Consider the following 54926-nt stretch of genomic DNA (forward strand, 5'->3'; position numbering starts at 1 on the left):
TGAGAAGTAATTTCTAATAGATTTTGGATTTTACTAATTAATGGATGATTAGAATTCGACAAAATTTTGATAATGTATTTTTTGGCTAGAAAATCAAACCTGAATTTAAGTGGAGGATCACAAGCTTCCGCCAACATGACGTTAATAGGTGTGGACATTCTATAGCCAAGTGCTAATCTGATGGCTTGGTTTCTAATCTGTTCGAGTTTACTAAATAATGTGTGATTTTTAAAATTGAAAATGTGAGAACCGTATTCCATGCAGCTTCGTATTAGCGCTCTATAAATTGTAAGCAGAATAAAAGGATGAGCTCCCCACCAAATTCCTCGCAGGACCTTTATGATGTTCAGTAATTTTGAGAGCTTTTCAATAAGGAACTTAAAGTGGCTATCAAAGGTGAGTTTATAGTCGAGAATAATTCCCAAAAATTTAACTTCAATGGAGGGAAATATGTGAGCATCGCCTATTGAAAGACAGTAGTTAGGATCTTCTAAGTTGATTTTAAGTCTGTTGAAAAGGATTAATTTCGTTTTGTCTGGGCATATTTCCAAACCTCTATCAAAAAGAAATCTCGAGAAAATATTCAAGCAGTTCTGAAGGACTCTTATACAATGAAGGGGATCCCTCGATCTTGCCAAAATGGCAATGTCATCCGCAAACTCAACCAAGGTACATTCAGGTGGAAGAAGGCTGTAAAGTTTACGAGTATAAATGGAGTATAGAATCGGGCTCAAAATACATCCTTGGGGGAGTCCCACTGTGCTAATTCTAGGATCTGTTAGTTCCCCGTTAATGTTAAAATACATATTTTTACACGCAACAGCATTGTAAATAAATTTTGCTATATGTTTCGGTATTCCTAAATCTTTCAGGTCTTTCGTTAATATCTGTGGGACAACACTGGGGAAGGCTCCCTTGAGATCAAGAAAAAGGCCCGCAGTGACCTCACCCTGTGTGAAGCCTGTAAAAATTTCGGTTGAAATAATGGCTAGGTTGTCCGCGCAAGACTTACTTTTGCGAAAACCAAACTGAGAGGGTGATAAATGTAAATGATGTTCCAAGAACCAACTAAGTCTATTAAATATTAATTTTTCCATCAATTTAAGCATACAAGAGGCAAGCGCGATTGGCCGAAATTTGCCTGGAGCAGATTTTGGAATAAAGAAAATTAAGAAATTGTTCCAGGAAGAGGGGAAAGTGCCTGAAGAGAGGATATTGTTGAAAATATCCAACAAAACTAATCTGGATTCCGTAGGGAGTTCAAGGATAATCTTGTTATTTATTTTATCCAATCCTGGAGACGATTTTAGTTTCAGAGATGAGATAGCCATGTTAAATTCCGAAATGTTGAAAGGAGCTTCTAGAAAGTTATTTGAATTAAAATTTTCAGGGAAAGAGTCATGGAAAGTCGTAGGTGGGCACATCTCAATTGTTAATTCTTGTAATTTCTTGATTGTTTCAGTATCTGCTGAGCAAGAAGCAGTAACAGGTTGCGAGAATCTATTTTTGAAGGATCTTATTACTCTCCAGACTTTAGAAATAGATGTGTTCTTATTAAGCGAGTTACAGAAGTTACGGAACGATTTTCTTCTTGACTCGTTTAAAGTTCTTTTAGCTTTTGCTTCACATTTTTTATATTCGAGATAATTTACATAATTGGAAGTTTTCCTAAACATAATGGAGGCCTCGCGTCTATCCTGAATTGCCTTGTCACAGTCCTCATTCCACCAGGGAGCCGGAATAAACTGTTTGGATTTAGACTTTCCTTTGTTGCTTCCAATTAGATTCGATTGAGATGCCTTTGGTGAAGCGGACAAAACTGCATGATCAACACATTGAACAAATGTATTATAACTCGTAATGGGATCTGTGGAAGGGGATATATCCTCTGCTCTAGAATTTAAAGAATTTTTTAAATTAGTAGAAAACAGATGCCAGTCAGTTTTTTTCAAGTTATATTTGTGGGAATAAAATTTTGATATGGGAATTTGAACATCTAATTTAGTGATCACTGGATAGTGATCACTACCCATGGAGTCATCCCAGACATCCTGCGAAGAACAAATAAAGAGTTGGGAACTAACAAAAGTAAGATCCAGAATTGATTGAGAGTCATTTGGTCTACTCACAAATGTGGTTTTGCCATTATTTAAACAAATAAGATCCGTGTTTTCTAGAGAAGAATATAAGGCCTCACCATTCTGACAAGACCGAGAGCCACCCCACAAGTAATTATGGGAGTTAAAATCTCCTCCTATGAAAATGCGATATGGGTTTTCAGCAAAAGCGGATTGGAAAAAGCGATTCCATGTATTTTCTGAAACCTTTTTACCATCAGAGGGAACTCTGTAAACATTTATAATCAATAATTTTCCTACAGATGTATCAATTGAAATAGATAACGTTTCTAAATTGTTCTCAATATTGAGAATAGTTGAAATTCTAGTAAAATTAATGTTTTTTTTAATTGCAATTGCTAGACCGCCCTTATTAAAGTTCAGTCTATCTGCTCTAACCAGGTTAAAATTCGGGTTTAATGAAAATAGTTTATTTGGCTTTAGAAAAGTCTCGCAGAGAAGTAGGATATCGTAATCTTTAGAAACAGATAAAATGTCGCTTTTTTTGTTTGTGATGCCGCAGCAATTCCATTGCATTATTCGCAAGTTATTCAGATTGTCCATTATTGGGTTTAGAGAATGAGTTGAGGAGGGATGTAAATTCAGCAGAAATATTTTTTAGTAAGATAAATTCCTCTGTATTGGGTGAGAAATCAGTAGAGAAATTCAAAAGTTTAGAGAGATTGGTCATCAAATTATTTATTATTTTAGCCGCAGTGAGATTTTCTGAAGATAAGTTTTTGGAAGAGGGACTCAAGGAGACGGATTGCAATGAATTGTCATTGAGTGATTGGAGTTGACTGCCAGAGAACAAGATATTTGTTGAATTCTTTCTTCCTTCATGAGGATGAAGAGCGAATCCATTCGGGAGAGAACTAGGAAGTCTTGTAGCGTAAAGATGAGAAAATTTTGTATTGTTTTTCGTGTTTTTATGACTTGGAAGATTCTGTTTCGTATTAGAAAAGGTTTGTTTTGTCAAGGCAGGATGAGAACTTTTAATCGGAAAGCTAGTAATTCTTTCCGAATAGGAAGTTTGCGATGGAGAAACTGTGGGAGCAAGAGTGGACGAACATTCTCCCAATTCGGGAAAATTGCTAAAATTAAAGTCAACTAAAGGCGCAGAAGAGCAATTCTGCAATGTTTTTTTTGATTTTTTGGGGCGAAGAACAGCCTTAGCTTCTACAAATGTCAAGGAATGATTCACGGCATACGCTCGAAAATCCTTCTGGAAATTGAATTTAGGGCAATCAGATGAATGTGGCAAGTGAGGTCCACTGCAATGCACACATACAGGATCTTTGTCATCCAAAGGACAAGTAACATTTTCTTCATGAGCAGATTCCCCACACTTTCTACATTTTTTTTCAGATTTACAATATTTACTGATATGACCGTACCTGAGGCATTTCCAGCACGCTTTGACTGGTGGAGTGTATTTTTCAACATTAAGAGAAGCGTTGAATATTGAAACTTTCGAGGGAAGAGATTTATTATTAAATGTCAATAAGACAGTATTTGAAGGCACATATTCAGCCTTTTTGGTTTCATTATTAATCGTCTTTCTTGAAAGACGGCGAACATTGATAACAGCGGAATTATTGTGATGATAGCCCAGAATTTCAAGATTTTCTTTTATTTCTTTTTCAGAAATATCAAGCGGAATATTTCTGATAACACCTTGGGATGTGACGAAATAAGAAGGAATGAAGGCTTTTAAACCTTTACTTTCCAGAGATTTGTCATCTAGAATTATGTTGGCTGCACAAGCCGACTTAGTGAAGACTGCTAGTTTACCAAAACCAGAACTCTTAACATCAACGATGCAATTTTTGTATTTAGAATTGAGGATTTTTGCGTACGTTAAACGATTGAAATCTTTAGCTGGAGTATTAGGCAAGGAACTTTCGATCATAATTTTACACTCTCCCTTCAAGGACTCGTCGTAGCGAAATCCGTTTGGAGGTTGTTGACGGTTAATGATTTTTTCACTAGAAGCATTCCGAGTTTGATTTTTGTCACAATAATCAGAGGTGCTTGTATCATCTACGATCATTTTGTCATTTTCAGGATTCGTTAGTGTTTTGGGATTTTCACTTTGGTCAGACATTTTTCTTTTCTTATTAAAGACACCCGACTGAAGTTTTAAAAGAATGTCTGCACTTTGAAAAACATCAAGAGGAAGTTGCGTAATTGCTGAAGAATCACTTGGTAGAGAAGTATTAGTTACTTCTCTGCTATCAGAGGACATGGTTCTACGGAAATGGGATCCCGCTTAGGCACGCGGGCCCTTAGCGTCTAGACGCCGTTTTGAGGTTACGAAGTTCAGAACAAAATTTTTTATAATTGCACTCAAATAAAACAAATTTTATAACAAATAACTGTAACTAAACACACTAGAGAAAACGAACGTCACAATGCGAATACCGAACTCACGCCAAATGCATTATTTTAATATAATAATATTTTGGAATAACGCGCACCTAGGGATCAGAGTTGCCCCCCTCTATCTTGCATTTGTATAGGGCTGTTTCCGAAGTGGTATTTTTAGTACGGAAGCCTGTACGGCTCACGAGCGTCTCGGACGCAAGTGGCGGTGTTTCGTACCACAAGTGGCACGAAGTCCGTCCAACTTGTTGCAAGTTCGTTAGTTCGTGCCACTTGTTGGACAGACTCCGGGCCACTTGTGGAAAGTGGATTTCTTGAAGGGTCATTCACAAATATGACAATTCCGTTGTATTCTGTTGCCGTCTATTTCGTCAGTGCTTTTCATTTCAAGTATGATTTCATCCGGGCAAGTCCGTTTAATGTTTTTGAATAAAATGAATTTGTTATTTTTTAATTGAAAATATATGTAAAAGATTACATTTCAGTGTAAACAAATGATATTGACATCTTTATTAATCTTAAATATTCATAAAAATATACTTTTAATTTTAAAAAATAAAATCCTCTTCATGTATTTTAAATTAAAAATCGGACAAGTGCGAGTTACACTCGCACTGAAATCGAGGGTTCCGTACTCGAAGCGAACTTATTTGGTATAAAAACAAATGTTTAAAAAATATGTGTTGTATGACAACTAATATAAGTGATACAAAAAGGAACAATTTTGTAAAATTCAAGAAAATTGTTCCTCTTCGTATCACTTATATTAGTTGTCATACAACACATATTTTTTAAACATTTGTTTTTATACCAAATAAGTTCGCTTCGAGTACGGAACCCCCGATTTCAGTGCGAGTGTAACTCGCACTTGTCCGATTTTATTTTTTAAAAATTATTTTACTAAAAAAATATAAGAAACATAATTTTATTTCAACTCGCAATATTTTTATTGTATTTACATTTTAAAAATATATTGAATATTAAATTTTATCTTTCTAAGTCAAAAAGAGATAAAACTTAAGATATTGATATAAGGCTAGTAGCTGCTTGTCAAGGAAAAATCGAAAGTTATCTAAAAAATAAAATTTGTTTATTAATTCCAGAAAAATCAACTCCAATCATCCTCGCTATATTTTTTTTGTAATCTACACGTAAAAATACGTCAAAATATATAAATTTGAATCACTGTAGAAAAACTTTTTTCGTTTTTTGCGGAAAAATACATTTTTTTCTGAAATTTATCATTTTTCTTCAAAAATTTGATAAAAATTGATCATCAACTCCAATCGCGCTTACATTTTTTCCCTGTATTTTTCACGCAAAAATTGAGTTTTACAGCAAGTATGAACAGTCTGGATTGAATATTGTGTGCGCTAGGGAGAATAAATCATTTTTTTCGAAATTTTTGATTTTTCCTTGACAACGCTATGTAAATTAATCCGAATCAAGTTCGCTATAATTTTCCTGTAATTTTCACGTAAAAATACGTAAGTGTACCAAATTTGAGCTCTTTATGTCAAAAGATGTAACCGCTAGGGGGGGAAGGGGTACATAGTCATTTTTAGGCATTTTTCGTAAAAATTCATGGTTTTTCCTTGACAACGCTATGTTAATCAATTCCAATCAAGTTCGCTATAATTTTCCTGTAATCTACACGCGAAAATACATATGTGTACTAATTTTCAGCCCTCCAGATAAATTTATGTGGCCGCTAGGGGGGGGGGGGGGGTACACGATTTCAAAAAAACCGATATTAATAGGGTTCCGAACCGAGTACGGAACCCTAAAAATGACAACATAACCAAAAAATCTTATTTTTATTCTAAACTAAAGGCGCTTGTACACCTCACAAATTCTTAGTATCCTCGGAATTTGTCAGAGGTTTCACTAACTTTGATTGGCTTTGCTCATAGAGAATTTCGAAATTTCCCTATCTTTTGGAAATTCTCCATGAGCAAGGCCAATCAAAATTAGTATAACTTTTGACAAATTCCGAGTATACTTAGAATTTCTGAGGTGTACAAGCGCCTTAAATATTGGTCAATTGAGAAGTTTCAATTGAGTTAAATAATATTATCTTATAATCTTATATAATATTATAACTTTTGAAAATTGTAAATTCAAAACAAGCAGATTTCTCAAAATTAGCGTTAAGGCGCATTCAGACCTCTCGGCTGCCTGCCTGCTGTAGTTACCATGGTAACATGATAAGAGTGAGTGAAGCAGAAAATTTAAATTTTTCGTCTGTTTCACTCACTCCCATTATGTTACCATGGCAACTGCAGCAGGCAGGCAGCCGAGAGGTCTGAATGTGCCTTTATGTATAATACAGATGTAGAAAACTCATGTATAATACGTGCATATTACACGTAAAATACCTTGTATTATACTCGAGGTTTTCTACGTACCCATCTCTGCTGTAAAGTAATTAAATTTTTATTACAGCAGGGTGCGGTAGTTAACGGGAAGTATGACATGGCGTGTGAGGACAATTAGGCTCTGTCACTTGTGACGTCAGAGTCGATTCTAGGTGTGACGTCAGAGGCCTGGAGGGACAACAAACAAACGAAACTTTCATAAATTTTATTCATAGTGTAAACATATAATAAAATTAAAATGTGTGTTGATAATTAATTTTGTTATATATTTGATTCAATTGCATTTATAGATTCTCTGAATTCATGATAAAATATAAATTTTGAGGTTAGGGGTGTTTGTTTACTAACTTGAAATCTTTTATTGCTGTGGTAATTCCCACTTAATATATATATTTTATATCTTTTTTAATAACATACATACTGGATATTGTTTATTAATATTGTTAAAATGTAAAATGTGATTAGTAAACAACGACCCATAACCTCAAAATTTATATTTTATCACGAATTCAGAGAATCTGTAAATGCAATTGAATCAAATATATAACAAAATTAATTATCAACACACATTTTAATTTTATTATATGTCAACAAGCGTTTTCCATGTTTAAAGTATGAATAAAATTGATGAAAGTGGAAAGAAATTTTCTTTCCCATAAGAATAACATTGCGTCGTCTGTTTGTTGTCCCTCCAGGCCTCTGACGTCACATCTTGAACTCGAAATATCTCGATGAACTGACACAGCCTAATGGAGCGGTCACACCTCGGCTGCAGGAGCAGTTGCCCATGGCAACCGTGTAAGAGTAAGAGAGATAGAAGATTTTCCTCTCTCTTACTCTTACACGGTTGCCATTGGCAACTGCTCCTGCAGGCGAGGTGTGACCGCTCCATAATTAAAACCAACTATAGGGCCGTTTCCGAATTGGGATATTTAGCGCACTTTTGATAAAGTGTATATTCGGGAAGTATGCAGCGTCTTTTTTTTTCGTCACAGCACAGCTATCTACGTTGGGTCGTCATGGTAACGTATAAGAGTGAGCGAAATAAGAACATTGTTTATTTCTCTCACCCTGATACGTTACCATGACGATCCTACTTAAGGTACGGTCACACGACTTTTGGAAAAACCATTCATGTCTTTCTCTCTCCTAAGACAGAGGCATAAGATTGTCTCACTCTGCATTTTCTTACATTTCCCAAAGACGGAAAATGCAGAGTGAGACAAACTTATGCGTCTGTAATAGGAGAGAGAAAGACAAGAATGGTTTTTCCAAAAGTCGTGTGACCGTACCCTTAGATAACTGAGCTGTGGCCGTAACCATAGATTCGCAACTGTGTTGATGAACGTGATACATGAGATATACTTGTGTCCTTTTCTATTTCTTACTTCAAGTTTGCAATTCTATTCTGTGTGTTTTCGGGAGTTGCAGATATACTCACAGTACAAAATTACCCAATCAGAATAAACATGCTGATGGATCAGCCAATCACAACACATTAACAGAATACTCACAGCAACTCCCGAAAACACCCTCTGTGTCTCTTGCGCACTCTATTATTTTATAATATCTTTATAGAATTGCTATCGTACCCTTATACTCTACCGAGGAAAACATATTATGTCTATCTATTTTTATATTAATGATTGTTACAAATATCGAAATATGGCGGAATCTTGTTTTTGCGTTTATTAGTCTATAAAAAAGATAAACTATCATTAAGTTACTTAAAATCTTCAAAAGCGCTGGCAGTTATTGAGTTGAAAATTTATTAGTTTCATTTCATATGTGAATTCTTCAGTTAATCTTTTATTTTGAAATGTTCGCAAAAATTTGTCAAGTGATTTTTCGTCGTGTAGATTTTTAATAAAAAAAAACTTTCGTTAGTTTTTCGAAAAGTGTCAATAGTTTTATGTAAAGAAATACAGAAAATAATTTCTGTAAAAAAATGAATATTAAATCATGATGACATTGAAGAATTTGGAGATATCAATGATATTATAAGTGATAAGTGTTTTGGTAAGGTTATTTTTCCGCGACACAATGTTTTTGAATGATACTGAAATACTTTATCTCGTGTTCCCTTAAAACGGATCACGTTAAAATGTATTATGAAATACATTAGTCAATAGTTAAAGTATAATATAAAAAAAATAATACAATGACTAATAACGAGTTTGACTCTGAGTTCTTCGAGCGAAAACTTCTTGCATTGAAAGACTCGCAGGATTCAATTCAGAGTCTTTCTGCTTGGTGCCTTGAAAGAAGGCAACATCATAAAAAAATTGTGGCTACATGGTTGCAGGTTCTAAAAAAAGGTAATTTATCCTTTACTTTCGTTTTTTATTACTGTTTATATTTTGATAGCAAATTATTGAAAACGTCATTTTTTACACTCGTCAAGGCATTGAAAATTTTCTTTAATTTAATCCTTATTTGTTTACCAATTTTCTTTCTCTAGTGTCAACCTAAATAGCTATTGAAATAAGAGTTATATTTTTATAGGGGTAAGATTATTCTATCAGAGTTAACGACGTGTTTTAAAATTAAATTTTTAGACAACATAAATCATGTTTTTCATATATTAAAATAATATATTTTTTAGAATAAACAAACAATTTGGATTTATGCATTTATTTTCGTTATTGATACGTAAAATTTATGTTTATTAGGCATGAGATTAACGAAAGTAGTTGAAATTGTTAACTGTCGTTAAATACTTTTTGTTATTTGTATTTTAAATAATTGAAAATATTAGCCTTCATTTGTTATAGTCAAAGAGGTTTCAGATCGCGAATTTACAAGACATTTTTACGAACATGAAGAAATTGAGGAATAATTGAAAATATTTTTGTTAACAAAACATTTTTTTTATATATTATTTTAAGATTGTTAAATTATTATTTCATTTTTTTTTTTTTTTGACTTTCGATTATAATTTATTATTCATGCGGACATTTAGTTAGGTGAACTTTGAACAGTTTATTCAAGCGTTTACAGATTAGTCGAACTTCATGTTTTTATTTTTGGAAGAAAGTTTTGATAATTACATTTATGAAACTCGTTAAAGTAAAGAAATCTAATTCAAAAATAAATAATTGTCTACCAATTTATCACTGTGAAAATGAATGCATTGCTGCAAGTTACAAGGTTACAAGTTACAAGTCAGGGAAAAACATTATTGTCAGTGAAATTTACGATGCTAAAGTTCGCAACGTTTATGATCAACGATTAGAATTCAATTTTTATTTAACACGGAAAATTATAAAATTGTTTACCAAAAAAAATATTTTTTTTATAATTTGTTGATTAATATAAACTACAAGAAATATTTTTTAGGCAGAAAATTATAGAATTTTTTTATTTTACAAAATGATTTCTTTAAAAATCATTTATCATAAATGTTGCGTACTTCAGCTTCGTCTAAAATTTAGGAAAATGAAGAAATTTACAGAAAAATTATATTTTATACCTCCTCTATGCGTAAAAAGGGGTCGCATGAATATTCCCCACATTTAATTTGTTGGAATATCCATAGTGTCGAAATTAATAGGCTCGAATTTAATGAATTTAAAAATTCATTGCCAGAATTTTTATTTGTACGAATTATCATTTGATTGAAATTTTAAAACACCGAATTTGTATTTGACTGTAGGCAATTGCAAATGACCAAACAGAAAAGGTTTGGCGGGAATTTTAAAATTAATCAATCATAATTTTCTTGATTATTTCTGATTAGTTAATTTTAAAATTCGCGCCAAATCTTTCCACAAATAAAGTTTCGATGAAATAGAAATTTTGCTATTTAAAAATTCTGCTAAGTATATAAATTTTATTAAAAAAAAATCCTGCTAAATAATAATTCGTTTAAATAAAAAATTTCTGTATTGCAAATTCGGTTAAATAAAAGTCTTGTGAAATAGAAATTATTTTACATGTGAATTCAGTTAAATCAAAAGTTTGTGAAATGAATATTTTGCTAAATGAAAATTAGATTAAAGAACATTTATTTTAATTAAAAATTCTGTATTATGGAAATTTTGCAGAATATAAATTCTGTTAAATAGAACTTAAATTAAATAAAAATTCAGAGAACTAGAGAAACTATTGTATAACAGTACGAATAAATAAAAATTCCTTTACATATGAATTCATTTATAAAAATTAAATAAAATATGAAAATTGAATTCAAATTAATTCTACTTTATAAAATTCGGTAACATAAAAATTTGAGTTTATTAATTTCAAACCCGTTGAAATTCTAACAAATTTATTCATGCGTCCCGTAAAAAGTTTCAACAATTTTTACAAAAATAATTGGAATTTTTTTATCTACTTAACCTATTTTGATAATTTACAATGTAAACATATCGATTTAAGAGGATATGACACTGAAGATATTTAAAATTCAATTTTTTGGTGATTAAAAGTTAAGTTTTTTTTTTATCTAAATCAACAATTGAACACCACCTTTTTGATTTTTTAAACAAATAAACATAATCTTGGTTTACTTCAATATATACCTGTTAATAATATATTTGGTTTAACTCTTTAAGCATAGAAATGTTGAAAAATATTTTATTAGCTTAAATAGAATTTTTTTTTAATATTCCTGAATTTATATTAATTTATATACAACACAAAAATACAAAGATTTTTATCTATTCTAAAAATGTTTCAATTGTCCTCAATTTATAAAACATCAATTAAAATTTTTATGAAATTTAATACCTAATTGTTTATAATTTTTTTAAAAAAATTAGCAAATAAAATTACCAAAAATTTTTTATTCAAGATCACTGAAAATTTAATTATTTGCAAAAATTTCAATTATTTTTAATTATTTTTATAATATTCTTCAAAAATTCAATTATCCGAAAGCATTTTTCAATTAAAAACTTTTGGAATTCAATTTTTTTTTATTATTTTGATTTCTAATAAATTCTTTATTAGTAGAAATCACTAAAAATTTCTCTTATTATACCTAATTATTGTCTGAAAATTAACAAAATCTTTTGAAATTCAATTATTAATCAATTATTAAAAATGCTTGCAGATAATTTTCTGCGAATTTGATTTTGTCGTTAACATTAAATGAGAAATAAAAATTGTTTAAACAATTTGATAGAGTTTTTTTTAATAGTGGAAGAAAAACATAAACAAATTTAATTGTTACCTCTATTTTTATTCATGTTTCTAAATATTCACATATTTATCTCTAATAAAATCACAAAACATAATTAAATAATAAATTTTTAACTATTTACTTTCATCTTCAAAAATATTGTCCATTTAAGAAGAAAAACTCGAAAACTTGATTTTTCCTTGTAGTTTCTACAAATCTGTCAGAAATGTGACCGTTTGTCTTCGTATGACATCATAGAAAAACCTGGGTTCATTTTTGCTGCGTATCATTCTGAGTTCCGAATCAAAATGATTCATTGGCAAACTTCAAGTGAATCAGAATGATCCTCGCTAAGATTATGATTATTAAGTTGGTCTAAGTAAAAGGGCGCCATCTGGTGATTAAGAAACAAAGCAATTCAAATTTAATATCAGAATTTAATTTAACAGCATTGACAATTTATTTATAAATGAAAATTAAAACAATGAAAAATAAAGTGTATAATAATAAAAGTCAAAAAACATTATGTTATTATTAAGGATATTTATTCCGATGAAAATTTTAATTTAAAAATTAAGTGAACTGGTTTGTCAATTACTACTATTATTACATTTTAAAGAATTAATATTTCGATTCAAACTAAAATTAAAATATTAAAATAATATTAAATAATATTAAAATTTTTTAATTTATCATATTTGTCAAAAAATTAATGATAATAGTTCTCATTTTTTTAGTAAATTAAAAATAAACAATAATAATTAATTAAAAAATTAAATGAAGGTAATTTATCATTATTACTACTTTTGTTATATAACAATTAAAAATATTTAAGAATAAGAATTTTTTAGATTTTCATTGTTCCTTAATTTAAGTGATTTAAAAATAATTTTGTTTATTAGATTATTTTAAATTTCAACAATTATATATTTTTAATTAAATTAATTAAATTAATTAATTAATTACATACTTGTTCATTCAATTTATTTCAATAAAATAAAATAAAATCCTATTAAATCTTAATATAATTTAATCAGGGCTGACACAATATTTTATTTTTCGCTGACTTTTCCCTGATTTCCAAACAGAATTTTGGCTTTTTCTCTGATCTCAAAGGGGTGTTAAAAAAGGAATATTTTTTATGTAAAAAGTCAAATTAAAATGTTTAGTGTATTCAGCTGCTTTAAAAAAATGTATGGCCTTTCGAACCGTTTTAAGGTTTTAAATAAACTTTTAAAACATTTAATATTTTGATTCAAGCTAAAATTAAGAAGGTAACACAGAAAAAATGTAATATTTGTTTATTTGTAAATAACTTCAATTGTGACTCTTTGTAAAACTCAATTATTTTCAAAATTTTAATAAAATTAATAATGATTTAAAAAAGTGATTATTACGATTAAAGAAAAATCATTTTCCTCCCAAGTTGCACATACTATTTTTTCTAACACACTTACCGAAAGTACATAGATTAAAAGTAAAGAATGTTAATTTTTCTAAAAACGGTATTTTATTATTAAATTTTAGCGAAAAATATAACTTTTATAGTAAGTCGACTACATTGAGATTAAATTATGTTTTTGATTTAAATTATAACTAATTTAAATAATTACATTGAATTAATTAAAATCTGATCAATACTTTTGTTTAATTTACTTATTAATATTTAATGAAAAATTTGAGCTATTAGTAATATTAATTGTCAATTTGCTTTCTGCATTAGTTTTCGTATCATTTGTGTTGGAAACATTCAGTTCTATATTTTTTTGTAGTTCCTTGATATTTCCTTCATTTTCACATATTCGCGATGACGACGATGAATCCAGGCGTATTTTTTCTGTTATTTTATTCCCAATGCTTCTTTTGTAATTTAAGGAGTCATTGATGTACCCTTCCGCCACAGCAGTGGATTTCCACCCACCATGTCTCTTTAGCGCAATTATATCACCTCCTGAATCAGCCAACAAGGTGACGGACGTACGGCGAAACATGTGCCCAGTGTAACTTTTGGGATCGGGAAGATTTAAATATTCTGCTATCTGACATGGCATCATTGCTGTGAAGTTAAATAATTTTAAATATATTTTTTATCATATCTTTTTTTTAATTATATATTACTTTAATATTTTTTATACTTACCAAACTTATTCTTTCCTATCACTTGTACTAGGCATTTTCCATTTTTGAAATTATGGAAGAATCTCGTCGAAGGAGCATCTTGACTGCGCAAGTTCATATATTTCTGAACAATGTTACGAAATTCTCCAACAATTGTGAATGACCGAGTTACATTTGTTTTGGTGTTTGGCAATTTAATAAGATAAATCTCGTCATGAGTTTCAATATCATCTATTTTTATGTTTACTAATTCATCAGTACGACAAGCACCAGCTATGCCAAAGATTAAAGTTACCTACAAAATTTAATTAATAAAATTAACAAATAATAATAATTATTATTAATTCTGAATATTTGACTTTTTACTCTTAAAGCCGGTAGATTGGCGTTTTAAAAACGCAATCAATTTTTGGTAAGAAGCAAAGGTTTAGATTTTCTTTCGCATTTAATGTGCTTTCTAGCATTGATTATTGTGACCATAGAGTCGTTGGTTTTTTCGATTTTGCCATTTCATCAAAATAAACTAGTAACACATTTTCCGATGATGATGAAATTTTCTTCGTTGCTTTCCACTCATTAAATTTTGTATACGTAGCTTCATACTTTTGTTTTGATTTTGTTGGCAATAAATTTGTCACAACACTTGACGCCGCATCAGTAATGTCTGGTGGTGTTCCAGAAAACTCTAAATCGCTGTTGTCCAATTTTAAATTAAGGAATTAAACAATGAACACGCACACGAAAAATCCGATAAAAATATTACTGATCAACAGAATTGACAGAATGACAACAAACGTACAGAGACGCCAAGCGGAGAAAGTGTACACTATTGTTTACGTGATTATCGATTTTAAATTTGATTCGATATATCGAAATATCAACATTAAACTTAAACTCGATATTTCGAATCGATAGTTTGACAGTAAATTCAATAATATACTGTTCTTGTTCTTTTTAATGTTCTATAAACAACAGAAATAAAAATTGACGTTACAGGGAGGGAAAGTTACATTCCCTCCCGCTCGCCGGGAAAGACATACTTTTCTCCCCCTTTACAGGTAAGAAATGGTGTACTTTTGGTGTGTGTGTTAGAAAATAGTATATTGTCTATCTAGGGAGGAAAATAATTGATTTCCACGAGTGTGAAGTGTGTAGTTCGAGGCGTAGCGAGCGCACGAGCCGAAGCAACAAGCGTCCAAAGGCAGCCATTGGACCCATGTTACTTACGATATTTTTTATTCCAAAGGCACTAACGTAGCGATTTAAGGTTATCTGACGGCCGGGTGAAAAAGCCATTCATTTGTTTTACCGTTTGAAAATGTCCTTTTTTACCCTAGGGCAAAAGTATCACATGGGACAGCTGTTCATTTTTACCCTAGGGCAAATATGGACGCCATTTTCAGACGGGAGAATAAATGATTGGCTTTACACCCGGACGTCAGTGTGTCTAAAAGCGCCAAGTTTGTGCCTGAGGGATAAAAAGTATTTTGCGCCCGCACTAAGTGCCCGAAATGACATACTTTCCGTGCAGGTAGGACAAAAAAATAATTTTTTATTTTCACTTCGTCATGCAAGGCGTACATGTATATTGTGCAAAACCAACAGGAGGAGATTGGCGCTTTTGCTAACAAAAAAATCTATCACTTGCCAAATGACTGTCAAAATCAGTAAAATAGTGTCGATATGTTATTTTTAAAAAAAGTTTTTGTTATTTTCGTAATTAGTTAATCTTAGCTGGTGTATTTTTTAGTGTTTATTAATGCTCCAAATGAAAATTTCATTTCTTATTTGTTATTTCCGAAAAAATATTTTACAGCTTTCGTCAAAAATATGCTCATCATCATTAATTTTTTTTTATTATTTTAACTAAAAAAACGTTTTAACTGATGTATTTCTTGACAATAATCAATTGTTCTAAAGGAAAAAGCATTTTATTGTCTTGTTTTAAAGTAAATACTTTGGAAAATTTTACGAAATTTTAGTTTCAATATAGATCGTACTGTCTTAAGGGGGAGTTACACCTTTGAGGTCTCTTTTGAACCTGTTTTTCAAGAATTTTTTTTAAGACACAGGAATAAAGTAAACAAAATTTGGTTTCAGGGACTTTATTTGTTATGATTTGAAGTTTACAAAAATATATTTACACTTCAAAAAGTTTAAATTTGTAGCCTATAGAGGGCGCCAAAGTTGGTCCTGTTTCTCTGCAGAGCAAATCGGTGGACAATATTCCGGTTAGACCGTTTAATCTAAAACAAAAATTCAAAGTTTTTCTGAATCTGTGATAGATTTAGCTTTAGAGTACGTAGGATATTTTAAAAATATTATTTTTTGTGAATTTGGCAGCTGTTTGAAGGAAAAAGTCGGTTTTTAGGGCTAAATTTTCTCAAAAAATCTATTGCAAAAAAAAAAAAAAAATCCGCTACGTACTCTAAAGCATTAGTAAATGACGAACAAAAAAAACTTTGGCCGAAGTCAATTCGATCAAAACTGTTCGAACTAGACTGCCCACCGTTTTGAAAAATGTCATTTCGAGAAAAACGCGTTTAAAGTTTTGACATATGAAAACTTATAAAAAAATGAACTAACCGTTAATCTGCGATGCCTGCACCATATAATTGGCCTTCTACATTAATACATTAATACATTAATTTTGTTTTACACATTGCCAATAATAAAAATAAACATTAAAACTTAAAAGAACGCAATTGAAACCACGATAAAAGAGAAAATAGTCGATAGCGCTAAAAAGCACTCTAAGCGCTCTTGGACACCTTCTGCGGTTTTCGATTTTTTTCACATAAAATAACTTCAAAATCACTTCGCATGGTATAATTTCTATTCTACACATTATAAAGTATCGTTTAAGCAAAAAAAAAATCAATTTTTTTTCGAGTCAAAGGTGTAACTCCCCTTTAATAGGGTCTACTCTTAAGTCCCTCTAAGTGTAAAATTCGCGAAGTTATAGAAATTCAAAGTTAGAAGTGCCAAAAACCTAATTTAGAGAAAAACGAGTTTGAAGTTCAAATAAAATAAAATTTAAAATTAATGCTTTCAATTAAAGGAATATATGTATAATAACTATTTAATTTTATTTAAAATTTTATTTAAAAAAACATCATGAAATATTAAAATTATATTTTTTTATTATAATTAAAGAGATAAAATAAAATTAAATAGTTATTATACATATATTCCTTTAATTGAAAGCATTAATTTTAAATTTTATTATTTCTCTTTAAGTATATTTTACAAAATAAAGTAAAAATTTCGATAAAGTATTATAATCATACAGGAATTATTGTTTATTACATTTGAAAATTAATAATAAAAACATTTTTGAATAAATAATTAATTTTTTACTTAATATATTTATTGTAAATTACTAAAGAATATTTCTACATTTTAATTTTCCCGCGCCAAAAAGCAATCGACCGCCGGTAAATGCATGCATAGTATCTAGCGAATAGAGGAAAACGAAAAAGAGACTCTTATACAGGAAATGTATGTGCATGTGTTAGTGTGCGGATGGAAACATGGTGGGGTCAAGTCTATCTGCGGCCTGGTCACACTGTAGTGGGGGTATACTACTTCCCTTCACGAGAGTCTAACGATCACTACTAATATTTTTGTGAGACCTTTCGTAATCGATTTCCAGAATAATTAATGTCTCTCAAAATAAACATTTTTTGCTATAAGTTCCATATATGAATGTATCAAAAACTTACTAGTTTTTTTATAAATGCTGCTCTAGTCTGTTAGTAGCTAACCGCTTATTTTTGTTAAAATGTCATGAAATTTATTTATAATAGTTTTTGATGTATACTCTGAAGGTTCTTTTTCAATATTGTCTCCATCTTAAACAATATTATTTATTACATTTTCCAAATCCTCTTTAGATTTCAATGTTTCAATTACTGTATTTGGAAAATTTCTACTTGACAATCCTAGTGTGTCCTTTCTGTCAAAAATTGCTTTAAATAGTGATTGTCGAATTCCAGAGTGTAACCCGTTCTTTTTTTGGAACAAATAGAAACGTAGACCTTCACTCCAATTAATTGTATTATTATCTAACATCCGCGGTCATATAATTTCTTCGTCATCTCTTTTGCACCTTTCTACACTTTCCTGGCTTTGAGAATAGCGAGGCTCACCATGTACAATTCTCAAGTCAGGCCACATTACGTTTAACTTAACTCATTAATAACAAAATTGACGAAGTCTCGCCCATTGTCCGATTGAAGGATTGATGGAGCACTGAAGATTCATAAGATGTGAATTAAATTGTAACACACTTCAACTGCTTTTTTTCAGTGGTCATAACATTGTTTTTGTTAAATGATCTTGATAGTTGCAGATGAATTTAAAATCACCGTCTTTGCTAGACTGCCTGTCAATTAAATAGACTTGCCCCCGTGTATAAGTCTCTTTCGTTAAAATTGGGTTCACCACAACTCCTTTGCTTGGATGTGCTCTTTTTTTAACACATGTTGCACAAACACTTAAAAAAATAAAATTACTTGACGCCTTATATTGGCGTATTTGTCTCTCAAAAGAATTATACATTTTTTTCAATTCACCATGTCCAGTAATTGTACGTACCACTTTCAATAAGTCAAACATTTCATTATTATGCTTAAAATATTTTATACTCTCACTTTCAGTATTATTTATAATTTGTTGTAATCTTTTTTATTACTTATAATAGAAGAGTTATCTTTAATTAATAAAGAATCGCCCTCGTATCGATATCAAAGACTGTACGAAAAGCATTGTTCCGAGCTAGCTTAGTACATAATATCTAAGCTCATAAAAAATATAATTAATTCCCATGGAACATGAATCGTGGTATCTAGGGGTTTTTGAGGTCGCTGATTACGAATATGAGGTCATATTTCTAAAATTTAAAATGTTGGAACAAATTTTCAAAAAAATTGATAAATATTTATGAAACTTGCTATCTAGGGATTTTTGGGGTGGCTGATGTCGAATCTGAGGTCAGATTTACGAACACCACTTTTTTAACTTATGTTTAAATAAATAAAAGTGTCATATCCCATATAGAGAACTGAATTAAAGATATTTAGCTGGTGAACAAAGATTTTATATATACTTTACGACCCCGAAGTGGATCACGTATTGGTTTACGGTATGATTAGGCACTTTTTTATGTTTTTGAGATTTTTTTTTAAATTATTAGAAAATAAATAAATTAATGCATAAAATATTTTAAATAAATTTTTCCTTAAAAAACTAACTATAAATAAGAAGACTTCAAAACTTTTAAGTCAAAAAATAAAAATTACTCGATATACTGTTTGCAGTAATGATACTTTGCATACCAATGTGTAAAGCACAAATAGTCTAAGATCCGTGATAGAAATATGTGCCCTCGTCTGTAATTTGATGATGACAAAGATTATACATCAAGGAACAAGATACAAAGAATTAAAAAAATATAGGTTGCTTACTTTTTGTAAAAAACCTTTTATTTCATAAAAAGGTCGATCAAATAGCTGATGATTAATAACAATTAATCATTTGTTTATTCACTGCACTTGAAGCACGCAATCGATCTGTCCGCTGCCTTACAAATACTTCCTATGCCAGGCACCGAACGGCCATCACCCTTCTTTTATTGGGAAACACATAAAGCCAATCCTTATGTACCCCTCTTTTTCCAGTCCTTCCGCCTTCTCTGGGTTGGTCACTAAAACTTCATTCCCCGTCGGTTGGGTCCTAGGACCGTTATTTTCTAGCTTCCTGGTTTCTGGAGCACTTTTGCCAACGCCTGTTGGACCTTTTCTTCTAATGATGAAATTTCTGTAGTTAGTATGCTATCGATATGAAGATAAGAATTAGAAGATGGTCCGAAAGGACTTTAGAATTGAAAACATCAATAACCGGTCAAGTGTCCGTTCTTTTGCAAATTTAAGTGTCCGTTAAGAGAGGCGTCCTCTTTTGGGAGGGTCCGCTATTGAGAGGTTTTTATCTCATATAAAACAATTTAATTTTGCCGGGACTTTCAAATTTCGTCCGTTAAAGGAAGTGTCCGCTATTAAGAGGTGTCCGCTAAGAGGGTTTCACTGTATTATCTAACATATAATCTTTGTCATCATCAAATAACAGATGAAGGTATATATTTCTATTACTTGTGCACCAAGCAAATTTTATCTTATCCACAGTATTGCAAACATCACATTCAGCCTCACAGTTTTGAAAGCAGGATGAAAAAGGGTCTCCATCTCCATATACATCTGATATTCTTCCGCTTTTTCTTTGATTAAGTTTACTGTGAAAACTTCCTGGTATTAAAGTAGACTTTTAACCAGGGATGTGTCCGGAAACGGAACAAAAAGGAAAAATCACTTCTGTTCCGTTCCGTGCCTGAAAGCAGAAACAAAAGTACAGAGGGACTTTCGTTTCGTTTCAAGACCAGAAACGAAAGTCCATGGTACTTTCGTTCCGTTCCAAGACCAGAACGATAAGATATAAATAGATTGTTCTGTATCAAGCATCATTAACGGAACATTCCAAAACGAAAGTACTTCCGTCCTAAGAGTAAGCAAACGCGCTCAGACAGACAGAGATAGACATGTTGAGTCCACAGGCACTGTCATTGTATGAAAGGGAATAAGTGGATTTAAGGGAGAAAACTCGTGTAAATGCACGTTTTTTTAGGAATTTTTTTTTTAAAACTGGTTAAGTTTATTGAATTAAAGTAAATCATACCTTAAAGTACACAGTATAAGCTTTATAAAAAATTTTTTTTAAAAAATATTACAAAATGGCGGCTTTACAGATGTTTGAAGTTGCATCTTTAATTTTGCGCCGTACAGCCTACAGGTAACAAATTTCAACTAAAGTTAAAAATCAAAATTTTTACCGTTAAAATACGCAAATACGCTTTGCATGACGAAGAGAAAATTAAAAAAAATTTTTTTTGAAAATTTGGGACTATTTTGAAAAAAATCACTTTTTTTCTTATAAACAATGTTCAAAAACAATTTTTAAATTTTTTTTAAAAAAAAGGAGCTCGTCATGCAATAGCCAGTAAGTTAAGAAGATTTGTGGTAAGTTTGATTAAAATCGGTTAAAAATTGGCTGAGTTACATTGCACGTCGCGTGAAAAAACACTTTCACTTTTGGGTGAATCTTTCGCCTTTCTGAGCGAACGAATCGACTTTGCTTGATGTGAGTTTTTGCCAAAAGTTGTCAGTTGGGTGAACGAGTCACCCAAGATTGGCGGACATTTAGGACTTGAACTAAAGTGGCGCCACTCATCTATGAGTGTCTTATCCACGGAAAGAAAAGGTATCGTTGTCCCAACCATAAAAATATTGTTGGTCATAATATTGTTGAGGCATCCATACATATAGCTGAAGCAGCTTTCAGTATGGATACATTGACAAAAAAGAATGGTTGTGGCAACCATATAATATTTATACCTATGAACATTTTCTATAATCATTTAAGAATTATATTGATCCCGGTTAATGTGTTTTTTAAGTTAAAAAATGGAAGCTGAGTACATTGATTTCCTTAAAAAAAATAGGCTTCGAAGTTGACTGCGTCCTTTTAAACAATTTACATTCACATTTCCCTGTCATAATTTGTAAATGGGAAAATTCTTCAATGTTTGCGACACTTAGGCACGTACTATAATTATAATATTATAATAAAAGGTGCTATACGATTGTTTATTTTGTTAACGAATTTGTATTTGGCGATTATTTCAAAAAAATAAATATGTTTTTATGGGACTCAATGTTTTAAATTAATCAAAAATAACCTTCTTGATAATATTAAACAAATAAAATAAACATAAATTGTAACCATATAAAATGGTTGCTTCAACAATATTAATATGGTACACTAAATAATGGTCGAAGCATCAATTAAAAATGGTTGTCACATCCATATTAGCATTTGTATGTTTTCCAAATATATGGTTCCCACAGCCATATATTCTAGTTGTGCTAACAATTTAAAGCTAGCTATTTAATATGGCTGGAGCAACCGGAGGTATGGTTGGGACGTATTTTTCAATATAATATGGTTGAGACCAAAAACGTAGTTTCATAGCTGACCGCTAGAATGCTCCGCAGCCGTCTGTCGAAAGTATGTTACGGTGCAAAAGGTCTCTCAGTGTACTTTCGTTTCGAGTCTTGAAACGGAACGAAAGTCCTATCGACTTTCATTCCATGCCGACAGCACGGAACGGAACCGAATTTCTGTTTCCGGGCACATCCCTGCTTTTAACAATGTTTTTTAGTCCGTCTGTCAGTTCTGTGACAGACTATAAGTACAATATTACTATACTATTACAAACTTAAAATTTAAAAGAACATAATTTTATTGTTTTCCTTTTATTACCTTTCGGCCATATCCGTAAAATATCGCGGTCCAAAATGTTAAGAACTTTTCCCTTTCTTTTTGTTTCCTTGACTCTCGGAGTGATATATTTATACCAGTCTTACTTTATTATTAAATGTAAAATATTTTACAGTGCTCTTTTATTTATGAAGACAATTGTAATTAAATTTCTATTTTGAAATTACAGTGAAAGTGGAACATCGATTGACACTTTTCTACTTGGCCAACGATGTTATTCAGTATTCGAAACGAAAAAACTTTGAGTTTGTTGAATCTTGGGGCACAACATTGCAGCGAGCTACAACAATGGTTCGTGATGAAAAAGTAAAGCATCGCATTTTACGAATTTTCAAAATTTGGGACCAGCGTCAAGTCTACGATGAAGAATTTCTCACTGATTTATCTGGATTAATTCAAGCTGCACCAAAAAAGAAACCAGAACCTCAGCCAGTAGTACCTGAAGAATTTCAAGCTGCTCTGCTTATTTCAACAATGCGTTCTTGTTCTACTTTAGAACAAGCAACTGACGCTAGACTTCGTGATTTAAGAGAAAGTAATGTAGATATTGACAACGCAGAAGAACTTTGTGCTTCTTTAAAAGATCGAAGACACGTCGAAGATGCTGAAAAAGAGGTTGAAATTGCTGTAAGAAATGTTGAAAATTATGTACGTGCTCTTGAAGCTGAAATCAGGGAAAGAACACAGGTTCTGGAATTGCTTGAGCAAGCTGATCAATTTTATGAAACTCAACGAGGAGAAGTTAAGATTGTTACTAATGTACGTTTATATACAATATCATGGAAAATTTAGGGGATTGTATTGCGTATTTGTACTTTTCAATTTTTCATGATTGGAGCTAGTTACGGGTTAATCATTTTTGCCTTTTAAAAATCCAAAAAAGAATTAGAAGTGCAAATATGCTCCATTTCATCCTAATTTTATTTATCTATTTATCAAGACAGTTTTAATTTTAATCATAATTTTCTACAGGCCTACAGAAACTTTGGAAGTAGGGTGAAGCATTTAAAAAAGAAGTTAGACGAACTTCTACCAATGTTAACTTCTCCAATACCATCACCGGATATAAACGCACCGAGTCCAAGTCCAGATAGTGATATTGAACTTCCTGGAGAGGAACTACAATTATCAAGTCAAAAATCAACGATTATTGAAATCGCACCGCCCAGTATGTATGGGTCTTATAATCCGGATTACGAACCTTCCTCCGCTGGCCTCTTGAATCAATCTGGAGATTTTACTCCCAACTTCTCATCTTTTATGGACGGAAACATGGACTTTGATATGGTATGTTTCTTTAACTTACAATTAATAATCTTTTTCTAACAGAACATTTAAATCATAAATTAAAGAATTAAAAAATAAATTATAATTAATTTTTTCAGCGAAATGTATTCAGCGAGAGTTCGATGACATCTAACGTAAGTGAACAGTGCAAAGATTCCATGATGGCGAAGAGATTATTTTAATTTGATTTATTTATACAATATCATAAATTCACTTTTCAAATGAAGTTTTATCTCTTGAAAGTTTTATTAATAAAAACAGATTAAATAATTACTAACTGATATTGGGATTTGACATGGGGGCTTGGCCTAAAGCAATATGGCGTAATTTGGATAACATTTTTAGTGAATTTACATGGAATACAGTATAGAAATGTGAAACATTGGTTAATTTAAAAAATGTATAAGTGAACTTTTTTAATACAAAGTTACTGTTTACATTCCTGTTTGCAAATATGCATAAAAATATTAATAGTATATTATGTGGCAAGCACGTAAAGTAGTACTTTTTAGGTGAGGATGTAATTTTCAGTACGAGCTGTCGTTAGTGCGACGTAGGTGAGACGAAGACGAGCCGAAAGCGAGCCAAGTCGAACCGAAGTCGCACAGACAGCGAGTATTGAAATCATCCGAACCTAAAAATTACTACGTGCGAGCCAGATACGCTATTTTTTTCGCCATTGTTATGAAAAAAAGAAACAATTTTAAAGAAATATATATATATACTAGAGGGGCTACGCCCCCCTGCGCGCTTCGCGCGCCAACCCCCCTATTTTTGGCGGGAAATACAGAGAGAGATGAGGGAAGGGGGAAGGACTTGCGGCTATATTCAGACCCTTGAAACGAACATAACCTCAAAATTTAGGTCATTTTTTATGGAGGAGGTGAAATGAGAGGAGGGAGGGGGACTTGCGGCTATATTCAGAGCCTTGAAACGAACATAACCTCAAAATTAGGTCATTTCTGGCGGGGGAGGGGACTTGCGGCTATATTCAGAGTCTTGAAACGAACATAACCTCAAAATTTAGGTCATTTTTGACGGAGAAGGGGAAATGAGAGGAGGGAGGCGGACTTGCGGCTAAATTCAGAGCCTTGAAACGAACATAACCTCGAAATTTAGGAGGGGGGACTTCCCCCTCCTAGGTCAAGAATTCTTGAAACAGCGGCGGCGGAGGCGGCGGCGGCGATATCTTTTTGTAATATAGGAAGATATATATATATATATATATATATATATATATATATACTATATATTATGTATTATATATTATAAATATATTATATATATATATATATATATATATATATATATATATATATATATATATATGAAATAGTATATAAAATAAAAGCAAAATAAAAATTATGCAAAAATTAACAACTGCCTAAAAAAGACTTTATAGGGCAGTTTACTGCCTAAAAAAGACTTTATATGGCAGTTTTCTGCACAAAAAAGACACTTTTTTATGTCAATGGCGAAAAAAAAATCTTATTATTGCATACATTACTTTCTCAAATGCAGGTGCTGCAGTGCGTGTGCAATGAATGGGTTGCATATTTTTTTTATATTTCATGTAATAAATTTATAAAAATGTATGAATGGACGTATTTTAAGGGTACAAACACATGGAGAGAAATAGATGGTACGGGGTACTATCTAGATAGTATCAGGTATTTGATCTTACATATACCGACAGCTATTTAGATTCTATCAGTTACAATCCAGATTGTACGGAGTAACATCTTGATTGTAGTAGGTAACATAACCATATTTTTTGTAACATCTTTGATGGTACCGGATAATATCTACTTTTAACCATCTTAAGGGTAAGTCCCAGTAAAGTAGCACCATCTATATCGAAACAAAAATTTCATTAAATTATCCACAGCATTTACCTGAAAACAAGACAATAAAATGCTTTTTCCTTTAGTTTAATTGATTATTGTCAAGAAATACACCAGCTAAAACTTTTTTTAGTTAAAATAATGAAAAAAAATTAATGACGATAAATTAAATATGAACATATTTTTTTACGAAAACTTTTTAAATATTTCCTCGGAAATAACAAAAAAGAATGCAATTTTCATTTGGAGAATTAATAAATACTAAAAAATACACCAGCTGAGATTCACCAATCACAAAATAGCATGTTATTGTCTTGTTTTCAAGTAAATACTGTGGCGAATTTTACGAAATTTTAATTTCGATATAGATGGTGCTGCTTTACTAGGACCTACCCTTAAGATCATAAGATCTTTCGTACAAAGAACTCACATGAGTTCGTACGTATTAACTCTCGTAACATGTCTATTTTTCTCCGTGCAGTTATCCAAAACTACACTGAAAGAAATTTTTCGTAATTACTGCCATAATTCTTGCTGTTTCTGTCATATCGTATAACTGAATTAACATGGCACTGTTACTGCTATACAGTTTGGGTAATCCAACCAAACGAATAGTACTTCCAAAGAGCAAGATGTCTGAATCAGACTTCACATGGCTAATATAACCTAACTTACCTGCCAATTTGACAGACTGTATAACGAATTCAACCAGAAATCTCAACCATAAGTTTATGGCTGAAATTTTGATAGCATTTCTTTCCGTGTAGTTACATTTTTCAACACCAGGTGGAACGTCTACGAATGTCAAATCCCAATAGGAAACTAACTTATTCAGATTTTTTAATAACTTATTTTGAGATTATTTTTGAAGAAAAAATTGTGATTATAAAAATTTAATAGATAGAACAATTAAAATTCCTTATTTTATGTGTTATGATTAAAGATACATTAAACAAAAAATATAAGAAGTGAAAGTAATGAGCTAATAAATTAAATAAATTTCAAGATGAAAATACTTTTTTTATTCCTTATTATGATAATTTATCTAGACGATTAAATTCAATGATTGGAGGTTATAATTTTCATACAATTTTTAGAATACATTACAAGTTTTAAAAGCCATTTAAATATAGGCAAAAATAAATTAAATAACTTAGAGAAAGGAAAATTTTGTTTATAAATTTAACAGTAATAAATATGAATTCTTTACTTATGTTGGAGATATTAAATAATTAATTTTCTTTTAACAATATCAGGATTTTCTAGAAGAAAATCCATTTTTTATTTCAAAAATTTATATTCAGAGTTTTGAGAATTCTGAGTTAACTGATCCTTGTAAGACCATTCTCCACTGAAAATTCCCATATAGGCACCCATATGGGAAACCACATGGGTCCCTATATAGGAAGCCGTATGGTTTCCTATACAAAATCGTATACGTAATTGGAACAGGAATTTGAATAGGAAATTAAGTCGGAATTATCATATGAATCCACATCCACACAGGAATGTACATTTCTATTTCAATTCCTATAATATGAATTTTTTTTTTCAAGTCTAAGATATATATCTTTCAATAGTAGAGGTTCCTGATAGACTACAGGGATGAAAAAAATGTATTGCGCAGCCGAAAAAGTTGAAGAAAACTACTGCGCATGATATTCAGATATAATGTGCATTCATATGATAATTCCTACTTAATTTCCTATTCAAATTCCTGTTCCAATTACGTATACGATTTTGTATAGGAAACCATATGGCTTCCTATATAGGAGCCTATGTGGGGATTTTCAGTAGGGTTGCGAGTTGTCACTTCTTATCATAATTATAGTAATGATGACCGTAATTATAATCTTATTTATTTTTTATCTGCAGACTAATCAAATTGAAGTAATTAATTCTTCTGCGCGGGAAAAGAATGAAGATTTCAGTATATCTAGTTTCTTGAAAACAGTTCTTCCATCATCTGAAGGACCAATGGATGCTGGTGACATACCTGGTTTAGGTGATGCTTTGGATTCAAGTCAAGGGGATATGTTGCATGGAGATTACAATATTAGCCACATTCCTGGAACACCGATAAATAAAAGGTTAACAAACAACCTCTCCAATCACCATATACTTCATAGCACACCATTAGCGATGAGACCTTTAAGTGGAGAGTCTCATACATCTTCACCTTATTCGAGTCAAAATAGCCAGAATAATATTTTAACATTTGATGGCAACGTCAATTCAGCAAATCCGCTACCCCCACCACCATTACCACCACCAATTTTTCTTGATGATGAAAATTGTTACAATAAATTGCCTTCCAAGTTCCCAACGTGGACTTCTACTAATGAAATTTCAAAAGAACCGGCTAATTGGGACGAAAAAGGTATGTTGGATGTTGAATATGATATATCATTGCTTTAGAATAATTTCACCCCATTTGTTCGCATTCACAATTATTTTTTTATCTGCCTACCAACAAGAAGACTCCCAGACGTGGTGCTTTTAAAAAGAATAATACTTCGCTGAAATGTAGTTCATGACCCATCTATAATTCGAGGCGCATGATTTTTCCCAAAAATTAAAAAGTTCGAAATTTTAATTGATCGAATTACTTTAAGTAGATATTTTATTTGGTCGAAATTCTAAAAGAACGACAGTTATGAAAGTCGACATTTTATTTGATCGAAATTCTAAATGATCGATATTTAAAGTGGTCGAAATTTTATTAGTTAGATATTTTGTTTGGTAAATATTTTAAATGAACGACATTTAAAGTGGTCGATATTTTATTTGTTCGATATTCTAAATGATAGAAATTTAGAAGCATCGAATTTTATACCCGACGAAATTTAATTTGGTCGATATTTTAAAAGCTCGACATTTTTTTTAGCTATATGAGTTTCCTCTCTATGTTGTTATTATTATTTACATCAATAATTTCGAATTTCCCGCAAAATTTCAATGTACTTAACCGACAAACTACATAGAAAGAAAACTCGTGTAGCTAAAAAGTGTCGAGCTTTTAAAATATCGACCAAATTAAATTTCGATGCATATAAAATTCGATGCTTCTAAATTTCTATCATTTAGAATATCGAACAAATAAAATATCGACCACTTTAAATGTCGTTCATTTAAAATATTTACCAAACAAAATATCTAACTAATAAAATTTCGAACACTTTAAATGTCGATCATTTAGAATTTCGACCAAATAAAATATCATCTAAATAAAATGGCGACCACTTTAAATATCGACCATTTAGATTTTCGATCAAATAAAATATCGACTAAATAAAATGTCGACCTTCATAAATGTCGGTTATTTAGAATTTCGACCGATTAAAAAATCGACTGAATAAAATGTCGACCTTCATAAATGTCTATCATTTAGAATTTCGATAAAATAAAATTTTGACTATATAAAATATGGGTCACTTTAAATATCGACCAAATAAAATGTTGACCATTTTAAATATCGATCATTTAGAATTTCGTTCAAATAAAATATCGACTTAATGTAATTCGATCAATTAAATTTTCGACCTTTTTAATTTTTGGGAAAAATCATGCGCCTCTACAATTATGACAAAGTTGTTCGATTCGCATCTCAAGTGTCTTCAAGCAAAAAGTGTTTGAAATTTTCCATATGGTGTTAAATATTCAAAAAATTCAATTCTTTATAACCTAGTATATTGTGAAAAGTAAAAGTCTGCAAGAAAATTTTACCCAAGTATTAATTTTAAAAATACCACGTTTGGAAGCCCCTTGTAAAAGAAAACTTGTTTAATTACTGTCACAATTCAAGCTAACTGTTAGACAATCAATTCTACCTCTTTGTAGTTCGTAAATTGTGTAGTTTAAATATTAAAAATGTTACATTAAGGGCTCATAAATATTCCCCACATTAAACCTGTCGGTTCATCGAAAAATTTCTATTTAACTAAATTTTGATTGGATAGAATTTTTATTTAAGACCATGTGGGAAACTACCACGTGAGTCCCTAATTCCCTTGCTATGCTAAATGTATTTTGCAAAAACCAAATTATATCTAAAATGTATAAAGATTTTGAGTTAAAATTTTTGGGTTGATAGAGAACCCGACGGTGGGTGTAAATGAAGTTGAACCCAAACACAAGCTTGCGTATAAATTTTTTTTCCTGATTTCTTCTTAGGATGTTTATTAATAATTTTGAACCCAAACAGAAAAAAATCTCTTAGGCAATTTTTTTTTTAAAAGAAACTCATTTTTTCGACATTTTGAAACTATTAATACACCTATTTTTTTAGAAAATAATTAATAGTAAGGTTATTATAAGTTTAAATCATTTAAATTAACATAAATAAAAGATCCGTATGTGCTAAATTCTTTGCAACAATTAAACCCATTAAAAAAACCTGAAAAACGGTGAGAAATATGTTAAAAAGGTTGGTTTTCTTAAATTACTCCCTTCCATTTCATTTTAACCCGTTAAAGACCTTTACAAAAATTAAAGCTTATAAAATTTTTGGTACTAACAAGTTACAGTCATTGCAGTTTTTGGTACCAATATGTTTCAACAAGTCCGTTTGTGAAATTTAATTTTTATTTATAATTAAATTTTTTATGCACTGTTTCACAGCTAAAAACAGTATGAATCCTACATGGCAAGATGGAGGAGGAGAAGAAGAGGAAGATGAAAAAGAGAAAAATGTTTGGAGAGATACTAATAATAGAGGCTGGAATATGCATGCTGATAATGTTTGGACGAGCAATGTCAGAGATAATGATATTCTAATGGAAACCCCAGAATCGCCGCCTATATATGAGAAAGCTGGATTTAGAGATCCTGTTGAATATAATGACCCTCAGTCACAAGAGCCTCTTCTCAGTAGTGTCGGAGACGTTGATCACAGGTGAATAAAATATTTTCAAATTTTAAGTTGTATAAAAATAATATTTCCTTCCTCAGTGAAATTTATTAAAATTGAATTATTTTTTGTGAAGAGTCATACCTCTTCCAATGCTAGGTAAACAATTACCTTATCGACTTATAAAAGGAGATGTAGATCATCGAAATCTTATCAGTTTGACTGGCAGTCCAGCTAATCAAAGTACTACCAATGATTCTTCGCCTACTTCTCATTCCCACAACACTTTGTGGTCAAGTACTGATCAAGATTATAGGTAAGTTTAAAAATATTTTTAAATTGGATCTTAGATTTAGTACGATACGTATCCAAAGGGCCCATATTTTAAGCACACATACGATTACAAGTAATTAAAAAAACACACCAATGGGATAATTAAGGGGTCAAAAACCCTTCTCTAGATAAATCAGAGGATTTGGGGAATTTCCCCCCTCTCTAAAAAGAAATTGGCTCAAAAGAATTTCCATGGTATTTGCTTTTTTATTTTGATATTAAATTCTCTTATATTTAAATGGTTAGAAATTTGAAACAGTTGGAATAAAAAAAATATCGTTTTCATAAACGTATTTAGAAATATTTATAATATATCTTTCAGGTTAGACTGGTGACTAACTGACAGCAAACAGTTTGACACTGCTACTAGCACCACAGTTCTGCGATTCTGTGTACCTTTCAACATTCTGTAAAGTGACCCATGACGGCCATAACAATTTCTTAGTGAATCACAGTAGAATATGCATAATTTCATTATATGCAAAAAATCCGATCTGAGTTCACTGTAAGAAATTCTTATTGAAAACTCATACGACCCACGCTGTAAATAAAGTTACAATCGATCAACGTGTAATTTTTGCTGTCTGATTATAAAATTCTCGTCTTATATGAAATTTCAACATAAAGCTATACTGACATATATAAAAATTAATAATTGCATTAAATTTTACTGGAAATGTGTAAAAAAAATTTTCAAAACATTTCGCATGAACATAAAGTGCGGCACATATTATGAAACTAAAAGTAAGGAAATAACGCATTTTTATCTAGCGTAAAACTTATATACTGAAAGAAAGATATTTTAGATTTAAAATCAACTAAATTTCAATTAATTTTTGTATAATAAGTGAAAAATTTACAAAATATAAAGAACAACTTTTAGGTTATGTATAGTCTGTTAACTTTCCGGTTTGTAAATTTGCAACTTGTTGCCAGTATTTTTACTGCGTCCGACGTAGTAAAATTACACTGGCATTTTTTGTATGTATTATAAAGTTAACAATATTTGTTACTTAATTCAAAAAAAGCACTTGTTTTCACGAAGGTCGAAGGGGAAAGAGAGTAAAATTACCATTACCATGAAATTCGAGAACTTTTGGAAAGCGTCGAAAGTTTCAAGTCGTCGCGGAATTTTTACACATTTTGTGTAATAAACTAAAATAAAAATGTTGAATTTTCAATACTGCCGATAAATTTAAACATTTAAATCAATTACACATTCATTGAAAATTCACATGTTGATCAATTATAACTTTTTGTACAGCGTTGCTCCTGTGAAAATTACACATTTACGGTAATCTTAATGAAAATCTGATAACATTAAATGGACTGAGCAATTAAAATCCCTTAGGGGACGTAGGAGCAAAATGGGATAGCTAAGGTTTGAAGTTTAATTAAACTAACATTATTATATCACTATTTTATTATTTATTGGAATAATAATCTTTAAGAACCAGTCTTCAATTATACAGTCTTAATGTGAACATTTGTTACATAATTCTATATAAAATTCATAAAATTTAAAAAAAGTCACATATCTCCATTTTGTCTTCCCTGGGGGCAAAAATGGGATACCCTAAGAAGCAAGCTGGAGTTTACAAAAAAATCAACTTATTATTGCTTGCAATCTTCAAAAGTGAATTTTGCATCTTCACCTTTTTTTCCAAAATGATTTGAGGGACAGAAAATATTTTTGCTGCTAAGTTGAAACCCATTTTTCATGCTCTCTTCTGACCAATTTTCTGTACTTGTCTTTATTTTATAATATTTTTACCCTTCTACAAGAAAAATGAAACATTTATTCAAAACTAATTTACTCTTGTACTTACAATAATATGTTTTTAATTGTATGATAAAATAAATTCCATATCCCATTTTGCCCCCTCATGCGAAATGACACTAAAAAGTATGATTCAACAAACAATTAAACAAATGTTTACCTGCTAGAGTAGTCACTGACACTTATGAAAAACCAAAAATGTTATATAAAATGCTGTTATTTACAAAATAAACACGTTCTGAACAAAATGGATAAGTTAGAAGAAAATCACCAAAAACAGTTTTTTCCATAAAACAACGTGGTAAAAAGAAAAAACGTGGTATAATCGTTCAATGTTTTTACCACTTGAAAACTGTCATATTGGTTCCACATTATGTGCAATACGACCATTACACTGTGTTACAAAAAAATATGACTTCAAAAACTTCCTATCGGATCTAGTAGAGTTTGTAGAGCATAAAAAAATGAAAAGAATGGTGTATATTTAATTGCTTATACACCCTCAAAATTTAATTATAGAGACGAAATACCATTTTTTTGTGAAAAAATTCTTGTAACTTTCTTATTTTTTGCCCGATTTCAAATTTTTTAAAAAACTATTAAGCTGAAAAACAGATCTTTGCAACTGTATAAAGGATTTTTGTTGTATCTTCTTAATTGATCACGGTAAAGACCAAATACTTTCAAAAATTTCAATTTTTTATTGATTTTTCTACTTTTTGATTAATTTGTAACTGTTATCTGATGAGATATAGCTTCTTTCCTTTCACACATTGAAAGTGTAGTCAATTCTGCTTCAAATGACCCCTAATCAGTTAGAATTCGTTAAAATTTGTCTAAGTTAGCAGACTTTTAATTTTATAGTCACATTAGGTTTCATGCGTGATTTATATTTTTTATTAATTTTCATAAAATTTAATTAGTTAGTGTATACTAAAAATTAAAGAGTACAAAGCATTTACGCTAAACATCTACTAAATTTTATGAAAATTAGAAAAAACTATAAATCACACATGAAACTTAATGTGTCTATAAAATTAAAAGTGTTATAACTTAGACAAATTTTAACGAATTCTACCCAATTATGGGTCATTTCCCAGGCAGAAAAGTCGGAGGTTTACCGATGTCTACGACCGGTGTGTCACCGGTCCGGTCGTAAAGTCGGATATATATTGTAGTCCGCTTTTAAACCACCAACGTATTTATGCCGGCAGTAACATTAGTACCGGCTCGACGTCGGCCCGGTACCGACATCAGAGTCTGCAGTTTTAGCTTCTAAGTATTTTTGCCGGCAGCAATATTAGTACCGGCCCGACCCCGGCCCGGTACCGACATTGTAGTCCGCTTTTACACCACCAACGTATTTATGCCGGCAGTAACATTAGTACCGGCTTGGCGTCAGCCCGGTACCGACATCAGTGTCCGCTTTTACACCACCAAAGTATTTATTTGAAAGAAAGAAAATTACTTGTCTGATACGTCTTGAAACAAAAGTAAGAAACTTTCTTTTATGATTCGTAAGTATATGATATAAGTATATATAAAATTATTTGTATTCCGTTTAATAAAGTTTGAAATTACCCGCAGTTATAGTTGATAAGCTCACTTTGCAGTTACTTTTCACAAGCAGGTTTAGGTTAGTGGTTGTGGCATCGACTTTGCAGCCTCAGGGTCCGGAGTTCAATTCCTTGTGTTTTCAAATTTTAATTAATTGTTTATGGTGTTTTTAATTATAACTCTGTTTCAGCATTCTATATACTGATATTAATTAAGAAATAATAATGATTAAATTAATTAAATTAATAATAATACACATATGTACATAATGTAATAAACAGATACCATGACAGCATTACGCCAGCAAAAAAGTGTTATAATCTTTTTATTTTTTTTTGTTTAACTGGCCCGGTACCACACCGGTTGTTTATTACTACCAGCCCGGAACTAATAAGCGATTGGGTCGGTTATTAATCGAGTTATCATTGTTGACTGGGCCGGCTACGAGCCGGTGTGAATGCAGGACTTCCGCCGGTACCGGCAAGTCCGCCTTCGCCACCGGCCCAGTACCAAACCGGTCGTCGATTTCTGCCTGGGTTAAAGCAGAATTGACTACACTTTCGATGTGTAAAACAAAAGAAGGTATATCTCATCAGAAAACAGTTACAAATCGATCAAAAAAATTGAAAAAACCGCTGCCAAGTTGAACTTTTTGTGTTCATAAAATGAACACTTTGCTTTCCCATAGAGACTTTTAGTGATCAATTTATGGTAACTTATTTGGTATGATTATAATTTTAAGAAGGTGTTAAATTTTATTTTTGGGTATTTGCAGAGATAGATTTTTAACATCAATAACTTCATAATATTTCACAATAAAAGGTTCAATAATAGGTCAATTGATATGCTTTTAAATATTCTCTAAGTTGTTCATAATGATTGTATACATAAATATTTTTTAATAAATAAGGCAAAAAAGGCAGGTTTTTCAAAAATTTTCAATTTCAAAATGTCAATAACTCTGGATAAAATAACAGTAGGATATTCGTTAATAGGCCAAAAGGTGCGTCTTGAAAAACTCTACAAAACGAGAAATAAATAACTATTGGTCTCAATACATTTTTTTAAGTTATGGGTAGAAAACGATTTTCTTTAATTTTTAAAAATTCATTAACTTTGGATAGAATATCAGTAGAATGTTCGCCAATGGCTCAAAAGATGCGTCTTAAAAAATTCTACAAAATTAAAGAAAAATATTCATAGGTGTCTTAACATTTTTTTTGTTATGGGCAAAAAACTATTTTCTTTAATTTTTAAAAATTCAATAACTTTGGATAGAATATCAGTAGAATGTTCGCCAATGGCTCAAAAGATGCGTCTTAAAAAAATTCTACAAAATTAAAGAAAAATATTCATAGGTGTCTTAACATTTTTTTTGTTATGGGCAAAAAACTATTTTCTTTAATTTTTAAAAATTCAATAACTTTGGATAGAATATCAGTAGAATGTTCGCCAATGGCTCAAAAGATGCGTCTTAAAAAAATTCTACAAAATTAAAGAAAAATATTCATAGGTGTCTTAACATTTTTTTTAAGTTATGGGCAAAAAAAGATTTTTCAAAAATTTTTAAATGCAAAAAAATAATAGTTAATCTTTATTAATATTGCTCAAACTACTCTCATTATTTGTCCGCCAGTGAGACCTACAATTTAAAAAAAATTTATCCCTTTAGCTCTTATAGTATTCGAGATATTTAAGAAAATGTAGTACATATATAGACACACACACAACGACATTTTTTAAAAATGTGATTTTTGGATTCCTGAGGTCGAAAAACATAAAGATACATCAAAAAATCAAGTTCGAAAAATTTCGGTATTACAATGCTTCCTCCATGAGGAAGCAACAATAAAAAATCGAAATTTTTGGAAGTATTTAGTCTTATCGTCATCAATTAAGAAGATACAACAAAAATAATTTATACAGTTGCAAAGATCTGTTTTTCAACTTAAAAATTAAAAAATGAATTTGAAATCGGGCAAAAAATAAGAAAGTTACAAGGATTTTTCACAAAAAATGGTATTTCGTCTCTACACGGAGAGAAGGGCGTAGTAGATTCTACTACCATGGTAGTCCAATCTACTAAACAGAATCGTTAGTTTTGGACTGACTAAACTGGTAGTGGGATTTACTAAACGGGCGTTTTGTCAATACGACAAGGTGGCAGAAAGTAACTTCAACTACACAGAAAGTTGAACGGACTAACCTGTCTAGAGTAAAATTAATACTGTATATGTATATGATTTTAAGGAATAAATTTAAAATTAAAATATCAATTTATGCATTTAATAGCAATAATTTCAATAATAGTAGATAATAAATATAAAATTTTTATAGTAAAACAAAAAATTGTTTCAATAGTTTGTTCATATATTTTTAAGAGGTTATGTTGAGTTTTTCTTTAATCGCTATATTATAAACATTAGAAATCATATTTTTGGAAATGAAATATTGAAAATTGCATTGTTTTTTGGAAGACTAAATGTTTATCAATAACAAGAGAAAATAAATTTTATTATATATTTAATAATATATCCATTTATTTATTTTTATCATATAGTTAATTTTATAATATAGTTTAAAAATTTTAAAAAAATTTAACCTTAAAATTTATATAAATAAAATTGAAATATATACTCCATTTTATGATCATAACTATACATTAACATTAATCAATTAATAATTAAATTATAATTATATTTTGAATTTTATAAACTAATTATAATGAAGAGTAATTGTAAAACTTGTAAAAGTATTAATTTTTTTATTTAATAAGACAATTGTTTTAATATTTTTAAAATAAATATAACAAAATGTATTATAAAAATGTGTTTATTAAAAATAGAAACAATGTATAATAAATATTTTTAAACAATAATTTTAAAAACGCATTTTAACTCTTCACTCAAAATTTTCCAAAAATTATATGTATACATATAACTGAATCAAAGTGCATATCTGAGTGAAATTACATTTCGTCCATCAGAGAGAACGCTATGTATGACAATTTGTTGCGACACAATATCATTGATTAAACAACATGTTAATTCATTGGACAGAGACACTTCATACGAATGTAATCCTTCATTAAAAGATTGTACCACTGCCTTCTCACAAAGCAAAAGGACATCTCGCGTTTCATTAATTACAATATTTAAAATTTTGCCGAAAACAAGAAAACCGTTGGGGTTTACATAAAGAATTATAAAAGAGCCAGTTTTATACTTTGTCCCATTCACGTTTACCCAAGAAACATCTAAACACGGTCCAAAAAAGTTGTTAGGGATAGAATTAGAAACTTCATCAAAGCGATCTAATAGCAAAATAGAATTTAGGCTGAAACTAACTCCAAATTCAAATTTAGGATTAAGCCCTTCATTAGCAAGAAAGCGATGACACAATCCTAATTGCTCTTTGACAGCAATTGTGTGTTCCGGATTCTTTCTTGACGTTGTACTAGATATCATCGTTTTTAATTCCCTGTGCTTTGATTCGTATCTTAGAAGGCTGAGATTCGATAAAGGGCCAGACATTTTTAAAATCAAAGAAAAATGTTTCATCGTATGAAACTTAGGTTTCAAAGTGTCTTTAAAAAGTTTAATGTACAAAGCATGATGCTGATGAACAAGAGAATCCAAAAGAGACAGTGTCTCAGTTTTAAATGACTTGGCAAAACAAATGTCCAATATTTGCCTCAATAATGAAAAAAATTGCCAGATTTCTTCATTCTCATCAATGCCACCTTTGATTATATCGCTTACAAGTATTGGAAATATTAAAATAAATGTTCTCATTTCACTGGCAGACATATGCAAGTGTTTGTTTTTTACTTCGTCTTGTTTTATAAGTGGCGGCCTGTTACTGAAACCATTTTTTTCATAATTAAATGATTTCAGTTTTTCGTTCAAATCGTCGAGACTTAAAGATTTATTTACAATAATTAACGTGTACAAAATATGTTGCATGTCGTACTTACAAACACCTTCAAGTAAGTCATGAGCTATATCCGCGAAAAAGTTGTTAACAATGTGAAATAGAAAGACTAGATTCCAAATTGTGTTTTCTTTTACTCCCGTTTTTTTTATTGTCAAAACCGTCAGATTCATATTGTTCAGGAGTTCTTAACATTTTCTCTCGAATGTGAAGATTTTGTCGGTTTTCGGCTTTACTCATTTTGCAGATCATACAGTAATGAGTTGCATTAGCTCCTTCCATAAATCCACTTGCACTATTTAGAGCCTCATGGTCCCCTAATAATAATCCTAATGCAAAGTAAACTGTTATTTTTTTCCCGTTTAAATTTGCTGGAACTCCATTATGCGAAAGAAAATTTAATTCGTCTGTAACTATACCAAATATTGCATCGTTTCCTTCAGGATTTGTCTTCCTATGATTGCAATTGAATAACACAGTTGTAAATATATTTTCAACTCTTGCACGAAATTCTGGTGGAAGACACGGTATCGAAAAATAAACTGCGCCTATTTTGTTGACCCCAGCATGAGAGCCAAGAGGATTGTTGATCTCGAAATCATCGTAATAGACGAATAACGGTAAAACAAATTTGTCACCAAATTTTTTTAATTTTTCTTGCCACAACTCACACTGAACGAAGTTTGAATATATTCCTTTTTCTTTTTCCGCTTCAAGATATTTTAAATATTCGTCAATTTTCTCGAGAACACCTGGCATAGATATAAATTCTTTCAAAACTTCTCTCATGGGAATAAATTTCGCTGTAACAGTTGTTCTGTCTTGGATAATTCTGCCTTCATGTAGAATATTATCTAAACGATCACCAACAACATAATCGCGAGGTTTGATGTACTTCTGCGTATTTTCGATAACTCGCAACCTGCGATATTCTGTCGACAACGTAGTTTGGAAAGGTTTCATTACAGCATCTTTAATTTTATTCAATTGATCTTCTTGTGTGTTTAAATGTGGCTTAATGGTTGTCAATATATTTTCAATTAATCCACTAACATCTTCAACTGCATGCTGGACATGATCACGACTGAGCCTAGGGTTGGAGTAAAGTTTAGAAGTGTAATTCACAGCCAGCGATTCCACTAGGTTCTCAATCTCTGAAATAGCTGCGTTTGTAAGTGGAGCATTCGATTTTCTTTCAATACTTCCATCTTTTAATGACACTGCTTCGGAAAAATGTGTATCGACTGCATTTGAAGGTCCTGCAATTGATAAATTTACGTTGCTTTCGGCGATATCCTGTGCAAAAATTACCGATTTATGTACAGTTATGAGGTGCTTACGGAATTCTTTCCAGCCTTTAAAAATTCGATAGCAATCATCCTCTTGTAAACAAATCATTATAATCTTTGTGAAAAAGTTTTAAATGCAACTTCAAAGAATCGACAGAATGTTTGTCTATTTCACAAATAGTACAACGAGGCATTTTTAAATTTTAATAAATGTATTAAATTTAGAGTACAAATAAATACTTTACACGCACATTTGTTAGACTTAACTAATATAAAATATATTTTTTTCGCATTAATAAACTATTACCTTTAATATTTAAGTGAATACGTTAAACTTTGCAAACTGTACAAGCCATTTTCTAAAAATCAACGAATTTTAACTTCAATAGTTAAAGAACTCCTTTAAGTAGGCTTCAATTCAAATTCAAATCAAATTGTTGTAATAGTCGTTCGACAGTGTTGCATGAAGAATCCCAGACAGTAATCAAATCGTAGATTACTCTTTGGAATAATAGCCAAACAGAAATACTCTGTTGTGGGTAAGTGGCATGGAGAGCATGAATGCACTTAAATGTTTTGTCTACAGCGTGTAGAGGAGAAGATACTCGAAACTGAATTCCATCCACATATCTGTAGCTATCAGTTATGTTTTCAATGTCGGATCCTACGATGATTGCCACTGGTGAAAGGTGCAGTTTATTTTGCACGGCCCGGTTGATTAATCTGTCGATGTGCAATTGGCAGGAATCTATAGTCTATATGAGATAAATACAATACTTTAATAATACTCTAATTTAAAAATATAATTTAAAAAATTAACTTTATTCACCTTGACATGGAGAAGAAACCCCTCTTTTATTTCCTCGGCATTTGCCACCCAAGTCTTACAAACCCGCTTGGATTTTTGAATGGCTGTAACTAAATTACAAAATTCGAGAAGAATAGCTGCGTCACTGAGATCTGTAAGAAATTTAAAGTTAAAATTAATATTAATATTATTTATTTCCCTAAATAAATAAATAAGTCAAAAAAAAGGAAAAAAGCAAAATCACCATTTGATTTTTTCGACAATTCAATCACTTTCCCTTTGAAAGACGGCCATTTTTCGAAGAGTTTGTTTTCACAATCAGGATATTTAGTTACAAAATCATCCTCCAACTAAAAATAAATAATGATAATTTAAAAAAATTTTTTTATAAAAAAATATTTCAAATTATACCCTACCAAATAATGATGTCCTCCTGGCTGTCTCAGAAAAGGGTATTTCATAAAATAACTATTCAGCACACAAATCCCGGACCTTCTGATCAAAGTGTTGCATTCAATTTGCTCGTTCATCAATTTTTGGTGTCTACATATGGCAGTATCTTTCCACTTTTGTTTGAGATTATCGGTAATTTCAATCTGACCCTCTAGCCAAAGAAGAAGTGCTGCCGCAGATTCAGGCACATCTAAGTAAAGAAGAAATATTTTTATAAATGACACAAAATAATTACGATATAAGAATTATATATAAATTGCAATTACTTGATGCAGCTGGTGATTCATTTCTTTTCCTCTTGGTACGCACACCATCCTTTCTTAAAACTTTACAGTGATTATGGTATTTCCACCACAATTTTCCCTGTGCGCTGTTTTTTTTCACGACTTTATGGTTCACTCTGACTGAAGAATATGGTATGTAGTATATACTCTGAAAAATGTAAACGAGAGGTTTTAATTTTGTTTGTATAATATAATCAAGCAGGTGTATATATTAGTAGAATTATCTATGTCAATTTATGATTTTTACCTGCTTTTCATTAGGAAAAATTTTTTCTATATCTCCGGCCAGCTTCAAAAGTCTACTTGTAGAAATCCTAAACACATTCAAATCGAAACATATCTTTTTGGAACATTATAAATAATAAAATGAAACTTGAACAAAAAAAAAAGTTATCGTTTTTTATTCATACGAAACCTTCTAATTAAAAAAAAAAGAAAAAATTACTCAGAGCTTGACGATTTTAATTCATTTTCAATTATTAATTCCGTTAATAATTTTTGATGAGTGACATCCAAAAATCGTTCCGCCGCTGGTTTATTTTGGCCAGGCTTGCCAAAATAATTAACCCTTATTCGTTCTCCCCTTTGACACTTCAAATATTCTTCGACAATATTCTGAAAATTAGAAAAGAATCAAAATAATTAAAATAAAACTTCATCAAATGCAATTAATTATTATAAATTCTATTTATTACTTACATCCTCATTTTCAAGAAACTCAGTAGCCCCTGCATTTCCCTCAGGTTGTTGAAATTCCTGAGAATTTGCTTCGTCTTCTCCTGGAAATTGGCTTCCAATTGGGAAATGAACAACTACCTAATAAATGAAAACAATGTTTTTGAGCAAAACACTAATTTAATTACACATAACCTATTTGTTGAATGATATTTCTGGATTTTTCACATACTTCTTGATTATTCTTGAATTCCTCAATTTTATTTAGTAATTTTATTCGGTCACCTACAGGAGGAACTAAAGGCCCCAACGTTTCGAACGTCAACAAATTGAGAGCAAATGCATCAATTTTGTTTTCTGAAATAACACAAAATACGAAACAAATATTTTAAAAATTACAAATAATACATTTTTAATTTAATGCATTTAATTTAATTAAAATAATGCAAGCCAATTTTGAGGTTAGGTAATCAGTTCGACATTAATCTTATTTACATTGCATTCACTTATCGTTAAACATTGTTACAAAGTTGTCAAACGTATTTAATTCAAAAATATAAATTAATTAAAAAAGTTTTTTTTCTAAAATTTTACATAAAAACATCAAACAAATGTAAAAGATTAAACTTACTAATGCATTTGCAGTTTAAAGTCCTAGAATGTGATGAGTTTGGCCCTTGTGCATTATACACGATTTACATACTGCGAAGCACTTAGAGTACCTAGAAACTTACCTTCAAACGCATGAGCGTATTGTGAAAATCCCCAATTGTTTAATAATTCGGCAATGTTCATTTTCACAATTAAAAACCAGAACGTTTCACTTTTAAACTAGTATTGACACTGTTCCGCCGCCATCTTTAAATATTGACGTACTGCGCAATGTGTAGTTACTTTTACTAAACAGCCAGTTTCTCCAACTACGCTGTTTAGTAAAATCAACAGAACGGAACTATACAATGTTTCGTAAATGCTACTTTATATCTAGTCGTTGTTACTAAATTTTCGCTGACTAAACGCGTAAAGTAGAATATACTACAACTCTTCTCTCCGTGTATAATTAAATTTTGAGGGTGTATAAGCAATTAAATATACACCATTCTTTTCAGTTTTTTATGCTCTACAAACTCTACTAGGTTTGATAAGAAGTTTTTGAAGTCATATTTTTTTTTATCACAGTGTTATTGGTCCATTAATGTGTGAATTAAGGAAACTGTCCCGTTTTGCCCCTACGTTCCCTAGTGAAATTTTACACAGTCACATGACAACTCAGACCGGATTTTTTACAGTGAATTGTCATGTGAATGTGTAAAATTTCACCAGGAACCAGGTACTGGCAATAAGTAATAAGTAACACTTTGTGGAATGTAGGTCCTCAATTATTTTTAAATAAATCTAAGAACATTAGAAACTTTTTTTTGATAGTTTATTCGGTACTTAAAAATTATGAAAATTGAACAGTTGAGGAAATCTTTATTAATTATATTTCTTTTTTCAGTCGAATTTATTGTCTAGATGTACTATCTTGAAATTTCATTAGTTCCCTTATATTTCTTTATAAGTAACTAGCATAAGAAAAATATAAAAAAATTTCCCTTATATAACACTTTTTTAAAAAATATTTTTCACTGTAATTCGTGAAAACAACGTATAGATTTCGCGAACGTTTATCATTTTAAAAAAATGTTATCCTTCTTAGGTATAAACTTACCTTAAAAAATAGATTTTCAAAATCAAATAATCAAATTAATATAAAAAAGAAAAAAATTATAAGAATAAATAATAGTAATGTAGATTTAAATGATTGAAAATTTAAAACTAAGTGCAGCGGACATTTGCAAGGTTTAGGGCATATGAATAAATACATGCTGCTGCTATAATTAACGAAATAAAGTAATCTACATAGATTTTATAAATCTATTAATTAATTTAGCATCTGAAATGTGCTAAAAAATGTAATTTTCTAATAAATGTATGTAAATTTGATAATTACATAAAAAAGAACGATACTAATTGGGTGGACATTTTTCCCAATATGTAAAATTTCCAACCTATTATTTTACCAACTTATATTCTTTCTAACCTTTTTTTCCTAACTCTTTTTTTCCTAATAAATCTTTTTTCCAATGTTTTTGTAATTAATCACCGACTTCAAGTTAGGTACACAATAGTCACTTTCGTTAAATATAGTCGTTCGTTAACTATTCAATAAGGACGAAAACTTGCAAGAAGCTTGCCGTGCAAGATGTGCAAGATTGCAGTGCAAACATGCAGCAGGTTTGGTGCAAGCAACAAAATGTCCTCTTGTGGCAAGCTTGCAGCAAGCTTTTTGCAACTTTGCTGCAAGCTTGCTTAACTACCTTGCCACAAGAGGACATTTTGTTGCTTGCGCCAAACTTGCTATATGTTTGCACTGCAATCTTGCACATCTTGCACGACAAACTTCCTGCAAGTTTGCTGCAAGTTTTCGTGCTGATTGGGTATATTCGGGGAAGACCAGCTAAGGGCAGAAGGCCGCGTTACACAACATTAGTTATGTGCCCTTCTTTTATCCGGCAGGCAGCTCAATTAAAAATAAGACTATTCAACTCGAAATTATTTATTTATTTTAGTTGATAAAATTGTTTCTTTTATTGAATTTATTATTGCACTGAATATAAAAATACAAAACTGTTTCTATTAATATATAAAAAATAACTTCTAGTAAATATTTCTGAATATTTTTAACAAAATTTTTTTAAAAATTTAATACCTATTATTATCTTCAAAGAACTTAAAATGATGAAAAAGAAAAATAATTTTCATGGATTTCTCCAACATATTAACAGGAAGGATTCAATTTGAACCGGATTTTGAACCTATAAATTTGTACAAAACATGCGACACAAACCGTTTTTATCCACATTTTTGTCCCTTATAGAACATCGTGTTAGAACGTTATTCTCCATGTAAATAGAGTAGTAGTAACTTATTTAAAGTTAAAATAATTCATTGATATCAAATTTAATTACTATTGTTATGATTGTCCGTACTCAACAAATGTTAGCTGAAGTAAATAATCGTTAAATAAATATACTACTGTTACATTATACTCATCTGATAAAAGTAGGTAAAATTCAGGTTTACCCGGCGCAGTTTACATACGCCCAAATAGAAATTGTATGATTCGTGGATAAAAATACTAGGGCACCCTTTTGTTTATGGATCATAACTTTTGACCAAATGCATATTATGAGAATTGTGCCTATCAGTGGAAATCTAGACGCCTTAGGTAACTGTAAAAAAAACTAAATTGATTCCTTTAAGTAGAAATATTTTATTAAAAAATTTATTGAAGAGACCATTTTTAGTAAAAAAAAATGTTGTTCCCGGTTATGGGCACCATTGGAGAATCTAAAAATTTATGTAGTGCTGATATTTTAGTTAAATCCGAAATTAAATCACAAAATATAATGTAAACACTGTACAAAAAACAATTGCACTCAAGTTTTTGAAATAATTCACACCTATTTAACACACTTAGAAAAAAAGGAGAAAATCACATTTGTCTTCAATTTTTTCAAGATATTTTCATTATGCTCACTGCTTCTAAGAACACAAAAACAGTGTACTGTTAACATACTCTTTTGACCGTACTCAAATCATCAAAATCTACTTGGTGTTCAAAATTACCCAAATAGCACTTAATAATCGTACATCTACTTACTGTCAAAAATTACATAGGGGTGCCTACAACCGGCACTCCTCCCCTATATTTGAGGATTAAATTAAGACAGAATAATTTTTAGTTTTTATAAAAATAATTAAATAAGAAGAAGAGAATCAAAATTCACAAGAAAATATGTAAAATTATTCCACACCCAGCGCGACTGGCTTTAGAGTTGTTGGGGCTCTATTTGATGATGAAATAAAATAATATTTGCCCACGGACGCCAGGTAATTTATTAATTAAAATTAGCAAAAGACTACACAAATCACAAGGAGATCAACTCTACACACATAGTAATGATTGGCAATGATTTTGGCAATACGCCAATATATCGAACTATTGGCACTAAGATTGATGTAAGGTCGCAGGAGCGAACTATTGACCTCTCACCCTTATCCTAGCATATTTGATCATTTATTTCTCTAAATAACGTCAAGAAATATTTGCCCGTCACAACATACATATTACGATAAATTTGGATCATATTCTAGGGATTTGTATAAATAGGAATTTCGTTGGAAATTAAACTCCTTGTAATAAACGGATAATTACTCTAACTTGACAGCGATAATTAATATTTATTAATTATGTTTTTTGTTTTTAGGCAAGTGCAATCGGGAGATAATGTTGAAAGCGTGGATATGGATATGTCAGATGATGAAAATGAAATTAAGCAAAAGGGAAGAGGAGTTTTGGTAGATGTGCGATCGCAAGATCGAGATATGCGGGCACCTCCTTCAGTATCTGAAACCTCACATCATATGGATATGGACATGAGAATGATTCCTCTTCCGGGTGGCTGTGGCCCTCAAGATGTTCATAATATTCATCAAGCTCCTCCTCCGCCACCACCACCTCCTCTTCCGAATCAACAATTTCACCACAGGCCTTCAGATTTCCAGCAAAATAATCCAATGGAATTTAGACAAAACGAAGGAAATTTTCAATCAGATGCGCATCCTCATTCTTTTAATCCTATTCGAGAGGATTTTCCTTCAAATATGCAAGGCTTTTCTTCATCAAATCGAGAAAATTTTTCTTCAATTCAACAAAATTTTGGACCGAGCCCACAAAATTTTCCACAAAATCTACTTAACTTTCATCAACAAGACTTTCATTCTGTACACGATTTTGATTATCGTGACAGTCAACATGAACGTTGGAATAAAGATGAATCGCAAACGCATGGAAGATTCCCTCAATATGACCAATCACAACGGGAAAATTTACATCGGAGTGATCGAATCGACCGTGGCGGTGGTCGCGGTCGAGGAAGTCGTGGTAATAGAAGAGACAAATTTTCCGATGATCATAGTAAAAAAAATAGTCGTAGGCAACGATCTCACGATAATGTACAAATATCTTCGCCAGTAGTGATACAGAATAACAATCCCATTCTCATAGAGACTACAAATGGAGAAACGAAAACAGAACAAAAAGAATTTTCTGAAAATCAGGAAGTTAGGAAACAAGATTTCAATCTTCCGAACAGTAGGCATTCGGAAGAATCTCAGCAATCGGATTTCAGTGGGAACATTAATTGTAATGTTAACAATGGTAATCAATCAACTGGAGCCAAAAATAATACAGTCATTGCTACTGACTCGCAGGTTTGTATTATATGATTATTAAATAATTAACTTTATTGTAAAATTTTTAATAATTATTAATTTGTCAATCCATTATATTTCGACTGAAGTCGTTGCTGACTAATTTTTAAAAATTGTAATACTTTACAGGAATGATTTTGAAGTTATCAAGATCACGAAATGAAAAGAATTTTATTAAAAATTTAATTATTTATTGCAAAATATGAATTTAAAGTATATGAGGTACTGGAAACTTTAAATTTTTTATCCATTAGAAAATATGCAAAACAACATAGAATTTACAATAAAAATAAAAAAAATTATCATTCTCAATTGATATAATTATTTAAATATGTGAAATAATATATAAAATATGATTTTCAAATGCATCTGTCAAATAACCTAATTTTGCGATTTATATTCATTAATTATAAAAAATAGGAAACATTAAATAAATAAAAACACACCAAATATGAAGTTCTTGTCATAAAATTTTAGAATTTCTATACACTTTTCTTCTTTCTTCTTCCTAAGTATAAAAAATTTAAAAAATAAAATAGCCACTTTGTTCTTCTTTTCATTTCGTGATCTTGATAACTTCAAAATTACTCCTGCAAAGTAATATAATTTTTAAAAATTAGTCAGCAACGACTTCAGTTGCAATATAATGGATTGAACCTAATAGCAATTTGGTTTAAAAAGCTTTTGAAAAAATTCTTTCAACGTATTGCGGTTACAAAGTCATTATTACACAGTTTATAATGAAATCCTAGCTGCTCCTATTTGAAAGTTATTCACATTTTGCATTTTTTAATGAGATCAATTTTCGCGAAACAGAAAAGGCACAGGTGGGCGTGTTTGTTTCTTTGTGTATATGTAGGTACACGGAAAGACTTCTTATATTAAAAATTTGTAAAAATGGAACCAAAATTTAATATTTTACTATATCAAAGTGAGGCTATTCAGGGTCAATATTTAAAATCACTATAGTCACTATTAATTCTGTAAATCATTTGTCAATATTTGTAAAATTCATAAATACAATTTTCTTAATTAAAAAAAGTGATACTGATATTTAATATTTTGTCTTTACAAAAATTAATATAAAAACATTCAAATAATTGAAATTTATGTTTTACAAATTGTAAAACCAAGAAAAGCAAATTTTAATATCGGCACTGTTAAAAATTGATGAGACAGGCATAAAAGTATGAGAATGGGAAAATAGAGAGAACATGAAGAAGGACAGGCAGATAGAAATTTAAGGAGATTTAGAAGGAGATGGAGGGATGAGGTGGTCAGTTTTACATACCTGTCGCTTTTCACCAAGTCAAATACATAGAAACATACACACCTACCTAACAGTCTAATGCTACCTATACACTCAAATATACGCATAATACATGTAAACGCTCGCACGCAACTACGCTGAGGAGTGAAAGCAGAGGTTTGCTTATATACTAAGCAAGACAATTTTTCACCACTTATGAGAAAGGACCATTATTGTTAAAATAATTGTAAATAATAATAATTCTCAACGTATTACACATAAGTAGTTATATAGTATCAATGGTCAATTTTTGAGCTAAGTTATCTTAAAATATTTTAAGAAATAATAATAAATAATCAATAAATATAAATGTAAATTATTAATAAACTAAAATATTTTAAAATATTAAATTATTATTTGGGATAAAATTACAAAAGTGCTATTCATAACGACAAATATATAATTTGAAAGAGAGTAAAAAAATGAAAAAACCATTATTCAGATCCAAGTTTTATTAATATACATACATAGGCACGAGATTGGCACTGAGGCATGATTGTCGTTTATCTTTCCTGCGCGGCATATTCATAGTTTCGGGTAGATTCGTCAATCCTCGGGAATATATACGTAAAATATAAATATGAAATACGACAAATAATTTGCAGTCAATTTCTTCCTCAAAATTGACCTCGATAAAAATGTATTTTTCTCTTAATGATTCACAAACTTTTTTTCGAATACACGGAAAAAATAAGTTCGTCAATCATTAACAGAATAGTCTGTCACTTTGAGACGGGACATAAAATCGTTTAAAGGTTAAAAGTATCTGTTTGTTACTATTTAGAAAGAATTCATCAACCTTTAATGAATAATCACTAAAATTTAGAAAAATATTTGTTAAATTTTCTATGACTGTTAAAAAATGGTTATACTGATAAATAACAAAAAAAAAAGTATTTTTTTCACAATTATTAGTAACTTCAAACACTGATTGGCACAGAATGATAATACACTTTCTCATTGCACAGTTCGATATTTTTTACACTTACACACATTTACGAATTATGACGCATATAACCTAAACCTTACTTACATATATATTCGCATAGGTACTTAAAGACTACACATACAAACGCACGCTTATAACACTGAAAGTCACTGTTCTTATATACTACATGACGAGATTTTTCACCACATTCGAGAAAAGATTTTCCACTGACCATCACTTTTCAATTAGTCAGAAATATAAAAGAAAATTCATTTTTATCGAGGTCAATTTTTAGGCAGATATTGACTGCAAATTATTTGTTGAATTTCGTATTGACATTTCACGTATATAGTGTATAGCAGAAACATATGGGCTGTAGCAGAACTTTGGAAGAAATGCGCAATGCACCTCTGCGCATCTCGTCTGCCATAGTCAACTAACGTTTCACAGACTATTCACTAATGATTCGTAAACGTTTACTAAAGTTGCGCACACTCGTGTAGTATTCGATAAATTGTTTACTTTTAAAGAATTCAGTTTAAAATATTTGAAAGTTTAAATGACATTTAATAAATATTAAGTACCTTTCAAACATCTATTCCTAATAGTTTAACATTAAATAAAAAATAACTGCTAACATACTGAATTCTAAAAATTCTACGACTCGTTTTCAATATTTCAACGATGTTTTTAAGTTATTGAAGAAAGTTGACTAAAATTCTACGGAAAAAATGTCCCGTCTCAAAGTGACAGACTAGTCTCTTAATGATTGACGAACTTATTTTTTCCGTGTACAATAGCCACCGTGTCACCTAGTGACTTTTAAAATAATATCATTATAAATATTATATTTTGATATTTATCATTTTGTATATGAGAAATTACAAAAGATAATATTTTTGGCTATAAGTGTGGGAATTGCATGTGTGCATGTACCAACATAATTACATATATACACAAAGAAACAAACACGTGCGCCCGCCCCTCTTCTATTGCACGAAAATTGATCTTATTAAAAAATGTAAAATCTGGATAACTTTCAAGGATATTATTCTAAGCGGATTTTTCTTCTATAATCTTCAACAAATGCAACCCTACTTTCAATTTTTGTTGACATTTTTGTGCAACTTATCTTTGCTTCCTGCCCACCGTGTTTATATTACAAGAAAAGTCTAAAAGGACTATTTTTTTATTTTCAATAAATTTAATTAGTTGATAAATATTTTATTATGAACAATTTGTTATTTGAAATTAAATAAAATTTATTAATTCCTTAATAAGAATGTTTCATAGAAATATCTTCAAGAATTTTTTTTTAAACCACCGAATTAAACTGAGACATATTTTGAAGATTTTTTTTTGAAAAATAATTTAAAGAGATATTAAAAAAAAGAAATTTTTTCAAGTCTGATTTAGGGTCAGTTGGAGTAAATAGGGCCAAAATCCCTATTTTCCACAAATTACGTAAGTTTTTTTCTTTAAAAGGTAATATTTGCGGGTTTATTTTTTTAAGTTATTATTTACATTCCCAGGATTAATTTTATGCAGCAGAAAAAAATGTAGATAAGCTTTAAACGCATGAAACTGAATGTCCACATTTACTTCAAAATTTAGAAAATTTCATAAAATTTGGTGTAAATGGGGACAGAATAGTTTCTAAGAAAGTTTTAAGAAAAAAGTTTCCTTAAGTATATTACTGTATTAAGGGATGAAAAAATTTGAAAAAAATTTGTGGTAGATATATAATAGTTGAACCAATTGAAATTTTTTTATTTTTTTATTTCAGTATTTTGTCTTGTATTTGAAAAAAACAGACTTAAAAATCATACCAAATTTTTTTCTTATTCCTTATGACTTCTACAATAGAAATTCATTTGAATTTTTGATTTTTGTAAATTTGGTTAATAATGACAAGCTATCCCCATTTACCCCAAAAATTCGAAAACTCAGAGTAAATGGGGACATCTTGTCATTAATAACCAAATTGACAAAAATCAAAAATTCAAGTGAATTTCTATTGTAAGAGTCATAAGGAATAAGAAAAAAATTTAGTATGATTTTTAAGTCTGTTTTCTTTAAAATTCTCGACAGAATACTGAAACAGTTTGACTTTGATTTTCAAGTTTTTATGAATTGAGCGATAACTTTTTTTATCTTGCTGCCAATTGTTAAGATAAAAGCTTGGCAATACTCAAAACCTCTTGTATGTGATCTGTGGTTAAAATATTGATGTTGAACTTATTTCAAAACTGTAAATTAAGCTCCAACACCTCTTTTTCCTATTTACTTCAACTGAAGCTATGCACATTCGAATTCAGAATTTCGTAAAATGATTTAATTAATTAAATTTTCGAATAATTTGATTAAAATATTATTGAAAACAAATTAATTTGAATAAAAATTTGTGAAATAATTGAATTTCAGAAGATTTCTAATTAGAATTTTAAACAAGTAAGGGGTCCTTTTTTTTGCTTCCTCATTGTGTAAAGCAAAAAATTTGCTGAAGCAATGAATTTCTACAATTCAGTTGATTGATTTAAAACATTTCGAGTTGAAAACTGTTGTGAATTAATAAAATTTTTTAAAAAATTAAAAATTAAGAAACTTTTAACTAATTTTGGGTGTAACATATACTTTATATATATACGAATCGATTCGTTTCAATGCAAGGAATTCAATTATTTTATGTATTAACTTGAATTTAAATTTGAAACAAACATACACTTTATATATACCAATCGATTCGTCTTGACGTAAGGAGGACGATTTTATTATATACCACCTTAAATTTTTCTATTTAAAAATTTTTTCAATTAAAAAAAAATTGGAAAAAAGACGATAAATTTTTTTTTGGGGGTATTTTTAAAAATCCTCTCGTCATTTTTGAGAGATTAATGTAATAAATAAGTCTACCAAATTTTATCCAAATCCATTAAAACCTGTTAAAGATATCGTGTTCACAAAAAAGATCCACAAACACATACACATACATCCGGACAATTGATTAGGATCTCATATAACATGTTTCTATATAGAAGAAAATTTGTTTTCAAAATTTTTAAAAATTTTATAAACGAAAGGACTACAAATCTTTCTCCACGAGGAAGCAAAATAATTGAATTTGGAAGAGTTTGATTTAAAATTTTTAGAAATAATCGAATTTCAGGAGATTTTCAAGTAAAACTTTTATAAATTTTGATTAATGAATTTTTTTTTACAAATTTCATACAAAAATTTAGAGAATTTTCAACTAAAAAATGTTTTAAAAAATTGAATTTTTGTTTTTAATTATAATTTTAATAAACTTGAATTACTGAAATTTGTTAAAAATGATATAAACAAAAATTTAATTTTAAAGAATTAATAATTAAAAAACGTTTTATGTAATTAAATTTTGGAAGAACTTGCTTAAAGTTATTAGAAATAATTAATACAAAAAGAAATTGAAGTTAAAAATTTTAGAAATAATTGAGTTTTGGAAGAGTAATAGTTAAAATTTTTGGAAGTAATTGAATTTCAAGAAATTTTCAATTAAAATTTTCGAAACTGGAATTTTTGTAGATATTTCATAAACTTTAAACAATAATTAAACTTTGGAGAATTTTAAATTGGAAAATGTTTTAAATAATTGATTTAGAAATAATTCAAGTTAATATATATTTTTAATAATTCAATTTTGAGAAATAGAAAAAAAAGTCGAAAAAGTCGTGCAATCCGAGGCCTGTTATTGAAATCCACTTAAAATATTTTCATTAGGGTCAGGGAAAAAATTTTAATTTTGACTCGAAATCAGGGAAAAATAAAATAATATTTTTGAGTCAACTCTGTTTATAAAAATTGAATTTGTTGCAGATTGCTGACTCTAAGAGAAATATTAAAGAAAGTGAAAAAAATAAAAAAGTAGGAAATTCAGAGACACCGAAGCAGCTTTCGGAACAATTAGAAGCTCTGATGAATTCAACAAATAACACTCCTCAGCCTTCAAACAGATCATCGACTAATTTAACAGATAGTCAGAAATCGTCAGAATCTACATCAAGAAAATTCGTACAAGTTGTGAATGGGCCATTGCTGTCAACACCCAATGGACCTCTACTAGGTCCGTCTATTTCATCTATTCCACCTAGTTTAACTTGTCCTGTTGGACCACCTGGCGCACCTGAATTGCACCCAGTGGTAGTTTTTGATTATGAGTCTCCCAATTCATCGTCTATATTTCGGCCTCGAATAAGAACAGTGACACCAACTTCTCCATTTACTCCTTGGCGAGGAGTTCCTGCTCATCGTGGAAGGTCAGGATTTAGAGGTGGGCCGCGTCTTCCTTGGCCAAACAACAGTCCCCGTGGTCCTACTGCCAATAGTTTTTCTCCTCGAAAGCGCGGAAGTAGTGTGCAGTTTAGGGGAGGAACTTTCAGAGGTCGAGGCCGTGGAAGTTGGTAAAACTGTGACTTTTCGATCGAAGTATAAAACTTGGGAAAATACTGTTGAAATTCTCACGCTAGTCTTTTCCATACTGTGTATATATATATAAAACATTTTTTTCATGTTTGTCTTATCCCCATTATATACTTTCAGTTCACAATCAAGGAGATTTTGAAGGTAGTTAAAAATTTTAAATAAGTGCGTACAAATAAAATAATATGATCTGGAAGTGTTATTATTGTTCTAAATATTTTTTTCTCTATATTGTTATCCCTTTGTATCACAATTGTACAAATTAATCCGAAAATATTTTTTTAAATATTAAAAGGATTAAAGATTATTTAAAGATTTATCGCTTCTTTAAAGTTAATTAATATTTTTTTAAAATAGTTGTTTAAGTTTCACAATAAACATGAAAATATCTGCTCCATGATTCTCCATATTCTATAACTTTAAAGAATTAATTTTATTTTTCTTACTGGCTTTCATTTTGTATTTATGTAAAGATAATTTACCTCATTTACGAGTTTTTTTACAGAACTTTATTTACTTTATCAATATGGCACCGGCGTGCCGAGAATCTTTTAAAGGAAGAACATAACCATAATTTGAATATTGCCTGCCACCGAGCGCTAGGAGTTATTTTCGTTTTTATATTTCTTATTTAAAAAACTAATAAAATAAATAAATTCGGTAGACCGCAAAATTCTTTTTGACAAAATTTACGTATGTTTCAATCTAAAAGATGAAATGGAAAAAACGTAACATTTTGTCCTGGATGTAGCCGGACTTTGGTGAATACTTCCGAAGAGAGCTTCAAAAATCACAGGTATACAAACTATTAATATATTAATAAATTTACTTAACTTTCTATCAGCTTTCGATTCTATTTGATGTTTTTCAAAATCTAATTCGTTCCACGGGATTTAATTTTCTTTTCTTTTGATCGCAGTTACACTGTAATTTTCAATGTTTAAGAGATAAATCAGTTTTATTAAATTGAAATTATTCAAAATTAAACCTGCATAAACATAACACAGGCCTGCGAGAGTGAGTAGCTAAATTGGTTCTAGATGATTCTTGTAGATTTTTTTGTGCTGAAAACGAATCTGACCTCCAAAATGACTTATCACATGACTTATTTCTATGTAATCGTTCTGGGAAAACGCGCAACGAGTGCGTAACTCGTTCCCAAAAAAGGGGTTTTCGACGAGCACAACAAATTATACGTAAAAAAATGTACATATCCTTTTGTAATTTGTTGTTTTAGTATAAATAAATATGTGTGAAAAATGCTCACCCCTAAAATTAACATTAAGGGTTGATATTGAACAATTTTTCA

At 30.3% G+C, this 54926-nt stretch overlaps 1 protein-coding gene and 1 long non-coding RNA gene across 2 annotated transcripts; one reads left to right on the forward strand and one right to left on the reverse strand.

Annotated features, from left to right (window-relative positions):
• The first annotated feature begins 8512 nt into the window (after window positions 1-8512).
• Window positions 8513-53924, forward strand: LOC127283872 (uncharacterized). Its single transcript, XM_051308984.1, has 9 exons — window positions 8513-9198; window positions 22684-23273; window positions 23487-23801; window positions 23900-23935; window positions 27521-28025; window positions 30266-30539; window positions 30631-30810; window positions 45920-46925; window positions 53015-53924. Exons 1-9 carry the CDS (start codon window positions 9042-9044, stop codon window positions 53600-53602), a joined length of 3651 nt encoding a protein of 1216 aa, XP_051164941.1. The 5' UTR covers window positions 8513-9041; the 3' UTR covers window positions 53603-53924.
• LOC127283873 (uncharacterized) lies at window positions 39932-42715 on the reverse strand. The gene is made up of 5 exons (XR_007843399.1): window positions 41631-42715; window positions 40914-41546; window positions 40439-40837; window positions 40216-40346; window positions 39932-40141 (listed from the first exon to the last, which is right to left on the reverse strand). It is a non-coding gene; the product is annotated as an uncharacterized LOC127283873 (long non-coding RNA).
• Window positions 53925-54926: the final 1002 nt, after the last annotated feature.

This window comes from Leptopilina boulardi, unplaced genomic scaffold, assembly GCF_019393585.1.
Source record: "Leptopilina boulardi isolate dan_hultmark-lab unplaced genomic scaffold, ZJU_Lbou_2.1 LbouV2_314, whole genome shotgun sequence".
Classification (NCBI taxonomy): domain Eukaryota; kingdom Metazoa; phylum Arthropoda; class Insecta; order Hymenoptera; family Figitidae; genus Leptopilina; species Leptopilina boulardi.

Bases quoted from the DNA above. Each gene is read 5' to 3' on its own strand.
- LOC127283872 (XM_051308984.1), top strand. From the start codon at position 9,042: ATGACTAATAACGAGTTTGACTCTGAGTTCTTCGAGCGAAAACTTCTT. The intron at 30,811-45,919 runs GTAAGTTTAAAA...TTTTGTTTTTAG, and splicing joins AGTACTGATCAAGATTATAG to GCAAGTGCAATCGGGAGATA. The intron at 46,926-53,014 runs GTTTGTATTATA...AATTTGTTGCAG, and splicing joins TCATTGCTACTGACTCGCAG to ATTGCTGACTCTAAGAGAAA.